Source organism: Rhinopithecus bieti, unplaced genomic scaffold (genome assembly GCF_001698545.2).
Source record: "Rhinopithecus bieti isolate Rb0 unplaced genomic scaffold, ASM169854v2 scaffold_35291, whole genome shotgun sequence".
Classification (NCBI taxonomy): Eukaryota; Metazoa; Chordata; class Mammalia; order Primates; family Cercopithecidae; genus Rhinopithecus; species Rhinopithecus bieti.
In genome coordinates, this window is record NW_016814978.1 from 558,010 (window position 1) to 610,104 (window position 52,095).

The window sequence follows — 52,095 nt, forward strand, 5'->3', positions numbered from 1 at the left end:
TATATTTTTTTTTATTGCTGTCCTGTGAACCTATGACCTCCTTTTCCTCATGGCTAAGGGAGAAAAGAGCCAATTTAATGGGTAAATTTAAAATTTTAAAAATTAGACTTGGTGATGTGTGAGATTCCTTCTTTTCCAACATTATGTAAGGTATGTGGGAGATGTGTTGTCAGATGGAAGGAGGGAGTGTGGCTGCCTTATGGAGGAAGACAAGTGGGCTGTGTAAAGATTTTAAGGATGAATACAGATGAGCAAAGCTGAAGGACAGTTTTCTAAGCAGAAGTGAAGTGGGCAGTGAGTTCTATATTCATGTTCTTCATTCACAAGAAATAGTATCATCAGGAAAGAAAAAAATGCAAACAACCTTCACCCTTTAAAGTATAGCAGAGCGATTAAAGGATGCCATCTGCCTCATACACTGTCATAGGAAACTAATTTCTTAAGGTGCTAGCAAGTTCAGATTGCTACTTCAACCTATCTAGTTGAAAATCAGAGGATATCTTAGAAATAACTAGTCAAGGTAACTGTACACAGTACAAGATAAAGCCTGACTCAGTTATAAATAGCAATGACAGAGTTAGCTTAAAGAGGAGAGGATCCTTCTGGATAACCTTACATGCAATACAAACACAAATGTAAAACTTGAAACTATGAAACTGCTATGAGAAAACAGGGGAAATGCTTCATGACATTAATCTGGGCAAAATTTCTTTTGCATAAGACTGCAAAAGCATAGGCGACAAAAGCAAAAACAGACAAATGTGATTGCATCAAAGAAGCTTCTGTACAGCAAAGGAAATAATCCACAGAATGAAGAGACAAACTACAAACTTGGAGAAAATGTTTGCAAACTATACCTCTGATAGGTATTAATATGGAAGACAACAAGCCTTGGCTAAGATGTGGAGAAAAAGGAACATTTACACCCTGTTGGTGGGAATGCAAATTAGTATAGTCACTATAAAAAACAGTATGGAGGTTTGTCAAAAAATTTAAAAAAGAACTACCATACTATCCCACAATCCCACTGGTGGGTATATGTATCCAAAGGAAAAGACACAGTATATCAAAGAGATATCTGCACTCCCATATTTACTACAGCACTATTCACAATAGCCAAGATATTGAATCAAGTTAAGTGTCCATCAATGGATGAATGAAAGAATAAAGAAAATGTGGTACATATTAAAAATGGAATACTATTCAGCAATGAAAAAGAATGAAGTCTTGTCATTTGTTACAACATCGACAATCCTGGAGGACATTCATTTAAGTGGAGTAAGTCAGAAACAGAAAGATAAACACTGATGATCTCACTCGTATGTGGAATCTTAAACAAAAAAAATCTAATTTCATAGAATAGAGAATAGTGGTTATCAGAGATTGGGGAGGGTAGTGGGTAACACATATTGAGTGGAAGAATAGAGAGAGGTTAGTCAATGGGTATAAAGCTGCAATTAGATAGATGGAATAAGTTCTGGTGCTTTATTGTGCAGTAGTATGACTATAATTAGAAATAATATATTGTATACATGTTCTAAATAGCTAGAAGAGAGGCTTCTGAATGTTCTTGCCACAAAGAAATATTAGATGTTTGAGGTAATAGATTTGCTACATACCCTGATTTGATTATTACATAAACTATATATGTATTGAAATATCACTTTGTACCCCATAATTTCATACAATTATTACGTGTCAATTAAAAATAAAATAAAAAGTCATGATCAGCTGGTTATAGCAATGTATAAGATGCAGCATTCCTTTGGAAATAGTAGGTGAAGAGGGGAGGCACTTAGGGGTATACCTCAATTACGTACCTTGTAGTACCAGATACTTAATTGACTAAATCTCATTGAATACTCAGGACAACATTAGAATAAGTATTATCACTCTTCTATTTGATAGATGAGAAGATTACAGAGAGAATTGTCTCATCTTTTTTGCAATGCTAATAGGCAAAGCCAAAACTGAAACCCAATTGAGCTATCTAACCTCTATGATCTTTATATCACACAATGTCTCCCACACTGACTTATTGTCACAGATGGATATTAGTGAACTGTACATTTCAAATTCAATAAATTGATTGCATGCTAGCTATGTGTCTAGAAGAGCCATATCTGTAATAAAGAATCTGAAAGAAATATGTATAGTGGTGGTTGCCTTCAGGAAGTAGTGTTGCCATTTGATTCCTTTCTCTTCCTCCTTTCCAGGATTGCTTTACCTGTAAGTTCTATAATTTCTTGTGTTTTTATGATGGTAAATATTGTTGTTTGCTTTCTTTCTTTTTTTTTTTAGACAAAGTCTTGCTCTGTCACCCAGGCTGAAATGCAATGGCACAATCTTGCCTCACTACAACCTCCACCTCCAGGTTCACACAGTTCTCATGTCTCAGCCTCCTAAGTAGCTGGGATTACAGGTGTATGCCACCATGTCCTGCTAATTTTTGTTTTTTGGGGAGAGACCATGTTTGACCATGTTGACCAGGCTGGTCTTGAAACCTTGACCTCAGGTTATCTGCCCACCTTGGCCTCCCACAATGCTGGGATTACAGGTGTGAGTCCCCATGCCCAGCCATCCTTTTCTTTCTGAGTTTAGGATTCCTTCCAGCATCTCTTGTAGGACTGGCCAAGTGGTAACAAATTCCCCCAGCATTTCTTTGTCTGGGATTTCTTCTCCATTAATAAAGCTTAATCTTGCTGGGTATAGAATTCTTGGTAGACAGGGTTGGTTTTGGTTTTCTTTTTTAGCACTTTAAATATGCCATCCCATTCCCTTCTGTCCTGTAAAGATTCTGCTGAGAAGTCCACTGTTAGTCTGATGGGGTTTCCTTTATAGGTGACCAGCTGCTTTTCTCTTGCTAATTTTATAATTCTCTCCTTCACTTTTACTTTAAACAGTCTGATTATAATAAGACATGGTAAAGACTTTTTTTGCAATTCATCTGCCTGGGGATCACTGGGCTTCCTGCATTTGGATGTCCAAATATCTTGCTGGAATTGGTAATCTCTTATCAATTATATTGTTAAATAGATTTTTTAAACTTTTTACTTTTTCTTCCCTCTTAGGAATACCAATAATTTATAAGTTTGTTCACTTTACATAGTCCCAAACATCTCAAAGGCTTTGTTTGTGCATCTCACCACACTGCCACAGCTGCTGGCACATGCATGTAAGCATGGATCCCTCTGTCATCAACCCAATAAAGCACTTTGACTGGCACCACCCATCGTACTGTCATGGCCAGCAGACTGGGAACATCTTGGCCCCTCCAGTGCAGTAGATTCCTAACCTTGAGGAGCCACAGAACAAAGAAGGAGGGCTGGTATTAGCCCCCAGAGTTAGAGCATGCAGACCAGGAGTGCTGAGCTGAGGCTTGGAACTGTATACTCCTCTAGAAACAAACCCAGTTAACTGATCCTAACTTATACCACAATCAAACCCCCAGGAGCATCAAAGGAGACAGAGGCCAAAAAAAAAAAAAAAAAAAAAAAAAAAAAAAAGTCCAAAAGACAGCAACCGCAAAGATTGAAGGAATATCAATCCACACAGATGGGGGTGGGGGGAGTGCAATATCTACAATATCTGGCAACTCAAGAAGCCAGAATGTCCTCTTACATACAAACAGTCACACTAATTCCCCAGCAACAGTCCTTAATCACACTGCAATAGCTAAGATGACAGAAATAGAATTGAGAGTATGTATAGCAATGAATATAATCAACATTCAGTAAAAAGTCAAACCCCTATCTAAGGAATCTAAGGAATATATTAAAATAATGCAAGAGATAAAAGACAAAATTGCCATTTTAAGAAACAACCAAATTGATCTAATAGAACTGAAAAATTCACTTCAAGAATTTCATAATACAATCACAAATATTTACAGCAGAATGGATGAAGCTGAGGAAAGAAACTCAGAGCTTAAAGACCAGTATTCCAAAATTAGTCAGAGAAAAATTTTAAAAAACAATAAGAACGAACAAAATATTTGAGAAATATGGGATTATGTAAAGAGACCAAATTTACAAATTCATTGACATCCCTGAAAGAGAGGGAGAGAAAGCAATCAACTTGGAAAACATATTTGCAGATATTGTGTATAAAAATGTCCCCAATCTGGCTACAGATACCAGCATTTAAATTCAAGAAATTCAGAGAACCCCTGTGAGATACTATACAAGATGACCATCCCCTAGACATATACTCATCAGATTCTCCAAGATCAAAGTGAAAGAAAAAGTGTTAAAGGCAGCTAGAGAGACAGGGCAAGTCACCAACAAAAGGAACCCCAATAAGCTAATAGCAGACCTTTCAGGAGAAACTCTACAAGCCAGAGTACATGGTGTATGCTTACTCAAAATTCTTAAAGAAATTCCAAACAAGAATTACATATTCAACCAAACTAAACTTCATAAGCCAAGGAGAAATAAGATCCTTTTCAGACAAGCAAATGCTGAGGGAATTCATTACCACCAAACTTGCCTTAAAAAGGATCCTAAAGGAAGTATTAAATATGGAAAGGAAATACCATTACAAGCCACCACAAAAACACACTTAAGTACACCAACCAGTGACACTACAAAGCAACCATGCAAACAAGTCTGTATAATAAGCAGCTAACATTATGATGACAGGACCAAATCTACACATATCAATGCTAACCTTTAATGTAAATGAGCTAAATGCCCACTAAAAGGCACAGAGTAGCAAGTCGGATGAAGCATCAAGACCCAAGTGTATGCTGTCTTCAAGAGATGCATCTCACAACAACATCCATAGTCTCAAAATAAAGGGAGGTAGAAAAATCTACCAAGATAATGGAAAACAGAAAATAAAGTAGAGGTTGCTATGCTAATTTCAGATGAAACAGACTACAAACCAATACTGATCAAAAAAGACAAAGAAGGGCATTACATAATGGTAAAGGGTTCAATTCAACAAGAAGACCTAACTATCCTAAATATATATGCACCCAACACAGGAGCACCCAGATTCATAAAGCAAGTTCCCAGAGACCTGCAAAGAGATTATTTTCATACAATGATAGTGGGAGACTTCAACACCCCACTGACAGTATTAGACAGATCATCAAGTTAGAAAACTAACATAGATCTCTGGGACCTAAACTTGACATTTGATAAAATGTTCCTAACTGATATCTACAGAATTCTCCACCAGAATACAACAGAATATACATACTTCTCATCTGCATATGGCACATACTTTAAAATCAACCACACCATTGCCCATAAAACAAAACTCTACAAATTAAAAAAAAAAAAAAATGTCAAAATCATACCAAACACACTCACCGGCCTGAGTGCAATGAAAAGATAAATCAATATTATGAAAATCACTCAAAACCATATAATTGCATGGAAATTAAATAATCTGAACCTGAATAACTTTAGTAAAGAATGAAATTAAGGCAGAAATCAAGAAATTCTTCAAAATTAATGAGAACAAAGATCACATACCAGAATTTCTAGGAAGCAGCTAAAGCAGTGTCAATAGGATTATAGCAGTAAATGCCTACATCAGAAAGTTAGAAATATCACAGATTAACAATCTAACATCGCACCTAGAGGAACTAAAGAAACAAGGGCAAACCAGCCCCCAGGCTAGCAGAAGACAAGAAATAACCAAATTCAGAAGTGAACAGAAAGAAATTAAGACTCAAAAACCCATAGAAAAGATCAACAAATCCAGGAGTTGGTTCTTTGAAAACTAAATTAGATTAATTGGCTGCTAGCTAGAATAACAAAAATATAGAATATCCAAATACATAAAATCATAAATGACAAAGGGGATATTCCCACTGACCCCACAGAAATACAGGTAACCGTCGGTGACTACTGTAAAAAACTCTATGCACACAAACTAGAAAACATATGAGAAATGGGATAAACTCTTAGACACATACAACCTCCCAAGATTGGAAAAGGAAGAAACTGAATCCTTGAACAGACCAATAATTAGACCCAAAATTAAATTAGTAATAAAAAGCCTATCAACCAGAAAAAAGCCCAGGACCAGATGAATTCACAGCCTAATTCTACCAGATGTATAAAGAAGAACTGGTATCATTCCTACTGAAATTATTCCAAAAAATTAAGGAGCAGGAATTCCTCCATAGCTCATTCAAAGAGGCCAGCATCATCCTGATACCAAAAACTGGCAGAGACACACACACAAAATGAAAATTTCAGGCCAATATCCCTGAAGAACATAGATGATGAAAAAATCTTCAACAAAATACTAGTAAACCAAATTCAGCAGCTCATCAAAAAGCACGTCAAAACCATGAACAAGCAGGCAATATCCCTGGGAGGCAACGTTGGTTCAACATACACAATTCAGTAAGTGTAATTCATCACATAAACATAACTAAAAACAAAACCACATAATCATAACAATAGATGCAGAAAAGCCTTTCAATAAAATTCCACATCCCTTTATGTTAAACCCCTCTACAAACTAGGCAACAAACATATTCCCAAATAATAAGAACCATCTATGCAAACTTAACAGCCAACATTATACTGAATGGGTAAAATCTGGAAGCATTCCTCTTAAAAACTGAAACGAAACAAAGATGCTCACTCTCACCACTCCTTTTCAACATCGTACTGGAAGTCTTAGCTAGAACAATCAGGCAAGAGAAAGAAATAAAAATGCATCCAGCTAGGAAGAGAGAAAGTCAAACTATCTCTGCAGACAATATTACTCTATACCTAGGAAACCCCATAGTCTCTGCTCAAAAGCATCTAGATCTGATAAACAACTTCAGCAAAATTTCAGGATACAAAATAAATGTACAAAAAAAAATTAGTAACATTTCTATACACAAACAACATCCAAGCTAAGAGCCAATCAAGTACACAACCCCATTCACAATAACCACAAAAAGAATGAAATACCCAGAAATACAGCCAACCACGGAGATTAATGATCCTACAGTGAAAACTACAAAATATCACTCAAATAAATCAGAGATGACACAAACAAACGGAACAACGTTTCATGCTCATGGATAGAAAGAATACATATCATTAAAATGGCCATACTGCCCAAAGCAATTTAGAAATTCAACGCTGTTTATCTATTAATCTACCACTGACATTCTTCACAGAACTAGATAAAACTATTTTAAATTTCATATGGAGCCAATAAAGAGGCTGAATAGCCAAGACAATCCTAACCAAAAAGAGCAAAGCTGAAGGCATCAAATTACCCAACTTCAAACTATACTACACTGCTACAGTAACCAAAACAGCATGGTACTGCTACAAAAACAGACACATAGACCACTGGAACAAAATAGAGAGCCAAGAAATAAAGCCACACACTTGCAATCATCTATTCCTTGACAAAGTTGACAAATTTGACAAAAGCAAGCCATGGGGAAAGGACTCTTTATTCCATATATGGTGCTGGGATGACTTCCTACCTATATTCAGAAGATTTATACTAGTCCCCTTCCTTACTCTACATATAAAAATTAACTTAAGACTTAAATGTAAAACCAAAAACTGAAAACACTGGAAGATAACCTAGGAAACATCATTCTGCATATAGGCTCTGGCAAGGACTTCATGATGAAGACACCAAAAGCAATTGCAACAAAAATAAAAGTTTACAAATGGGACCTAATTAAACTAAAGAGCTTCTGCACAGCAAAAGAAACTATCAACAGAGTAAACAGACAACTGACAGATGGGGGAAAATATTTGCAAACTATGCATCTAACAAAGATCTACTATGCAGAATCTATAGGAACCTAAACAAAATAATAAGCAAAAAACAACCCCATTAAAAAGTAGGCAAAGGTCATGAACACTTTTCCAAAAAAGACATATAAGCAGTCAACATACAAGCATATGAAAAAAATACTCAACATTGGCCAGAAGCAGTGGCTCACGCCTGTAATCCCAGCACTTTGGAAAGCCGAGGCGGGTGGATCACGAGGTCAGGATATCGAGACCATCCTGGCTAACACGGTTGAAACCCCATCTCTACTAAAAATAAAAAAAATTAGCCAAGCATGGTGGTGGGCGCCTGTAGTCCCAGCTACTCAGGAGGCTGAGGCAGGAGAATGGCATGAACCCAGGAGGAGGAGCTTGCAGTGAGTCGAGATTGTGCCACTGCATTCCAGTCTGGGCGACAGTACAAGACTCCATCAAAAAAAAAAAAATACTCAGCATCATTAATTATTAGGGAAATGCATATGAAAATCACAATGAAATGCTATCTCACACCACTTAGCATGGTTATTATTAAAAGACAAAAAATAACAGATGTTGGTGAGGTTGCATAGGAAAGCACTTCTACACTGCTTGTGGGAATGTAAATTGGTTCAGCCATTGTGGAAAGCATTGTGGCAATTTCTCAAAGAACTTTGAATAGAATTACCATTTTATCTGGCAAACCCACTATTGAGTATATACCCAAAGGAATATAAATTATTCTACCATACTGACATATGCACATATATGTTCATTGCAGCGCTATTCACAATAGCAAAGACATGGAATCAACCTAAATGCCCATCAATGGTAGACCGGATAAAGAAAATGTGGCACATTTACACAGTGGAATACTATGCAGGCATAAAAATGAACAAGATTACGTCCTCTGTAGAAACATGGATGGAACTGGAGGCCATTATCCTAATGCAGAAACAGAAAACGAAATACTGCATGTTCTCACTTATAAGTGGGAGCTAAACATTGAGTACACATGAACTCAGAGAAGGCAACAATAGACACTGGGGCCTACTTGAGGGTGGAAGGTAAGAGGAGGGAGAGAATTTAAAAACTATCTATCAGATCCTATGCTTATTACCTGGATGATGAAATAATCTATACACCAAACTTTATGACACACAATTTACCTACATGAGAAACCTGTACATGTATCCCTGAGCTTAAAAGTTTAAAAAATTAAATAAATAAATACATACATAAATAAAATCAGACAAAGATGGGGTTCAAAACCCATGTCCAGTACTTAATAGCTGTGTGGATCTTGAGCAAGTAATTCAATTATTAAAAATGTGTTTGTGTTCTCTGTAATGTTAGAGGGAGTGTTCCTGAGACTGTGTAGGTCACATTGAGATGCTTTAGAGTGACATATGTGAATTCAGCATAGCCAAAGTTTACCGAACCTATGCCAGCTCAACTCCACTGTGCCCAACTTTTAAAGTACTCTATAATTATTAGGTGTGTCTAAGATTTTGAGAAATAATGAAGAGATTCACAGGCATATAGGAGAGACTCTTGAACACTAGCTTTCTCAAAGCAGTCTTGAGATAAAGAAAAAACCTTTGTGTCTACTAAATGGAAGAAAATGTGTCCTTTTGGCATCTATAATTCTAATATAGAATATTAGATCTATATTAGATCTAGATTTTCATATTAGACAATATGAAGATCTAGAAGATCTTAAACCCTGAAGAGAAAGATGTTGTCTAGAGATGCAGGCCGATGAAATGCCATAGCAACATGGGCAGATGAAAGTAGGAAGCACTGTTTTCAGACTTTCTTCTGTTATAAACGACTCTGAGATGTTGAAATTATGTGCATTTTCAAAGCAGGTGTTCCTCTAGACCTAAACTTATCTCACCAAGTCTTATTGATAAAGGACCTAGAAAAAATTATTTAGGCAGATAGTGAGGACAAGAGTCCTCAGCAAGGTTTCCCTTTCAACAAAAAGCAGCCACTAAATCATTTCTTTTCTAACATAAAGCAGCCTGAAAATCGAGCTGCAGACATAGATAAGCAAGGTGGAAGCTTGCACAGGTGAGTGCCAATAGAAAAGGGCTACCTGGAAGCCAAGTATGTTCAACATGGAGGCTTCATCTTACATTTTCTTTGTCACCACGTGTATAGGAAAGAACCAGGCAACATGGCACTGACTAGGTAGAGAACCTCTCTGCATAATAAAAGATTAGGGTGGGGCAGCCAGCTTCTTGCACACTATGCAAATGACACACCTGGTCTGACCAATCTTTCATGCCCTATGTAAATTAAACACTGCCTCCTCAAGCTAGTGTATAAAACCCTGTGCATTTCACCACGGAAATGGCAACTAATTTTTCTCCAGGACCCCTCTCTGCACAGAGAATTCTTCTCTTTCTTTTGCCTATTAAACTTCCACTCTTAACACTCTTAACCTCACTCTGGTGTGTCCGCATCCTAGTTTTCTCTGGCCATGGGACAACGAACCTCAGGTATTACCCCAGAGGAACAATGCCACATCACTGTATCAGACTTTTCTGTCCTTTGAGAGATGGAAGTTTATCATCTTAGAAATAGAGAAGTACTTTAACAGGATGACCAGAGAATCTAGCTTAGGATGAATATCTCAGCTCAGCTAATCAATGGGCATTATTATTTTATCATTGATGGTCCAAGGATATTATGTGAAAACAATATGGTTTCCCCATATCCACAGTTATTCAAGGAACGTCCTTCTCAAAATACTGATGAGAAGAGAGGGTAGGGGGCAAAATAGAGGAGACCAGAGAAAGAAGGAAGGATAAGAGGAACGGAGAGAAATCTATTTTACTGAAGGAAAGTCACAGACTCCTGAATAGACAGGACTATAAGGAAAAGCAAGGAGACAGATTAAAAGATTTATCTTTCTGATATGACTACCTATTGGTTAGTTGATTGATTTATGAATCTGACAAATGTTGTTGTAAATTTTCTATGCACATGAATGCTACTTACTGAAATGTATAACACTTCTCGGGTTAATTTTATTGAAATAGCATTATGTCAGTGGTATGTGTGCCAGAATATTAATTTTAGTAATTAGGTGACACCAATCTATCCCTAGTATCTATAATCAACAGCACCTGAAGGGTTTCTTTAGCTTGAGATAATATAAAGATGACAAAAAGGAATTGTTAAAAATGACTGAACTAGCAGTCTGTAATGGGGATATGTTGTAAACACATAGTGTGGAGGGCACAGTGAATTCTGCTATATCCTCTACTCCTCCCTACACTAGAATGCTGGTAATTCTTAATCAATGTAGTGTTTAATGGACTAGCTCTAGTCTAATTTCCCTTGGTCCTAGAGAGGCTCTTGTGGGTTGCACAGTGCTTTGACTCGTTGTTTGTACTTCTTGTTTCAGGGGATCATCTTAATTCTGGGTTTATATGTTCAGTCAAAATATAGCCTTTAAGGACTGAGGCTGAATCAAGTGATTTCTAAGGTCAGTTTTCTTTTCTTAAAATGTGATCTGAAAAATGTTGGCTAGGGCTTTATTACGTCATTAATCTATGTTTCTATACCCTGGGCACTGAAAGTGGGACATTTTTCTAGGATAACTTCCTTCTGAAGGATTACAGTTTTCTGTGCACTTAGTCACAGTGCTGGAAAGATAGAAAGAGAATGGTTGTTTAAGGGGTTTTATTTTCCCCTTTTTCTCTTTTCTTATTTATTTATGTATTCACTTATTTACTTATTGATTGAATTTTTGGGTATTTTGTGAGAAAATCACTTCCTGCCAAGAAAATGAAGCTAAATATGGACTTTCTGTTTTATAGTATACTGACACTTCCTGTGTAACCTCATAAAACTCCCCCCAGGCAACATTCTAAGGAAGGAACTGTTAAATCACTTCATAACCAGTATCATGTGAAATACACACAATCTTCTGCTAGACCTTAAAAACACAAGAAATCCAAAACAATTTTGTCTGCCTTCAAGAAGTTTACAATCTATTCATCCATTCCATGAATTCATTCAAAAATCCTTTCGAGGAATTACCATGTACTAAGCTACAGCTAGCTAGGGACACAAGCCACACAAATAAAAACTTTCTCTACCAGAAATGAAAAACATAGTATTGCAATACTAACATTAGTATTTTCATTACTAAATATTATTATAACATAGCACAAGTTTGTGTTAAGTTAATGGCACAGATTGCATAAGAACCATGGGAATGCAGAAGCAAGAAAAGTTACAAGAAACTAGGTGTGTCAGAGAGAAGGATTCTTTCTAAAAACAGTATTTTGCCTGGCATATGAAGAGGAGCTTAATTTGTCATCATCATTTTCATGGCATCTGCCTTTCCCAAACCAAATCTTTAAGTAAGACTCTCTCACCTGGGCAAATCATTGCACTATACATTTCTCTATTTTTACCTCATCCCCTCAACCACTTGCCCTGATCATAGGAATTCTAGCCATAGAATTTTAGAACCAGAAGAGATCTTTTGAATATAAAACAGATAAACAATCCACTCTGCACTGAAGCAGGAATAGGGCCCAGAAGCTGGTCCACTCAGCTTCCACCTCATTGCTTTTCAGTAAAAATCATGACATCTCAATGGAAACATAGCATTCACTTTTAAACCATTGATCTAGGCCAACCCACTAACCAAGAATTTACCAGGAAGGTTAAATGGTCCACTACCAGTGGTGAGACTGCTAATTGGTGGTGCCTACTAGGCAATATCTCAGTCCAGTGCTTCTGTTATTACTCTCAGTTCACCATCAAAATAAACATTACCTCCAAATTACCCTCAGGACTGACTACATATTTTGCAACAAATGTTAAAAATGTTTAAAAGGTGACAGAAGAGCATTAAATAAATCATGAGGCTCTTGTAGGCTTGGGAATTCTGTATGACTGCATAGATTGCATATCCTTGATGCCAATCTATTTTGATCCTAAAGACGGAGACAGAAAATGGGTAACTCGTTAAATGATCAATTCCAAGTGAAAGTCATTTACAGCTTCAGTAACTTTTTCCATGTTTTCCATCTAAGAAACTTGGGCAGATCATTCAGGCAGCAAGTCTCTGGAGAGGAGTCTGCTGATTTTACTGTAGCAAATTTTACAACACAGTCCTTGAGACTTGAGTTTTTACCCTCCAGGAAAATAAATAAATAAATAAATAAATAAATAAATAAAGCACCTGCCCATCAGTGACCCATATTCTGCCTCCTTTGCTCCTATTAAACTTTTCTGTTCTAGATACTATTCTTGATTCTTTTATGTGAACTGAAGTCCTAAAGTTGGAAGGTGTGGTAAAATATTGTAGCAGCCAGGGGAGGTTAGCCTGATTTTCAGGCGAAACAGATGGGCAATCAAGGGATTTGAGAGTTCACTATCTCTTACTGCATTTTTTGAAGTTTTTCTCCAAACGCAGTGAGTAAACTAGACCTTGGAGAATTCATTTGATGTAGGTCAACAAAGTTCTGCCCTTTTGCCAGCTTTTTATACTCATCTACCCTCACCAGGCCTCAGAGTTGGCAATCCAGCAGAAAAATCTCCAACACCCTTTCTGCCAAAGACAGGCAGCCAGAAAAGGGAGCACTTGACATTCTGCTTATTCTATTTTCTCTGGTATTAGGCTGGAATCTATGATGCTATTACTCTAAAAAGAAAGTAATCAACATGAAAAGGAGTTTAATTTTTTTCTACCCATGCCTCCAGTAAAGGATCACTTGGATTTTACATTTCTAAATAGTTACGAGAAGGAAAAGAAAGAAATATGTTGGGTTGGCCGACACAACCATCAAAAGGTCAGATTCATACACTCAGGAAGCAGCATTTCCCAACAGTTAACTCATGGTCCTCTGAGGGTGTTTAAATTTTTCCTGACCCCATTAGCCTAAAAAACAGAAGGTCTAAGTTTCCCTCAAAGGCAACTAACTATGTATTCTCTCACCCTAAAAAAAGGTGTAGTGGGGACTATAATCCAAATCAGTGAATAGTCAAAAATGTTTCTATTAGGCTTTGAGATGCAGTACTTTTTTTTAGGGGCAGACTTTCCTAATTGTATTGACAGAAGTAAATATGTGTAAGATGGACAAAGTGCACACACTGACTAATGAGAGAAGTTACATATCCCAAAGTTTTCTGAGAAGAAAGATGTTATCAATTCGGGATGTAAAAAGGTAGCTAATCCATATATTTTAAAAGACTCTAAAATGCTCTTTATGTGCTCAGAATTAAATCACTGCATTTAAATATATTAATAATTAAAATTCACAGATTCAGGAGGATCCTTCTGAAACATTATGTGCGATGGCCCATCATATCCATATTTTTGTTGAAAGATATAGGTGCTTCATTATAGTTTTTCAAAAAAGAACCCAGGCCTATCACAGGCTGAGCTTTCTAGAATCCAAAGCACTTTATACCCATTGCTTCAATCTGAGCAACACTTTTAAATATTCTTTAGCTAAGAGGCCCTGAAATAGACTTCCTTGATTTTCTATCTAATGAAAAGGTATTTATTTGTGAAGACATAGGAAATGTCAAAAATGTACAACTATCCTGAAAACTAAGGCAATAAAACTGATAAACTACTCACACCTTGACTCATCAAATGAAACCCTCCTGGAAAAAAAGCAAGAAAACACATTGTCCCCTACACCCGACTGCCCCTCCAAAACTCAGAGACCTAGAGTTGGTTCCAGCCAGAAATTGAACATCTGCCTCTCCTAATCAGGTACCAATATTTGAAAAGACATCTTTTATATCCAAATTGGGACTGACATGCTTTCATGGAAGTGGAGGAAAAAAGACAATGAGGATTTGAGAGGTCTAAAGGCAGCGACCTTCCAGATTAAATCACATTCCCACAAGTAAAACACCAAAGGCAAAAAGTGATGAGGAGAACTCTCATGATGTTATAGTTTGAAGCTCAAGTACAAAGCCTTTTGTTTTTATTTAGATTCATTATTATTGTTATTGATATATTTTTTATGTTCTTCATACTTTAGAGTATTGTGAACAGCCACTGGGGAATAAGATGAGATCCCAACTCGTGTAGCAAGACCAAACCAGATAAATCCCTGATAGAAACTTGAAGTGGAGCTGGAAGGTGTGCATATCAAACTGTCCTGGAACTGTAAACCTGAGAAAAGAATTCAAAAGAACAGTGAGCAGGAATAAAGAAAATCCACACATCCTGAAAGAGAGAGTATCAGGACAGAAACTACCCCATTCACAAATGTGTGCTTCTGATTCTTTCAAAATATTACCATTACCATAAAAAAAAAAAAGAATTAGAAAGGCCCAATAAACAATGGGCCTGGATGGAAGAGAAAATATTTGCAATGACTGCAACTTCTGCAGCCACTTATCTGAAAAGCTCTACTGCTGTTTTACTGGATGATACCACAAATGTGTTTCTCTCTCAAAATTATCACAGAAGTGCTGTCACTTGACTCCTTGATTTTTCCTGACCAATTTATATTAATTTAAGGATAAATTTATCCACATTTGGTACTCTTAATATGTTCTCACTCCATGGTGCATTTCAATTTTTAATTTCACTGACATTAAAAAAAAAATTTAATGACTAAGATATAAATACTTATAGAATTTGTATTCATCTATTTGATCTTCACAGGTGATTTAACAAAAGCCAAGTCTAACTCTTTGGGAGTCACATATATCAGCCCTTCTTTTGCTTGTCCTGACTCTGCCTTATTCAGAATATTAGAATATTTCCATTGAATCCACTGAAGAATCCCTTTCAGAGAGTCACACTTGCTAATCCCAGCAGTTATAAGGTATGAAATATAACGCCATGTATCCATGTTCAGTCTCTGTGTCGTCTGCCATCATCATGCTCACCGTCGCAACCTTAGGCCTTATCCTCCCTATCAACTCCTTCATAACCTTTCATCTCCACCACTCCCTGTCCTACCTCCATAACTGATCAGTATGCTCTAGCTTTCTCCTTTTCCCAGGCCTACTGCACCTTGTAAATAAGACACTATCTCAGAAGTTAGGATCTGCAGGCCCTTCTCTCCCAAGTTTCCTCCTCCATGCTGAATTTCTTTTGCTACCATCAACTTTATTAACATAGGCCCCCTCACCCTGAAACTTTAGAAGCTCATTGTAGAACAAATGTTCTTCCTGAACTATACCTATGTGGTACCCCTTTCTCTAGATTAAGCTCTGCCATCAATTCAGATAAGGAACCTCTGCCTGGACACCTGACTTCCATCCTTTCATACCTCTCCTCAAAGGTCTGTCAGAGGACTTTCCAATTCCCTTCCCAGAACCAAGCTCCATATCCAAGTATATTTCTCAGCCTTTATACTTGAGTGATCCATATTTCTTTTCACTCTTACCAGACTTTGTTGTCTAAACCTTATACACTACATCAAAGTTCTTCAGAGTTACAGTTATAAGTTGTGTTCCTTCGTTTCTGGTTTGTGTTTCTTAGATATCATTGCCTTCTTGAGCCTTACTACTTTGAAATATAAATCTAATTTCTAGCAACAGGTATCCTAGATTTAATCACATAAAGTGTAGGAAGATTTAGCATTTTGTGCTCAATTCTTAGAAAAAAAAAATAGCACACATAGTCCAGATTTGAGGAGAAACAATTCAGTGTATTGAGCTTCTAGATTTCTTTCAGTGTGCTGGGAATATAAATATCCTTACGTGACTTCTGTAAAGAAACATAAAGTACTCCTGGAAGTCTATACAATTCCCAAAATTTGAGGTAAGATTCATGTGCCCTGTGTTCTTGTTGAAAAGCAAATAGCCTGAGTTGTGCTCTAAATAAAGAAGATCCATTACTTTCAACAGTGTGTCTTAGGCAAGCTGATTGCCAAGCAGGAAACATGCTGAACTAGGTCATATAACAAATGGCCAGTTTGAGAGCATGAAAATAATAACTTTCATCTGCTTCATGGTTGCTACCACTTCCCTTTGCTACCAAATCAGAAAATCATCAATGTAAAAGAATACACGAAATAAAAATGCTAGGAGGTGGAGGAAGCTTAACAATGTTCACTTTTTCGTCATAGAGACCCCAGAGCTTTGTGATCTAGGAATGCACACAATTTAAAGAACCCAGAGTCATAAGCTTAGGGAGAGGACAAAGAAGCACTGAAGGCTATACCAACTACCATATAAAGAAATTCCCTGTTATGTCATAGTGACTGGTTTCCCTGCTCTGTTGACTTCTGTATCACAATCAGGAAAATGCTTTTGGTATCCAAAGACACATATTCATAAATAGACCGCAGTCAGCTTCTTTGACTATAAGCAACAAAAATAAACACTGACACACTTAAAAAGAAAACGGTTATTTGTTGGAAAGATCTTGGGTAACTCACGTAGTCAGTAGAACAGCTGGAAAACCTGGCCATAAGAAGGAATTCTGGGTAGCAGGGCCATACTAAGCCATCTGATCAAAGCACCCACACTAGAATGAAGAAGCTCTAAATATTTTTCCATGTTTTTATAGCACCACCAATATCATAGGAGAGATTCTAAATTAGCCAAACTTAGATCATGTGCCCACTCCTTGGATAGGAGAATAAAGACTAACTTAATTTACAGTGCCAACAGGATGGCACAGAATCAGAGAAAAGTTGTTACTCAAGAGTTAATTGGAATGCTATTACAAAAAAGCAGGTGGTGGCTGGGAAAGAAACACTGAGTTGTTGAACCTGCAACAAATTTCCACTACATGGCTTGATATATTTATGTAAGATATGTATCTTTCTTCCTGGTTATTCTTTCTGCTCAAATGCTCTTTGGAAGGCCACTCAGCCTATTAGGAGATGTCACCCTGCCTATAAAGACAGTTCACAGGCCGGGCGCGGTGGCTTACGCCTGTAATCCCAGCACTTTGGGAGGCCGAGGCGGGCAGATCACGAGGTCAGGAGATCGAGACTATCCTGGTGAACATAGTGAAACCCCGTCTCTACTGAAAATACAAAAAAATTAGCTGGGCGTGGTGGCAGGCACCTGTAGTCCCAGCTTCTAGGGAGGCTGAGACAGGAGAATGGCATTAACCGGGGAGGCGGCGGAGCTTGCAGTGAGCGGAGATCGAGCCACTGCACTCCAGCCTGGGTGACACAGCGAGACTCCGTTTCAAAAAAAAAAAAAAAAACAGTTCACAGAATTCTTGCAACTGAGGTGCAATTCAGGTCTTGAGAAGGTGTGCTAAAGTAGCCCATGTTACTTGCTCTGTCCTCATGAACCATGACCCTGATGTGAACTCACTATAGGTTACTGCTGCCCTTGGTAATAAATTCAGTGCCTGTCAATTTTTACAAATGTTTTAGCTGAAAGAGTTTGAAGAACCATCTCTCTTTTCTGCCTCACTAGAGATTCCTCCAGGAAAAAAAAAAAAAAAAAAAGTTCTTTAACCTCTACTGCAAATACCTCCTGCTAGCTAGACCTACATCTCTCCAGGCAGTGTCTCGGAATTCAAGACAGCATTTTTAATCTGTCTTGAGAGTATAAAGAAACAGAGAGAGAAAGGATGAACACGAAACAGTGAAGAATGGCATGCACATATTTTATCCATTTGGAGAGCAGTTATTTTACCTGCACTAACAAAACCAAAACAAAGGAAAAACACCAGTTGTTTCTGTCCCACCTAGTAGGCTATAAGACCAATGTGACTGATTCCTTTAAATGAAATTAAGAAATTACTTAAGCTTCTAATGATCAAGCTGAGAATTTGCACTGGGATACAACATAAAAATACATACAGCATTGGTAAAAAATAAAATAAAATAAAATAAAATAAAATAAATCAGATCTGAATTTACATCTCTGCTTCTCTATTAACTAGACAAAATAATGAACCCTCCTAAACCTTATCCAGCATCTCTAAATTGATTTTATTTTGTTGTATTCAATGAGAGAATATATATAAAGTGGCTTGTGCTTAATAGTTACTCAATAATGATCATTCATGCTCCTGTCTTTGGTACAATTTAAAGAATAACATCTGGAGCACACAAGAACGTCTACTAATATACACTTCTTCATCATTAAATGAGCATTTATTGCATGTCAACACAATGCCAGATACTGTTCTGGAGACTGGGCTTGTTATGGTATGGCAAACAAGACAAAGCCCTTTCCCTCATGAAGTCTAAATACTGGGGTGGAAGATAGTGATACATAAACAAATGAAGCAGAATATAATTAGAGAAAAATATTGATGAGTGAGTGCTCTGAAGAATAAAATGTAGGATGAGAAGTGACTATTTAAATAAGAAAGTTAAATAATATGACTTCCCTGAAGAGGTAACATTTGAATAACAATATGAAAGATGAAGAAAAAAAGCTGACCTTGGACAGATATAGAGAAAGGTTATCCACGTAGAGAGAACAGCAAGGGTAACAACTCTGAGGTAGCAGTAAGCCTAACATGTTTGAAGAACAACAAGAAGGTCTGTGTGAGCAAGGCTTCAAGAAAGTGAGACAGCCTGTTAGAAGAGGATATCACGGACACGTGCAGTGGCTCACACCTGTAATCCCAACACTTTGGGAGGCCGAGGTGGGCGGATCATGAGGTCAGGAGATCAAGACCATCTTGGCTAACACAGTGAAACCGTGTCTCTACTAAAAATACAAAATATTAGCCGGGCATGGTGGCAAGTGCCTGTAGTCCCAGCTATTTGGGAGGCTGAGGCAGGAGAATGACCTGAATCCAGGAAGCAGAGGTTGCAGTGAGTCAGGATCGCACCACTGCACTCCAGCCTGGGCAACAGAGTGAGACTCCATCTCAAAAAAAAAAAAAAAAAAAAAAAAAAGAGGAGATCAGAAACTGGCTCTGGCCAGATCATATAAGGCCTTACAGGTATTGGTGTGGAATTTAGATTTCATTCTAGTATAATGGAAACTCATAGAAGTGTATCCAGGAAATTAGTGATATGATTTGATTTCTAACTTAAAAGAATCACTCTAACTACTACGTGGGGAAGAAATTCTTGAAAACAATTATCATTCCCCACACTAAACACATTTTAATTCTAGTCACGCACTTCTGGCTACAGCCGAGGTTACCCATGCGGTTTTAAAAAGTGTATTTAACAAAAAATTTCAAGTGTTGTCTAACCAGTTCCAAGTACCAAGAAACTATTTGCCTCAGTTGATCTGTACACACAAATTCTATCAACAAAATCTAAGATCATATTTACTTAAAAAAAAAAAAAAAAAAACTACATGGCAAGATGAAGTAGCAGTGGCTGGACTGATTCCTGCCTGCAGTAATTTTAAAACTGGGCAAAATGCGTGAAATAGGTTTCTCAGACATTATATGCTGAGTAACACAGGATAATGATCCTTGAGAAAAGTGAAGCAAATGTGAGCCGCACACTTGTTCTAGCTTATTATCTGCAAAGTTTCCAGACCACTGATTCAAGGAGATAAATCTGGGAATCCACAGTGGCAAGAGTTCCCAGAGCAAACTACCAGAAAGGAGAGGAAAGCCGCACAAAGAAGTGGCTCTAGAGACTTGTAGAGAGTTCCCCTTGAAACTTCAGCTGAGAACTTACCAACACATGCATGTAAGGAAAGTACGCAAGTTCAGGGAAAGAACCATTCAAAAGGACTAGAGGGAACAGTCTCCAGAGTTCACTTGGCACCAGGAATACTTTGTGTTCTCACCAGGCAGAATGAAAGAACTTTGTAACACATTGGCAACATTGAGTAGAGTATTCAGAAGGGCATAGTAATAGAGAAAGATTAGGCATGAAGACTACTCTGCTCCATATTAAAAAGTGTAAAAGCAAGCTTAGAAAGGATAAAATAGTTTCTATATAACTTAATTGCATTCCAGAATAAGTAGAAAGTGGAAATCAAAATATAAATTACAAACTAAATAAAAATAAAATATCAAAATTAGCAGGATGCAGCAAATACAGCATTTAGAGGGAAATTCATGGCACCTGAAACTTACATTAAAATCAAAGAAGGTCTCCAATCAGAGACCAGCTCAGTTGTGGAGACCCTAGCCCAGCGGCGCTAGAGGAATTAAAGACACACACACAGAAATATAGTGTGGAGTGGGAAATGAGGGGTCTCACAGCCTTCAGAGTTGAGAGCCTCGAGTAGAGATTTACCTACATATTTACTGAAGTAAGCCAGTGATAAACATTGTTTCTATAGATTATAGCTTAACTAAAAGTATTCCTTATGGGAAACAAAGGGATAGACTGAAATAAAGGGATGAGTCTGGCTAGTTATCTGCAGCAGGAAAATGCCCTTAAGGCGCAGATCACTCATGCTATTGTTTGTGGTTCAGGAACGCCTTTCAGAGGTTTTCCGTCCTGGGTTGGCAAGGTGCTCCTTGACTTCATTCCAGTAAACTGACAACCTTCCAGCATGGGCGTCATGGCCATCACGAACATGTCACAGTTCTGCAGAGATTTTGTTTATGGCGAGTTTGGGGGCCAGTTTATGGCCAGATTTGGGGGCCTGTTCCCAACATAACTTGACTTTAAAAAAAAAAAAAGACCAAATTATAACCAAAAGGAGTGGAAGAAAGGAATAATATCAGAGTATACATCAATGAAATAGAAAACATAAAAGCAATAGTGAAAATCAATAAAAACACCAAGAGTTGGTCCTTTGAATAGACAAGTGAAAGTGATAAATCTCTAGCCATATCAATCAGTATAAAAAGAGAAGACATAACCTAAAAGAGAGAGGAGACATAACTACAGTTCCCACAAATAATAAAATATAATATAAAGGAATATTATAAATACTATACCTACAAATTCGATACAGCCAATAAGATGGAAAGATTCCTTGAAATAAATAAATAACTAAAATTCACTCTAGAATAATTAGATAATCTGTACAGCTCTAATACCTATTAGAGATATTGGATTTGTATTTTAAAAATATTTCCACAAAACAAATTTAGGGCTCAGGTGTTTTCATGGGTGAATTCTACAAAATATTTAAAAAGAAAATAATAAAATATGTTTAAAGACAGGGTCTTGCTCTGTTGCCCAGCCTGGAGTACAGTGTCATGATTAGAGCTCACTGCAGTCTTGAACTCAGGTTCAAGGGATCTTGCCACCTCAACCTCCCAAGTAGCAAGGACTAAAAGCATGCACCACCACGCCTGGCTAATTTTTTAAATTTTTGTAGTGATGGAGTCATGTTGTGTTGCCCAGGCTGGACTCAAACGCCTAGGCTTAAGCAATCTTCCTGCTTCAGCCTCCCAAAGTATATACTTTTAATTTTTATTTTTTAATTTGTGTAGCTATATAATAGGTGAATATATTTATGGAGTACATGAAATATTTTGATATAGGCATGCAATGCATAATAATCACATCAGGGTAAGTGGGGTGCCCATCACCTCAAACATTTCTCCTTTATTTAAGTTACAAACAATCTAATTGTACTCTCTTTGTTATTTTAAAATGCACAATAAATTATTGTTGCCTGTAGTCACCCTGTTGTGCTATCAATTATTAGATCATATTATATCTATCTATCTATCTATCTATCTATCTATCTATCTATCTATATTTTTGAAGCCATTAACCATCTCCACTTCCACTTCCTACTTGCTCTACTTCCCAGTCTCTGGTAACTATCATTCATTCTCTATCTCCATTAGTATAATTGTTTTAATTTTTAGCTCCCACAAATAAGCAAGAACATAAAAAGTTTGTCTTTCTGTGTCTGGCTTATTTCACTTAACATAATGACTTCCAGTTTTATCTATGCTGTTGCAAATGACAGTGTTTCATTCTTTTTTATGGTTAACTAGTACTCCATTGTGTATATGTACCATATTTTTAAATTCATTCTTCTGTGGATGGACACTTAGGTTGCATCCAAATCTTGGCTATTGTGAATAGTGCTGCAATAAACATAGGAGTGCAGATATCTCTTGGATATTCTGGTTTCATTTTTAAAAAATATATACCTAGCAGTGGGATTGCTGCGTTGTATGATAACTCTATTTTTCATCTTTGGAGACCTCCAAACTGCTCTCTGTAGTGGTTATACTAACCAACAGTGTATGATGATTCCCTTTTCTCTACATGCTCACCAGCATCCATTAATATCTGTCTTTTAGATAAAAGACATTTTAACTACAATGAGGTAATAGCTCATTGTGGTTTTGATTTGTATTTCTCTGATAATCAGTGATTTTGAGCACCTTTTCATATACCTGTTTTCTATTTGTATATCTACTTTTGAGATTTGTCTATTCAAATCTTTTGCCCACTTTTAATCAGATTTTTAGATTTTTTATTATATAATTAATTGTTTGAGCACCTTATACATTCTGGTTCTAATCCCTTGTCAGATGGGTAGTTTGGAAATAGTTTCTCCCATTCTGTGGGTTGTCTCTTCATTTTATCGATTGTTTCCTTTGCTGTGCAGAAGCTGCTTATCTTGATGTGATCCCATTTGTCCATTTTTGCTTTGGTTGGCTCTGCTTATGAGGTATTACACAAGAAATCTTTGCCCAGTTCAACATTCCAGAGAGTTTGCTCAATGTTTTCTTTTAGTAGTTTTATAGTTTGAGGTCTTAGATTTATGTATTTATTCCATTTTGATTTGAAATTTGGATATGGTGAGAAACAGGGGTCTAGTTTCATTCTTCTGCATAGCAATATCCAATTTTCTCAGCACCATTTAATAAAGAGACTGTCTTTTCTCCCAACGTGGCTCCTTTTGAAATGAGTCCTTGGCTCCTTTGTTGAAAATGAGTTCACTGGCTGGGCGCGGTGGCTCAAGCCTGTAATCCCAGCACTTTGGGAGGCCGAGACGGGCGGATCACGAGGTCAGGAGATCGAGACCATCCTGGCGAACACGGTGAAACCCCGTCTCTACTAAAAAAAATCAGGCAAGAGAAAGAAATCAAGGGTATTCAGTTAGGAAAAGAAGAAGTCAAATTGTCCCTGTTTGCAGATGACATGATTGTATATTTAGAAAACCCCATTGTCTCAGCCCAGAATCTCCTTAAGCTGATAAGCAACTTCAGCAAAGTCTCAGGATACAAAATTAATGTGCAAAAATCACAAGCATTCTTATACACCAGTAACAGACAAACAGAGAGCCAAATCAGGAATGAACTTCCATTCACAATTGCTTCAAAGAGAATAAAATACCTAGGAATCCAGCTTACAAGGGATGTAAAGGACCTCTTCAAGGAGAACTACAAACCACTGCTCAGTGAAATCAAAGAGGACACAAACAAATGGAAGAACATACCATGCTCATGGATAGGAAGAATCAATATCGTGAAAATGGCCATACTGCCCAAGGTTATTTATAGATTCAATGCCATCCCCATCAAGCTACCAATGAGTTTCTTCACAGAATTGGAAAAAACTGCTTTAAAGTTCATATGGAACCAAAAAAGAGCCCGCATTGCCAAGACAATCCTAAGTCAAAAGGACAAAGCTGGAGGCGTCACGCTACCTGACTTCAAACTATACTACAAGGCTACAGTAACCAAAACAGCATGGTACTGGTACCAAAACAGAGATATAGACCAATGGAACAGAACAGAGTCCTCAGAAATAATACCACACATCTACAGCCATCTGATCTTTGACAAACCTGAGAGAAACAAGAAATGGGGAAAGGATTCCCTATTTAATAAATGGTGCTGGGAAAATTGGCTAGCCATAAGTAGAAAGCTGAAACTGGATCCTTTCCTTACCCCTTATACGAAGATTAATTCAAGATGGATTAGAGACTTAAATGTTAGACCTAATACCATAAAAACCCTAGAAGAAAATCTAGGTAGTACCATTCAGGACATAGGCATGGGCAAGGACTTCATGTCTAAAACACCAAAAGCAACGGCAGCAAAAGCCAAAATTGACAAATGGGATCTAATTAAACTAAAGAGCTTTTGCACAGCAAAAGAAACTACCATCAGAGTGAACAGGCAACCTACAGAATGGGAGAAAATTTTTGCAACCTACTCATCTGACAAAGGGCTAATATCCAGAATCTACAAAGAACTCAAACAAATATACAAGAAAAAAACAAACAACCCCATCAAAAAGTGGGCAAAGGATATGAACAGACATTTCTCAAAAGAAGACATTCATACAGCCAACAGACACATGAAAAAATGCTCATCATCACTCGCCATCAGAGAAATGCAAATCAAAACCACAATGAGATACCATCTCACACCAGTTAGAATGGCAATCATTAAGAAGTCAGGAAACAACAGGTGTTGGAGAGGATGTGGAGAAATAGGAACACTTTTACACTGTTGGTGGGATTGTAAACTAGTTCAACCATTATGGAAAACAGTATGGCAATTCCTCAAGGATCTAGAACTAGATGTACCATATGACCCAGCCATCCCACTACTGGGTATATACCCAAAGGATTATAAATTATTCTACTACAAAGACACATGCACACGTATGTTTATTGCGGCACTATTCACAATAGCAAAGACTTGGAATCAACCCAAATGTCCATCTGTGACAGACTGGATTAAGAAAATGTGGCACATATACACCATGGAATACTATGCAGCCATAAAAAAGGATGAGTTTGCGTCCTTTGTAGGGACATGGATGCAGCTGGAAACCATCATTCTTAGCAAACTATCACAAGAAGAGAAAACCAAACACCGCATGTTCTCACTCATAGGTGGGAACTGAACAATGAGATCACTTGGACTCGGGAAGGGGAACATCACACACTGGGGCCTATCATGGGGGGGAGGGGGGAGGGATTGCATTGGGGAGTTATACATGATATAAATGATGAATTGATGGGTGCTGATGAGTTGATGGGTGCAGCACACCAACATGGCACAAGTATACATATGTAACAAACCTGCACGTTATGCACATGTACCCTAGAACTTGAAGTATAATAAAAATAAATAAATAAATAAAAGACAAAAAAAAATATACAAAAAACTAGCCGGGCAAGGTGGCGGGCGCCTGTAGTCCCAGCTACTCGGGAGGCTGAGGCAGGAGAATGGCATAAACCCGGGAGTTGGAGTTTGCAGTGAGCCGAGATCGCGCCACTGCACTCCAGCCTGGGCGACAGAGCGAGACTCTGTCTCAGAAAAAAAAAAAGAAAAGAAAAGAAAATGAGTTCACTGTAGATGTATAGATGTGTTTCTTTGTTCTCTATTCTGTTCTATTGGTATATGTCTTTTTTCTTTCCAGTATCATGCTGTTTTGGTTACTATAGCTTTGTAGTATAATTTGAAGTCAGATAATGTGATTCACCCAGGTTTGTTCTTTCAGTAAGAATAGCTTTGGCTATTACAGGTCTTTTGTGTTTCTACGTCAATTTTAGGATTTATTTTTTCTTCTATTTTTGAGAAGAATGTCATTGGTATTTTGATAGAGGTTTCACTGAATCTGTAGATTGCTTTGGGTAATGGACATTTTAACATATTTCTTTTACTGTTTATTTGCTGTTGGCATATAGAAATGCTACTGATTTTTGTATGTTGATTTTGCCCTTCTAGATCTTGTAGGTGTGCTGCACTCTTCTTTATTCTTTTCTCTTCTGTCTCCTCTGACTATGTATTATCAAATAACCTGTCTTCAAGCTTACTAATTCTTTCTTCTGCCTGATCGGTTTTGTTATTAAGAGACTCTGATGCATTCCTCAGTATGTCAATTGCATTTTCCAACTCTAAAATTTCTGTTTGAACCAAAGGCTGTTTACTCAGCATTTGGTGAATGATGCCAGGCCTGGACTCTCCCTTCCTGGCAGTGGCAACCCCTGGTCCAGGGAAGGTCCAGTAATGCCGCACAAGAGCCAGGGCCTCAAATCAGAAAGCCAAAAAGCCTGTGCTCTAACTCACTGTGCTGAGGTGATACCTAAGCTACAAAACAAAGTCACCTTTAATCTTCCCTCTCCTTTTCTCAAGCAGGAGTCTCTCCCCACAGCCATGACAGCTGAGAATATACTGGGTCATACCTGAAGCCAGCACAACTCTATGTCTCCACCCAAGGACCACAGCAAGTACTGCTTGGCTACCACTGCTGATTATTCAGGGCCCTAGGGCTCTTTAGTCAGCAAGTGATAAATCCTGCCAGGAGTGGCTCCTTCCCTTCAAGGCAGCAGGTCCCTTTCAGGCCCAGGGTATATCTAGAAATGTCATCCAGGACTAGGGTCTGGAATGGAAGCCTCATGATTCTGCCTGTTATATAATCCTGCTGTGGCTGAGCTGGTATCTGACCTGCAAAACAAAGTCTGCTTTAATCTTCCCTCTCCTCTCCTCACATGGATGAAAGGAGTCTCTCCCAGATCTGTGAGCTGTGCAATCTGGGGTAGGGGGAGGCGTGACACAAGCAGTTCCATGGCCACTCCAAGCTGGTGTCTCACTAGGTTGCATGCCCCTCAAGTCCACTGGCTTCATGCCCAGAACAGCACCTGGACTAGCCCAGGAATTGTAATCCTTGTGGCCTAGACTGCCTTTCAGTTTTGTTTAGGACACCAGAGCACCTTAGCCTGCTATAGTGAGGCTCACTGGAACTCAGTTTCTGATTGCTGGGATAGGCAATTTTCCAGTGGCTAGGGCTGGTCTAAATGCTCCCTCCATGAGCACCGGCTGAGTTTTCCCTTGTGCTGCTTTCCACTGTGACAGGGTAGCACTGAGTTCCAACGCGAAGTCCCACAATCACTGCACTCTCCCATTTCCAAGTGCATAGATTCTTTCTGTGCCACACAGTTGCTGCTGGGGAAATGGGGAAGTGGGGAAGTGGGGAAGTGGGGAAGCGTGGCCTTTTGATTCCCCTTGAATCAGGAATTCAAGACAATCTTTCTTACCCTCTTCAGTTCCTCTTTCAGTGGTATGAAGTGAAAACCGGGTACTCTGATCACTCACTTGCTTTTGGTTCCTATGAAGGTTTGTTTTTGTGTGGATAGTTGTGCAATTTGGTGTTCCTGCAAGGAGGGCATTCAGTGAAGGCTTCTCTTTGCCCATCTTGCTTCACCTTCTCTTCAAAGGACAATTTCTTTTTGAGTTTGGAAAATATATCTTAAAGAACACAAAAGCACAAAGAAAATTTTTTTTAAATTGACTTCACTAAAATTCAAAACTTCTCTTCAAAAGGCATTGCTATAAAAATAAAAATATAACCCACCAACTGAGAAAAAATATTCGCAAAACATTTATCCAACGCTATGGTTTGAACTTTTTCCCTCCAAAATTCATGTTCAAATCATTCTTTTTAGAGATTGGATCTTGCTATGCTGCCCAGGCAGGAGTTCAGTGGCTATTCACACATGCAGCGTCATCACACACTACAGCCTTAAACTGCTGACCTCGGGAGATCCTTCCACCTCAGCCTTCTAAGTAGGTAAGACTACAGGCACATGCCACAGCACCCAGCTCAAATTTGAAACTTAATCCCCTTTTTGCTCTTCTGCCATGTGAGGACATAGAATTCACCCCTTTTTGCCCATAACCTTCCACCATGTGAGAATACCTAACAGAGCCATCTACGAGAAACAGGCCACCAGACACCAAACCTGCCAAGGCCTTGATCTTGTACTTCCCAGCCTCCAGTACTGTGAAGAAATACATTTCTGTTTTTAATAAATTACCCAGTCTCACATTTTGTTTTAACAGTGCAAATGGAGTAAGACATTAAATAATGAACTTGTATCCAGACTATATAATGAACTCTTGCCACTCAAAAAGGATAAGACGACACACAAAAAAAAAAATGAGTAAAGATTTGAACACTGCACAAAAAAAGACCTCGAAATGATAAATAAACGTTTGACAAGATAAATAAGCATTAGTCACCAGGGAAGTGCAATGTCAAACCATAATGAGATAGCATGACTAGAAGTGCTACAGTTAAAAAGCATACCAACTTTTGGTGAGAATATAGAGCACCAACGAATATCATACACTGTTAGTGGGAATGTAAAATGTTTATTAAAATGTTTAGCAATTTTTAAAAATCTGAAACACACCTCCACTATATAACAGCCTTATCACTCCAGTGAAAATGAAAGCATAAGTCCATGTAAACATTTGTACATGAATGTTCATAGTAGTTTGATTTATAATAGGCAAAAACTAGAAAAATCCAAATGTCTATTAACTGTTGAATGAATAAAGCATTCTACTCAGCAATAGAAGTGAATGAACTATTGATACATACATCGACATGGATGACCCTCAGAATAATTATACTGAGAGAAGCTAGACCAAAATAGAAGAGTATACACTGCATGATTCTACTTACATAAAATTCCAATCTCTAGAAACAAAAAGCCGATAAGTTATGGTGTCTGGCTTAGTACGCTTTTGTAAATGCTACATGAATTATTTAAAAGAATACAGATCCCCTAATTGTTTAATATAATTACTTTATTTCCATTATATTAAATTTTAAATTTTGCTAATCTTCTTTAGATTTTTTCTGTCTCTTAATACATCAATTACTGAGAGACATTTGTTAAATCTTACACTATGTTTATTATTTATTACTTTTCCCCTGAAATTCTGTTGATTTTGGCTTTACATATTTTGAGGTTGTTATTAATTGCAAACAAGTTTATAACTGCTACATCTTGCTGAGAATTTTCCTTTTTTCATTATTATTTCTAATAATGTTTCCTGACCTAAAGTTTATTTTTTAATATTAATATAGCTACCCCAGACTTATTTCTGTTAGTAATATCCAGCTCTAGCTTTTCCCATTCTTTTCCTCTCAACCTCTTTGAATGCTGAAGTTTAAGCATTCCCTTACATCTACATTTTGTAATAATAATATCTGTTCCAGTTAACAAATTCAGTTCATTCATTCATTGTAATTATTTGTACATTTTGATACGTCTGTCATTATTTTGTACTTTCTATTTACAGTATTCTGATTTTTTAATTATTTTTCCATTTTTTTATTGTTTCTCCCTTCTAACTTCTATTTTGCTGATCAAGTTCCCGTTATTCTTTAATTTTCTCCACTGGTTAAAAATACAAACATTCTGGGCCAGGCACAGTGGCTCACAGCCTGTAATCCCAGCACTTTGGGAGGCCAAGGTGGGCAGATTGCTTGAGCCTACGAGTTCAAGACCAGCCTGGGCAACATAGCAAAACCCTGTCTCTACAAAAGAAATACAAAAATTAGCTGGAAATGGTGGTGTGTACCCCTGTACTCCAAGCTACTTGGGGGACTGAGCCTGGGAGGTCAAGGCTGCAGTGAGCTGTGTTCACACCACTGCACTCCAGCCTGGGTAACAAAGCAAGACCCTGCCTTAAAAAAGAAAAAAAAATTATTCATCTAGAAGTAACTTAAAATTTTACTTATTTGCTTGGTAAAAGTCAAAAGTTAATCACATTTATATACACTTTCTGAACAACACAAAAACTAGGAAATATTGGAAATTTAATCATACACCTCCCCACTTAAATGGGGTTCTTTTTTGTGGTATTTTACTTCTATCTTGTTCATATCACCTCCTCCCTCCATTACAGATGATTTATTTATTTTCAGTACAGATTCTTATTTTTACAATTAAAAATTTCAAAGGTACCCATTGGGAATTGAACTATTATGTTTTTTCTTCTTTCTAGAGATTATATAAATGTTTTCTGATAAGTAGTTCACCACATATTGCAGCAAACCAAAGCAAACAAATAACTAGTAAAGCTGTTTATTACCTCCTACTCATGCTCAGCTGGACCAATGGAACACATCTCAGTAGGAGAGACTTAGGGCAGGAGGAAACTGCAGAGTCCCTACCTAACCCAGAGAACCTAACGAACTGGTTTATACAGAAAGGATTTTCAGCAAACATACAAACACACCAACACATTGTTATAAGAACAAGATATCTTTTAGTCTATTTCTAGCAAACAGCATGCGTTCATAGGTACCCAGTAAAACAGGAATGAATGCCAACATAGAATGTATTTTTGCCTTCACAGCATTGACTAAAAAGCACACAGCATATAATATTTTGATCTATAAGTGGGCAATCATGGAAGTTCCAAGATCATACCCACTAGGTTAGCCTGAGTATTCACCTATAAAAATTTTTAAAAAATTAAAACTTAAAAGAGACTTCTAGAAACAATGGGATTAGCAGAAGACAGTGACACAAGGACTACAAATGTCAAAACGAGGAGTTGTTTTTTGCATGTAGCTTTTATGTAAAGGACATCTCTTTCCATTGATTCCTATGGCCAAGACAAGCTGTGGTCATAGAAGATTCCGAAATCTCAAGATGGGCAGGTGGCTTGAATAACACCCTAGATAAATATCGGAAACCACACTGAAGCTGAAGGACTGAAACTCTGACTCATGTAAATAAGAGGTGTGGGTGCACAAAGATTCATGTAAAGCCTGCTGGGACAGAGGGTGTTGATGGTGGATTATTCTACACTGTTACACAACAACATGTATACTGGAGGAAGGGGCCTCCCAGGTGGAATGATTGACATGGCCTGCTCCAGAGGAGTCGAACTCAGAAATACCTGAGAGAGGTGGCTACTTGAGGAGGGGAGGAGTACCAGGGTTACCAACTGGGAGGATTATTAAGGTTAATGAATACAATAAGGTGTTTCAGGGGACATAGGTCCAGGAGGGTTAGGTCATTTTGGTTTTGATCTATTGACACTTAGTACGAATGAAGAATTACAGAACAGAGTCAGTCTTTCCAAGACATATTCTTCCGTCATCATCATGAGCAGACTCTGTTGGCTTATTGGGTCGGTGACATCCAGAATGATCCCATTTATTGGCTGGAGGTAGGACCGAGTGTTGCAGATTGTTCTGAAAAGCTGGTATAGATGATGTGCACAACAAAGTCACCACTGGACCACTGCTTAAGTCCAGTCCCCAGCCTTCTTTTTCTGCTCTGTAGTCCAAAAACATTTATTTAAAAGCCAAAACATTGGTAAAGGTGAGCAGCATGTCGAATATGTCACCAGTCACTTCATCCTTATGATGCTGTAACATAGTTATGAAAACTGCTACGTTGAATTCAGGAATCTGCTACAGAGGTTATTCTTCAACATATTTTTTCTGCCAAAAAATATATTTATTAAAATAGGCATGTAGGTTAGTTTATTCTCTTCCATGTCCTCAAAACTCCAGGTAGTACTTATCTATGAAATTTCTCTGTAATAAGTGGAACTTTTCATACATGACAACGTCCTCTAATTATGCAACCACAGCATCAAATTCTGCATTAGAGGCAGAGAAGGACAGATTGAAGTTCTCTTCTTCTAAAGTACGCATGGCCCCCTCTGCTGCCATTACCTCCCCCGAGTAGGCAAGCGGGTGAATTGGGCTCCTGCCCTGCCAGCAGTCCAACTCATATGGAAGGCATGGCGGTCAGCCAGCTGGGGGCAAGCCTCGTGGCCCAGGCCGCCCCCCGCTCACTGCCTGGCCGGGTGAGCACCCGCATGCCAAGCTTGGCCTCATGCTCCAGCTGTGGCCACGCAGCCCACTAGCTGGGCCTCTTCATCCCACCAGGCTGCTCTGCATGCACCGCAAGAGATGATGATGATGATGATGATGATGATGATGATGATTATAATTTTGAGACAACACCTCCCTCTGTCACCCAGGCTAGAGTGCAGTGGCGCAATCTCGGCTCACCACAACCTCCATCTCCCAGGTTCAAGCTATTCTCCTGCCCCATCCACCCGAGTAGCTGAGATTAACAGGCTTGTGCCACCATATCCAGCTATTTTTTGTATTTTTTAGTAGAGACAGGGTTTCACCATATTGACAAAGCTGGTCTTGAACTCCTGACCCCAGGTGATCCACTCACCTCGGCCTCTCAAAGTACTGGGATTACAGGTGTGAGTAACAGCATCCGGCCCGCCAGAGATTATTTAACAGTATCTACATCTTTACAAACTTCTTTGATGAGTACTTACCCTCAAATCTCACTCTTTGTGAGTTCAGTTTTATTTTTCCAGAAGCACATCTTTTAGAGGTTTTTTCAGTGAATGCTAAAAATCCCTTAGCTTTTGTTTTCTGAGAATAACAGCATGTGGAGCTTCATAACACATTACTCTGACAACAACTCTAGGAGCAGGATTATCTTTAGGTTACAGACAAGGACATATTGCTCAGAAAGGTTATCTTACATCTCCATCAAGTAATGGAGGAAAACAAGACTCTAAGTAGATCGGTTTGACTCCAATGCTCCAAAACCTAATTTCCCAATGCACTGGGAAGGAAAGTCAGGTAGGGATGGGATGGGAGGCAGTGAATGCAAGAGTCACATAGAACTGATGTCCCAGGCATGAGAGTGCTAAACAGCAGCTGTGGTCCCTGGAGGAGACTTAGCTACTTCCTGGGCATTGGTTTAATATTATGTTTTAAAAGAGAAGGAAACTGGCTATCCATTTTAAACTCATACTTGCTTAGAGTCAGCTGGCTCTCAGGCTAGCCAACAAACCTTGTTATAACACACAGCTCTAGCTTCCATCTGCCTCCTCAGAGCAAATGACATTATCATAGGTTTTTTTTTTTTTTTTTAATCATTAAACAACCATCAAACATAAGTATTCAATTTGTCTGTTTTGTGTGTGTGTGTGTGTGTGTGTGTGTGTGTGTGTGTGTGTGTCCCTCCTTTGGTCACCAGGAACTTTTGGCTTGTTCTACTTAGATAGCTCTTTCTGATTTTCTCATGACATTGGTGTTCTATGCCTCTTATGTGTCCTGATGAACTCCATCAACTATACTATAATTTGAGGAGAATTGAGACAAGAGGTATGAAAAACAGAAGGAGATCATAGGTTGGAGTTACATGTCTAAGCTCCCTCTTACTCTGTTGGGTTTTACTCGCATCCTCGGCAACAGTTGATATAGGCCATTTGTAGTGTCAAGTGCCAAGATTTTGCTCACACAAGTCTACCTGTCCAAAATCTTTGCTGCTTCCTGCCTGCCTGGGAAAATGCCATCCATGCTCTCAAAGTGGCCAATTCTCACCTCCAGGATGGCTTGCCTCCTCCAATTCATGCTGCTCCCTCCCAATATGCACAAATTCAGTTCACAGTACTATCTACTGTTCCTGTCATCGTTATCTTTTCTTCTCCAGTATCTTATGAGCTCCTCAAAAAAAGTGAGTATTTCTTTTTAAACTCTTCTGGTAATTGACCAAACTAACAGCATGGTGGAGGCTCAAATAAATTTCTGCTGATTCAGTGACTCTGTGTCTAATAATGATATTGCTGGTTCTACCACCCCATGAGAACATGTGAACATGTAGAATAGAGCAAATAGGATTTTAGAATCAAGTAGAGCTAGGTTCAAGTTTCAGATCATTGCTCAGTAGCTATACAGCCTTGGGCCATTATCACACATGTGTGAATCTTAGAGATTTTGTCTATAAAATGAACCTTCAAGGATCATTGAGGATTAAATGAATTATGTGTCTAAAAGTGCCTAACGTTGAGCTGGTATATAGTAAAGGCTCTAAACATGTCAATATTTCTCATGTCTCCAAGGAAAAAGATTTCTTAGTAAATAGCCTCTCATCATCACAGGCTCCTAAGGAGCAACATCATAGAAGGCACTCTATGCAAATTTATGCTCTGAATCTCAGCCCCGTAAGACAGTGTTTCCTGAAAGATAAACCAAGGACAAACTACATGGTTTGTTAAAAGACATGGATTAGGTGATCCTGATTAAAAAAAATAATAATAACCCAAGAGGCCCAGCATGGTGGCTCATACCTGTAACCTCAGCACTTTGGGAGGCCAAGGTAGGCTGATCACTTGAGGTCAGGAATTGGAGTCCAGCCTGGCCAATATGGTGAAACCTCATCTCTACTTAAAAAAATGCAAAAATTAGCTGGGCATGGTGGCAGGAGCCTGTGATCCCAGATACTTGGGAGGCTGAGGCAGGAGAATCACCTGAACCCAGGAAGCAAAGGTTGCAGTGAGCTGAGGTCACGCCTCTGCACTCCGGCCTGGGTGACAAGAGCAAGACTGAGTCTCAAAAATAAATACATAAAATTAAATAAACCTGAGAATCATGGCAATAGAATAAACTTGTATCATACCAATATCATTACAGTCAGGATTCCAGTGCTCCTCATGGGCGAGATCGCTTCTCCTAGAATTCTCTCTTGACAGTGACTGAAACAGTCCTGTTTATACTACATGTTACAGAAACTGGCTGTATGTATCTTGCAGCTACATAGATTTATATTTTGTCAAACTATTAACCATTTGGGGAAATAAAGCGCAAAAAGTTGGAAATAATCTAAATGTGGAGCCATAAGGGAAAAGAGATTTTCTGGTAAAATCATATGACAAAATGAATTACCAGTAATTTAATAGTTAATATGAATTACTAGACCCAGGCCCACATGTGTCCATGTGGATCGGTCTCAAAAACACTGTTGAATGAAACAAGGAGTTTCAGAACATTTACAGTTGTCCCTCAGTACATGCAGAGGATTGCTGCATGTACTTCGGGCTGAGCATATTCAAGTCCCATAGCCAGCGCTGTGAAGCCTGTGTATACGAAAAATTGGCCCTCCATATAGGCTGGTTTCACATCCTGCTAATATTGTATTTTCAATTTGCGTTTGGAAAACATCTGCATCTAAGTGGAGCCACACATTTCGAACTCATGCTGTTCAAGGATCAACTGTACATACATTTTTAAAACTACAAAACAGTATTACATATTGGTCTTAAGATTTTATATGTAGTGAAAATAACGCATGGACTAGAAAGATGCATGCAAAGTTAACGATAGGATTGGCATTGAGTAAGAGGAACAGGATTAGTGAGGTATAGAGACATTTCAACTTAAATCAACAATTAGAAGTAAAAATAAATTTACCAATTTCACAAGTATTAAATTTCTATAGTGGATACATAGATGTTAGCAATATTATTCTCCATGCATTTTTATTTAATTTTTTCCAAAATATTCAAATAAATTATTTGAAGTCTATGTCTCAAAACATTGTGAAAGTAACAAAATAACCATAAAGTAACTAGTGACAGAGATAATAAAGCAACATAAAACAGCAAAAGAAAAAAATATGAGTAGTTGTGATTTGTATAATTACACTGATTGAATTTTGTGGTTATTTGGGGAAATAAAGCTCCATTCCCACATGTGAAAGTGTTACAAAACAGTAGCTTCAGGTTTCAGGGGCACCTTGCTTTTGATAGGTGTGTCTTTTAAAGAGCTTTTCGGGATAACCTGTCCAAGACTCATTCTAACCCCTGAAGCATTCAATCAAATTACACACAAGCAGAACTACCTGAACTTCACAATAACCCTGTCCTATCACCTTCAGGATACAATAGCCCTCATTGTTAATGTCTAGCACTTTATAAACCAGGAGATAGCAAGTTGGAAGAGATCTAACAATGACCCCTATCAAGTGCCATTTATTGGATTGAACATATTAAATAGATATTAATATATCATTGTACTTCACTGTCATGCTATGAGATCCTGTAACCCTACTCGTTTTACAGATGAGGAAATAGATGCTAATGAGATTAAGACTCATAGCCAAAATGGAGTGGATGCAATTTCTAACATGTATCTGAGTCCCCTTACCCACAGTTCAGCCTCACTCCTCCCCTTTTTCAGGGAAAAGGTACAGGATTAGGCAAGAGCAAAATAAATTATTTTGCAGGCAAGAAGGCAGTTACTTATGTATTAAGTGATGGGAGAAAAGAGAAAAAGAAAAGAGAAATCCCTGCCTTCGTGTGGCTGATAATGTAATTTCTATAGTTCCTAATCACTTATTCAACATGTCTGAAGCAACTGATTGGAATCTAAGCAGAGGGTGCTGACTTGATTGATTTTTACCTTGTTAGCCCGAAGTTCCTCAGCCCTACAGGGGCTTACCCTGTACTTTACCCCTAGCTGAGCCTTAGGCAAGAGCTCAATGGTGTTCCCAACAGTCCCCGCAATACACCTGCAGTTTCAGCTGTTTTTTGGCCAGTCACATAACTAGTGAGAGGCAGAGAAGTGTCTTGAACGATTTTCAACACTCCAAAAACCCATACTCCTGCGTACCTCACTGACTTTCTCATTTACACACTTGGAAACACAGAGGAATCTTAATTAACATTTGCCCATAGAGAGAAACCTGAAAAATAATCTTCAGGGACTAATCATAAACCTCTTTTATCTCATGTTGAGTTCTCTATGGGATGCTTAGAATTCATGGAACTTCTGAAACATTTAAGAGCTAAGAAACAGCCTGACTTGCTTTTCCCAATCTCTGTATTTGCCCTAGCCTGATGGTCTCAGTTCACAGGAGGCAACAAACCCTTTGGTTTGCACTTAACTGGTGTGCATTTCCTAATAAAATCTCAGAGAAATAAATACAGAGGGGAAATTGAGACCCAGAGTCTGAGGTAGTCAGCTCTGAAAGCTGCATTCCCATTAGCCCTATAAGACTTGTTGATATGGAAGAAGGCATTAAGTGGAACCAGAGTCCCTAAACGATCACTGTCATGCTTCCTAAATTCGGGGTTCCAAACACCAAAAGAAAGCTTTTCCACTGAGTTTGTCAATTAATTTCTCATGCCCAAAGGGGATGTAAGAGAAGATTAAGCCATATGGTACTGATTCGTTTACACTTTATTCAGTAATATACCGTTTAGAAAGTAAGGTTTGATGGGGGATAAAAGGCAGAAAAAACTTTGAAGTGTCTTTTAATACTAGTAAAGATTTATTTGTTTCATAATAGTAAAGTGGAGATTATTTTCCCAAAGGTAATTCAAAGCTCATCTCCCTTAACACCTTAAAGCTAAGTTAAAGTCAGAAACATCTGGGTCTGAGCTGATGCTGTGCTCAGCACACCTTTAGTAGGATCGGGAAACTCAGGTTTCTAGAGGACTCCAAATAACAAGCCTTTGAAAAGAGAATATTCAGAATAAAAGCTTAAGGGCAGTGCTGATGAAATTACATTTACTCTCATTTACTCCAGGAGTTTTTCCCCACCCTGTTCCTGGTGGGAGTAAGTCTGATGTGCCAAGTTGTTAAGGGATAAAGTGTGGGGCATGGAGAAGAAACTTTAGTACGTTGCTGCACGTTGCTCTTGTAAGAAGTAATGAGACTTAAGAACCTGGAGCTAGCATAATCTCCACCATTTTCCTTTACCCCACTTCTCCCAGTCCCCACCCACTCCCATTTCATCCGCGTCCCCATTCCAAATAATTCTCGGAAAGTTTCTGAAGCGGGCTTGGTGGAACTGTTAATCAGATGTTATGTATAAAAAAAAAAAAAAAAAAAAAAAAAAAAAAAAAAAAAAAAAATGTGCCAAGAGAAGAAACCGCTCTATTTCCTCACGTCATGAAGCCTATATTTTCCTTTTATGAAGTTTTATGTAGCGTGCATTAGAAAGGGCAACTTTTAGAAAGATTCTGCTTCCTGGAAGTTGACTATGAGGAGGGCAGAGGTGGTATGTCATGTGTCCTTTCTCTAAACTTATTTAACCCTCTTTTTTAGACAAAAGGGTCTCTGAGGTAGCTTCAGAAATGTAGTTACATACAATAGCATGAGATTAAAATATGTATCAGATGGAATGCTGGGATGATAGCAAGAGTGGTGACCCTATATAGTATAAGATTCTCTCTGAATCCTCTCATTAAAACAGATGGAGTAACTAAAATAGCAAAACAAAAGTCACACAGATGACATCCATAACGAAACTATGTAACAACGTTACTCCCATGAGCCGCAAAATATATACAGGTGAAGAAAGACTATTTAGAGCCAAAAGGTCCTTGTAATATCAGTATTTATTTGGAATTATTTGGAATGAGGCAAAGGGAAATCACTGGACATCATGCACACCTGAGAACAGGAGAGTCCCAAGCTTGTCCACAGGTACTCACTGCAGAGCACACACAGCAGGCCTAATGGGGAGAGCAGCAAACTCTGGGAGAGAGTTTGCACTCTTCCTCATAGCCATCTGAGTACCAGGAATCCACGAAGAGATCTGAAAACACCGGAAGAAATATGGACCCTATGCATTCTCAAAACTAATAAACCAAAGCCCCCTTTGAGTACAAAACCCCATGCTCAGGGAAACTGCTGGAAAATGAATTCCAATTGAACACGGCAGGAACAATAGGTGCACAGGAAAAAAGATAACACTGATAAAGATAGGGGAGCACCACAGAAGAGGCAGTTCTCAGAATAGACAATGTTTTTATACTGAGTAGAAGGGAATAAAAGAAGCAAATAAAATACCTAGGAATATACTTTCATCTCACTAAGGAGGTGAAAGATCTCTACAAGGAAAACTACAAAATACGGCTGAAATAAATCATAGATGACACAAACAAATGGAAATACATTCCATGCTCAATGGATGGGTAGAATCAATATCGTGAAAATGACCATACTGCCAAAAGCAATCTACAGATTCAATGCAATTCCCTTCAAAATATCATCATCATTCTTCATGGATCTAGACAAAATAATTCTAAAATTCATATGGAATCAAAAAAGAGCCCTCATAGCCAAAGCAATACTAAGCTAAAAAAAAAAAAAAAAAAAAAAAAAAAAAAAAAGAGAGAGAGAGAGAGAGAAGAAAAGAAAGAAAAGAAAAGAAAATCTGGAGGCATCACATACTCAAATTCAAATTATACTACAAGGCTATAGTTACCAAAACAGCATGGTACTAGTATAAAATGAAACAGAAGAGGGAATCTGTAAATAAAGCCAAGTACTTACAGCCAACTGATCTTCAACAAAGCATGCAAAACATAAATTGGGAAAAGAACACTCTATTCAATAAATGGTGCTGGGAAAACTGGCAAGCCACATGTAGAAGAATTAAACTGCATTCTCATCTTCCACCTTATACAAAAATCAACTTAAGATGGATCAAAGACTTAAATCTAAGACCTGAAATCATAAAATTTCTAGAACATAACATAGAAGAAACTCTTCTACATATTAGCTTAGACAAAGACTTCATAACTAAGACCCCAAAAGCAAGTGCAACAAAAACAAAAATAAAATAGAACCTAATTTAACTAAAAAGCTTCTGCACAGCAAAAGAAATAATTGGCAGAGTAAGCAGACCACCCACAGAGTGGGAGAAAATATTTACAAACTGTGTATCTGACAAAGGACTAATATCTAGAATCTGCAAGGAATTCAAACAAATCAGCAAGAAAAAAACAATTATTTTATCAAAAAGTGAGCAAAGGACATGAATAGACAATTCTCAAAAGAAGATATACAAACAGTCAAGTAACATAAAAAATGCTCAACATCACTAACCATCAGGGAAATGCAAATTAAAAACACAATGAGATACCACCTTACATTTCATAAATGGCCGTAATTAAAAAGTCAAAAAACAATAGATGTTGGCATGGATGTGGTGAAAAGAGAACCCCATGACACTGTAGAAATGTAAACTAGTACAACCACTACAGAAAGCAGTATGGAGATTCCTCAAAGAACTAAAAGTAGAACTATCATTTGATCCACCAATCCCACCACTGGGTATCTACCCAAAGGAAAAGAAGTCATCATATGAAAAAAGACACATGTGCACACATGTTTATAGCAGCACAATTCACAATTGCAAAAATTTGGAACCAACCTAAATGCTCATCATCCAACGAGTGGATAAAGAAAATGTGATATATATACACCATGGAATACTACTCAGCCATAAAAAGAAATGAAATAATGTTTTTGCATAACTTGGATGGAGCTGGAGGGCATTATTCTAAGTGAAGTAACTCATGAATGAAAAAACAAATATTGCATGTTCTCACTTGCAAGTGAGAGATAAGCTATGAGGATGCAAAGGCATAAGTATGATAAAATGAATTTTGGGGACTTGGGGGAGAAGGTTGGGAGAGAGTGAATGATAAATTCACTCTACGTATCGTGCACAGTGTACAACCCTCAAGTGATGGGTGCACCAAAATCTCAGAAGTGACCACTAAAGAACTTATCCATGTAACCAAAAGCCACTTGCACCCCAAAAACTATTGAAACAAAAATTAATCATTTTAAAAGTGGGCAGAAGACACAAACACACTTTCCAAAAGAAAACATAAAAGTGGCTAACAAGTATATGACCAAATGTATAGCATCACTGATCATCACAAAAATGCAAATTAAAACCACAATGAGATACCGTCTTACACTGGTCTGAATAGCTATTATGTAAACATCTAAAAACAACAGTTATTGGCAAGGATGGGGAGAAAAGGGAATACTTACATGCTGTTGGTAGGAATGTAAATTAGTATAACCTTTATGGAAAACAATATAGAGATTTCTCAAAGAACTAAAAATAGAGCTACCATTCGATCCAGCAATCCCACTACTGAGTATATACCCAAAGGGAAAGAAATCATTGTAACAGAAAGATACCTGCACTTGTATGCTTATTGCAGCACCATTCACAATAGCTGAGATGGAGAATCAACCTAAGCATCCATCAACAGAGAAATGGATAAAGAATATGTGGTACATATATACAATGGAATACTACTCAGTCATAAAAAAGAATGACTTCATGGTTTTTGTAGCAACATGGCTGAAACTGGAGGTCATTATCCACAGTGAAATAACTCAGAAACAGCACATCAAGTATTGCATGTTCTTACTTATAAGTTGGAGCTAAACAATGCATCCACATCAACTTACAAAATGGAATAATAGACATTGAAGAGTATGAAAGTGGGGGATGGCAGAGGGATGAAGGTTGAGGGTTGAAAAACTACCTATTGAGTACAATGTTCACTAGCTGGATGATGGGTAGACTAAAAGCCCAGACTTGACTATTACACAATATATGCATGTAAGAAACCTGTGCTTATACTCCTAAATATATATTAATTGGTTAATTTTTTAAGTATAAAGCCCACACACAAACTATTGTGAGCATGCAATAATTTGGGGAATAGAATTCCTTTACATCTTTCCTGAGGATTATCTAAGCTGAGGACAGATGGCTGAGGATCATGTAGGCTGAGAGATTTACATTGAGACTTTCCAATTACATTGAGTAGAACTTTTATAATTATCTGGAAGATTTCAAATTGTAAAGGTCATAGTGTGACTTCTTAATGTAGTGCTAAAATATTATTGTCAAAACTCAATCTGACAAGAGTAACTAATTTAATGTTACAGAAAGACAATAACACAACAGTGTTTGCCTATTTTGTAATTGACTCTTAATAAAACTTTTCTGTCACTATTCTTAGTCATACTATTCCCCATTTATTCAAATCATCCAAACATTGTATTAAAAGACATACATATGCTTATTTTAAAATATCTTGTAGACACATATTAATGTCCTTTAAAAGGAAAATTATGAGACATATAATAAAAATACCTAATTTTAACATTATAAGCAACAATTTCAATTATAACATCCACTTAGGTTAATAAACATTTTGCCTTTTGGATAAGAAAAAGGACATAGGCTTTGCACTGGCTGTTTCTCAGTCTTGGACACCACACTCTCCCCCCGATACCCACATGGCTCATTTCCCCATTCTTTCAAGTCTTTTCTCCTCAGTAGGAACTTCTACATCACCCTATTATAACTAAATTATTTACCCCAACTCTGCATTTTTGTGTCCACGCACTGTCTCACTCTAACATAACATGAATTAGTCTAATTTGTCTTCAGTGCCTAGAAAAAGTGTCTGGCATGTAGAAAGCACTCAATAAATATGCTTGAATTTGAAAAATAGATAATTGGTCAAGGAAGGTTCTGGATGATCCTGAACTATCTTTGTGACTAAGGGTGAAAAGTCATATTGTAAAGTATTGGTTTGTTTTTACTTCAGAAGTCTTAGAATCCTACACGAAACTAGAGATTATTCTCTTATCCTTGCCATACAGATGAGAAAACTTATATTCAAAGATGTTATATTGCTCACCTAAGATCATGTAATGGTGGGGGACACTTACTCTGAGCTGAAGTCTTTGGGTACCAAATTCAGTGTTCTTACCACTGTAGCAGTTAATTCCTGGTAATATATTTGGCCAGTGGAGTCCTCCGATGTTATCATGAGCTCTTAAAAAAACAACTTCACATAAGTAATGAAAATAAAGTAATCTTGAAGAAAAACACAACAAAAACAAAATATTAGGAGACAGTCCAGTATCCTCAACTGGAGGGGTTTTGCTTCCGCATCCCCACCCCACAGAGGACATTTGGCAATGTCTGGAGACGTTTTTATTTGTCACAATTGAGAAAGTACTGCATCTAATGGGTAAAGGACGATGCTGCTGCTAAACATTCTACGACATACAGTACAGCCCTCACCCACTACAAAAAAGTATTACTAAGCTCAAGATGTCAATGGAGCTAAAATTGAGAAACTCTAACAACGTAAGAGTTGTTTAATCTGTTGTATATCAAGCAAGACTAATGCACCATGATAATCAGTATAAGAACAGGACAATTCTCATCATATTACCTTGAATCATTTAATTCATCGTTTTAGTTTTAAACATTATTATTTAACCAAGGTACTTTGCTTACATATAAAACTCCTTAATTGGCATTTAATTACCACGCAATTCTTTTCTTGTAATTAACTCATTAAGCGTCTTACTACGTAAAAACAACACTAAGCAAATGAACTAATTAGTGTCTAATTATCAGTTACTAAAGATTACTACAAATGACTTACAAATAGCTAGTTTCTTTACTACTACTGGGAATTCCTATTGTTAACCTTAAGTAATTGACTGTAATTTGTACAGTATGGTGTAGACATAAACTACATGACTGTTAGAGCTGAGACAAAAGAAAAAATTTTGTCACTTCCTGAGAAAACAAGTGCATTAGCAGAAGGATGTCTGGGATTCATAATCCCATGCCTTCATCCATCATGCAGGAGAGCCTGGAATGAGGAGTGGCATTTTTTTTTAATTATTTTACTTTAAGTTCTGGGATACATGTACAGAACGTGCAGGTTTGTTACATAGGTAAACATGTGCCATGGTGGTTTGTTGCACCTATCAATCCGTCATCTAGGTTTTAAGTCCTGCATCTGTTAGGTATTTGTCCTAATTCTCTCCCTCCCCTTGCCCCCTACCCCCCGACAGGCCCCAGTTTGGGATGTTCCCCTCCCTGTGTCCATGTGTTCTTCTTGTTCGACTTCCAATTATGAGTGAGAACATGCGGTGTTTAATTTTCTGTGCTTGTGTTAGTTTGCTGAGGATGATGGTTTCCAGCTTCATCCATGTCCCTGCAAAGGACATGAACTCATTCTTTTGTATGGTTGCACAGTATTCTATGGTGTATACATGCCACATTCTAGTCTCTCACCAGTGGGCATTTGGATTGGTTCCAAGTCTTTGCTATTGTAAATAGTGCTGCAATAAACATACATGTGTATATGCCTTTATAGTAGAATGATTTATAATATTTTGGATATATACCCAGTAATGGGGATTGTTGGGTCAAATAGTATTTCCAGTTCTTGATCCTTGAAGAATCACCACACTGTCTTCCACAATGGTTGAACTAATTTACACTCCCACCGACAGTGTAAAAGTGTTTCTATTTTTCCACATCCTCAGCAGCATCTGTTGTTTCCTGACTCTTTAATGATCGCCATTCTAACTGACATGAGAAGGTATCTCATTGTGGTTTTGATTTGCATTTCTCCAATGACCAGTGATGATGAGCTTTTTTTCATATGTTTGTTGGCCACATAAATAACTTCTTTTGGGAAGTATCTGATCATATCCTTCACCTACTTTTTGATGGGGTTGTTTGTTTTTTTTCTTGTAAATTTGTTTATGTTCTCTCTGTAGATTCTGGATAATCACTACTACGTGTTGTGCTAGAACAGATGGATCAAGTGAAAGATTGGGGCAAAGATTTTTCTCCCTGTTAACATAGCAGGTTTTGTCTAGAGTTTCAGCTCTGATGATAGTTTCTATAATGGCTGGGCAGATAGGCATCTTAGCATTAAATTATGAATAACCTCCATTTTGTCCAATATTTGCTTTTGTGTAGCACATTGCTTTTTGGTCTTTTAGTCATGAAGTCTTCGCCTATGCCTATGTCCTGAATGACATCGCCTAGGTATTCTTCTAGGGTTTTTATGGTTTTAGGTTTTACATTTAAGTCTTTAATTCATCTTGAGCTAATTTTTGTGTAAGGTGCAAGGAAGGGGCCCAGTTTCTGTTTTCTGCATGTGGCTAGCCAGTTTTCCTAGCATCATTTAATAAATAGGGAATCCTTTCCCCATTGCTCGTTTTTGTCAGTTTTGTCAAAGATCAGATGGTTGCAGATGTGTGGTGTTATTTCTGAGGCATCTGTACTGTTCTGTTGGTCTATGTATCTGTTTTTGTACCAGTGCCATGCTGTTTTGGTTACTATAGCCTTGTAGTATAGTTTGAAGTCAGGTAGCATGATGAGGAGTGGCATTTTTGAAGTCGGACAAAAGTAGACAGCAGATGCACTAAGCTAAGAAGGCATGAGATTCCTGTTTATGTAGTGCTGCAATGCTGGCAAGAAAGCTCTAACTAAACCACAGATCAGGAGTCAGGGTCTAGTAACTACCTAAGGTAGGTTTTGTTATTGTGCCTGTTTTTCAGGTAGAGAAACTGGATACAGAAAGGTTCTGCCTCTTGCCCAAGGTTATACAGCAAGTAAGGAGGGATTCAAACTAGCAGTCTAGAAACAGAGTTGCTCTCTTGATCACTAGGCAATGACGCCTTCTTTCTACTCTACTGGCAAACTCAATACAAATCCTGCATTGAATAATGAAGTTAATTAGGTTTGTTTTATTTCTGAATTTACTTGAAGTTGTAGTCTCAGAGAGTGGTCACTTACATAGGCACCAACCCTGACCTCAGACACCATTTCATTGGCCATGCTTTAAATAAGGTATATTCTTTGGAATCAGGCAGGTCTAGGTTTGGGTTTCCACTCAGCAAATTACTCTTTATATGATTTTGGATAAAAATCTTAATCACCCTGATCTTCAATTTTCTCATCTGTAAGATGAAGATAATAATACTTATCTTAAAAGAATACTATGATAATTAAATGAAATCCTATAAAGTGTTTGGACTAGGACTTGGCACATAGTAGATGTTTCTTTCCCTTTCTTGCTATATCAAATATCAATCTGAAAAAATTCTGTTGTAATTATTTTCATTATTGTGCTAAAATTAAGAAGTGTGCTATACCCTATAAATCAAAGCCTACACTAGAGAAGCTTTTTCTTTATAGTTGTATAGTCATGTGGGGTAGTGGTATTTGTAATTGATGGAGTAGCAAAAACAAACAACAACAACAAAAAGCACGGTAAAGCAAAATAAGAATTGCCATATTAATGGAAGCTGATCTGCTCCTACTTCGTACGGGTACCAAGAAAGATCTCATAAACCCGTTTGCTCTTTCATTGGGCCCAACACTTACTGAGTACTCACTGTCTACTAAGGCCTGAATTACTCACTAGAAGTATAGAACATTTTAAAACAAAAGGAAATGATTTCTTTTGAAAACAAGTTATTCTCCAATCCACAGATGTTTACAGAGCACAAGGCATGGAAACGCAGGAGAGACTGTGTAGATGCTAGCATGTACAATGCTGTCTGTGTTATAACGGGGGGTGCACGTGGGGTACTAAGGAACACAGATGCATATCACCTCCATAAAACGCAGCGAGAGGTGGGGGCATCATAGGAGTTTCCCAGTGAAAATGCCCTCTGACCTGGATTTTGAAGGATGAGTAAATGCCTCATGAGACCTAGAAGCGGTATAACACCTTGGCTTTGAGCATATGCCCTGGAATCCCATGTGTAACTCTTACTCCATGTGTAACCTCAGGTAGGGAACTTAACTGCTCTATGCTTCAAGTTCCTCCTTTATGAAGCCAGGATACTGAGGGTACCTACTTCATACTGTTGCTGGGAGAACTGAACGCATTAAAAAATGTAAAATCCTCAGAATTATACCTGGCTCATAATTAAGTGCCCAATAAATTTTAACTATCCTTTTTCATCCTTCAAATTTTAGCCCTAACGAGAAGTTAAATGGCATGTACAAAGGATCAGAGACAAGAGAACACAGAACCATTTGGGAAACTGCACATAGATTGATTTGACAGGAGCAGAGTACTCCTTAGCTGTACAGATAGAGCCCAGATAGTGAAGGAGGGGCCTCGAGTCCTCCTCTATCAAATCTGAATTTTATCATGATTACTGTGGGAGATGTAGGATTTAAAACATGGAAATGATCAGCTCTAATTTCTATTTTAGCAAGCTCTTTCTGTTAACAATGTAGAAAGCAAGCAGGCTGAAGACAAAGGAAACTGGTTGAAAAGAAAAAACCAGTGCCACTGCAGTTAGTTTTCCAAGTGTAAAAGCTAAGAATCTTGACCCAGGGCATTGGCAGTGAGGATGAATGGCTCTCTTGTGGGTGGGACGATGGAGTTGAAGACTTCCTATAAGACTGACCTTAATTTTCTTACCCAAAGATAGGGGTTGAATAAAGTTGTTTGTGTGTTTTCTTCCCTGGGACTTGAATGATATAGCTTTTCTTTCTTTTTCTTCTTTTCTCCCAACATACACTTCCTTTCTTGAATGGTCTCAAGGATGATGCTTTCTGAGTGTTTGTCAACATAGAAAGAATATAGAAGAATCACTGGCCTCAGTAGGCAGGCAGCAGTCTGCCTGTGCACAGGAGTGCTGAATGGAACACCAGTGGTAAAAGACATTTATGGATTTAAATCCTTAAGTGAGCTGGATTACCACACCTCCCATTCATTATAACATCTCCATGTACTCATTGCACGACAAAAGGTTATAGCAAATTTATTTTTAATCTCATCCATTTCACTGAATTAATTCACTCACTTCTGAAATATGCATCTTAAATTACTAACAATTTGGATTAACGCCATTTCCATAAAAGGTATTAATAATGAGTTCTGTCATCCCGCTATTTTACAGAAAGAACTAATTCATCAAGGCTGACTGAGCTGCTTTAGAACCTCCTAAAACATACAGATGAATGTGATTTCAGAATTATTGTATTGCTAATGCACAGAGCTAAATTTGTTGGCAAAAGCCCTCTGGTATTCTTGGTGAATGATTCCAGGTGCAGTTATTAAGGTCGAGTATTATAGTGTCATTCTCGAGAGATTTTTTCTATAAAAACTAAGGGGAGGATTACATGTCTTATAATATAGAGGTCCCTAATGAACCATGTCCCACTTGCAGCTGTTAAGGCAAGATTCATCTCAGTAAAAATGTGTGCTTATCAAAGTTTCAATTGTAGACTTAAGAAAATCAGAGCCTCATTAGCTATAAAATCGTAAAATTATAGGCCTAGGAAAGAATTTGTATAACTTACTTCTTACTCCCTTGGCTCTAGATGAGACAGTATGTAAAATGGTGCAGTTCCCTTTGGCATGTGAAGGCCATCTGTTTATAACACATCTCCCCTGAGGGCCAAGGTTGCTTCAGCTGATCTGGCAGGGAAGACAGCTACCTTCTCTTTCTCTCACCATTCTACTTGGGCACCTGCCAATGATGTACATTTGGTCAAGGAGCACAGCCTTCTAAACAGAAGAGTCATTTATCTTATCAAGGGTATTCAAGGATCTGTGCTGCTCTGCAAGTTCCGTATAAGTTTATTTGAGGCCAATGGGGAAATAACACAGGACAGTAAATCTTTTAAGACTGCCTTTCTCTAAAAACCTGTCCCAGAGATTGACAGTCCTCACAGTTCAGAATGTGAGTACAATCTGAATCTGTATACAAGAAAGACTTTAAAAACCAAGCCTAATCATTTAACAAACCCAGTTCTACACGATGACCCTCTCAGGTCATGTAACTAGCTAAAAGCAGACAAGGATTATAACTCAATTATTGCACATTGTCCCAATAACCTGAGTTCCTTGAGGTGTGGAATATGTCCATGTTTCTAGTTTCTCTTTTAATATTACAATGACTTTCATTTTACTCTTCAATATTTTGGGGAAGGGGATTTCTGGAAAATTTAACTTCTGGCTTGCAGAATTATTGAGATAAGGTGTCTGAGACAAAAGTTTACAAGTTGCTGAGACACTGCTGAATTGTTTTATTGCCTCAGAAAATGAGGCCAAAGGCCCCAAAGATGAAAATTTCTTGTTTAAAGAAATAATCTGAACAATACAAAGAAAAACCACACTGAATTCCCTGTGCTTTCTGCGTATGTACAATTAGTGCTTGGTGTCAGAACTGAGGACAAAAAGCCTGAACATGTTTAGCTAGGAGAGCATGAGCTTGGAACTTTTTACACTCTTCAGGAGACTAAAAGAACAACAAGGGAGAAGCAGCAATTAGAGTTTCCAATTCCTGTGCCACTTTCTGTATCCCAACCTTATAAAATAATCCAATGTACCTACCAGTCCTTTCCTAGCTCTGCTTGATATTTAATTTAGTAGGGACTTGTACTAAGGACTGCATACTTAAAAGGATTTATGAGCAGACTGTTTGGAGGAAACTTTATAGTTTCAGGATCGCAACTCAAACCCACTAAAGAGAGTGTTATTTCCTTGTTACAAACTCAATTTCTGCGACTAGGAAAATTCCTGTGAAAATTAGAGCTATTTTACCTAAAAGGGCCCTTCTGTTTCTGTCAGGACCAACCACTTTGAGCATTGGAAATGTAGTTGCAGGTCAGGGGTGGAATGGCAGGTGAGAAGTAGAAGTTTAGCAATTTATAGTCACTGAAAAAGTCATTTGGAGATTTCTGCTGGTAGGAAGGGGGAAAATTTGTGAAGCTAACCAAGTAGCCAACAAATGCTTTTTCATCTTTCTATTTGATGTACTTTAAAATGATAAAATAGAAAAAAGCACAGACTGAGAAATGTCTGTCAGGGTTAATAGCTTTCTTTTGAATACAAAAAAAAAATGGTATCTGGGTTACAGCTAGTTCTGATAAACTTTCAAATAATAGATTTTTAATTAAAAAATAGTTTTCTATATATGAAAGAATCAAGAAGGAAAAAAAAGTCTTGCTTTCAGCCCTATAACACTAATCAGAATTAGGTTAGACCAGGGGTCAGCAAACTATTTCTTTAAAGGTTCATATAGTAAATATTTTAGGCTTTTCTGCCTCAAACCATCACAACTACTTCACTCTGCGGTTATGGTATGAAAGTAACTGCAGACAATTCATAAGCAAATGGGTGTGGCTGTGTTCCAATAAAACGTTATTTATAAGAGCAGTCAGTTTGCTGAAATTGGCCTATTGGCTGGCTGTATTTTACCAGCCCAAGTCTTGACTTTCATGCCAAAGCTGGCTGCTTAAAATACTAAGGGGGTCAAATTTCAAACTGAACCTTCATAGAAAAAGAAAGTACGTGTGTGAAATGGAGGTATGGGGTTACCATAGATCCCATGTTGACAGATGCTATATAAAATTTTGGAATATTCCTTGACTTTCTCTTGACTTGGTGTTTTGGACATTCTCACATAAAAATCAAAGATTTATGAATTAACTGTATGCTCCTGGTCTACTCTGTTTTAAACAATCCTAATTTAATTGTCAGAAATAAAAAGTGGATATCGTAGAAGAGAGGGGTAGGGGTAGGTTTGTGATGAAACCAACCCACTTCAGCTTTCTAAATGAAAATCACAATGCATTTTATAAATATGAGGCATAGAAATGGTGACGTAAGACTGGCATTGAGATGAGAAGAGACTAATAGACTCTTAGCTAACTTTTCTCAATATTACCCCATGAAATGCCATACAAAACTTGAAATGGGGAATCACCAGCAATTCAGATATTTTAACTCTCATATTTTAGAGTTTTCATTTGAGGAATTATGCCTTTAAAATTCATATACCATTTATCACTTTGTTTTATGTGAGAGAAAGGAACCGCCTAATGTGCACATGTGTTGTCATTTGTTAAAGGCTTTCTTTAAATGTGATGATAAATCAGTCTCCAGCTGTGCATCAGCAACACTGTCACACTGAGAAAAGGAACCTTGGTTGCTTCTCATATTTTAGGCTTCCCTTAAAATGAACAGAATTTTTATTTGATCTTTATAGAATCAAAGAGAGAAAAGATATTAGAAAGTCTCCTTTATTACCTAAAATATAACCCTGTGCACACATTGGGCTTCTTTTCAACACTATAAAGGAACTTCTCTGGCTGCTGCAAAAGATTCTCTTAGCAAGAACTCTACACGTTATTGTTTTGCCTTTGTTATGACTAGGTTACTAGTCATAACCTCTGATAATTGATAATTTATTCTAAAGAATATAAAGATTTTTTCTATAGAATTATTATTTAATTTAATTTATATTTTCAAAATTTCAAGTGAACAGAATATTTTGAAGCAAAAGAATACAGTAAGTTTTCCTCTGTTTGTTAGAGAAGGTCCAATTTGGGTGGATTCTTAGATTATAGAAAAAGTAGCCCTTCTTTGCCCCATTTCTGATCTTGTGATCTTTACTTATAGTTTATTCCTGATCTTTCATCTACTGCAGAGTTTCTTGTATTTGCACTATGAGGAGATCTCCTTCTTGCCTGTCTGGTCTCTCTTTTAATGAATCATTTAAAAGACCTGTACTTTTATACTCAGGCAAAAGGCAATACTGATTGTATTTGTGTTAGGAAGACACAAAATTAGGAAAGGTACTTTTCTGGCACCAACTATGAGGCATCAGGGAAAGAGGTAGGATTCAGAGCTACAAGATCTTGATTCAGACTCAACTCTGACTGTGCACATTCTAACCAAATCATAACCTTTCTGAGCCTCATCTGAAAAGGGGATCCTATTATCTCATTCAGTGTTGTGAAGATGAAAGAAGATAATGTACTTTGAGGATTAAAAGGGATAATACATGTAGAAATGTTTTGTAGATGCTTTGTAGATTGCACAGTGCTAACCTGTTGTTGTTGGCCTGATTACTTTACTTCTGTGTACAGGGAAAGTCATCTCGTGAATGTAACTCTACTCTCCCTTGAGCCAGATTGCCTTGGATAGGATCAGGTATCAGGTAAGTTGTTTCGCTGTCATATCACTGTCTGCAAATTGTGTAAACTTGTGCTTTTGTAGCCCACACTGATATTGACCTGAAATACTAAGAACAATACCACTCCACTTAGCCATTTAGCTAGTGGCACTGGGGAGCTCTAGGGGGAAAGGAAGATGACCAATGAGTTCAAGGATAAAGAGAATATTATGATGATGCTACACCAGAGTCAAATGATTTCTTCAGAAGGAGGAGCTTTTTCCAAGTGATCGAACAGTGAGAAATGGCTTAATTCATTTCTACAGATCAAAGAGATCAAACAGAAAATTGGAAGCTAAAATGGCAACAGGCAGTTCTCACAAGGTGTAGAAAAAGATGAGGACTCGGCACTTCAATAGTGA

General features: G+C 37.7%; 1 pseudogene; it reads right to left on the reverse strand.

Annotated features, from left to right (window-relative positions):
- Positions 1-31,381: 31,381 nt before the first annotated feature.
- Positions 31,382-31,987, reverse strand: LOC108515735 (ADP-ribosylation factor-like protein 2-binding protein; annotated as a pseudogene).
- Between the last annotated feature and the right edge of the window lie 20,108 nt (positions 31,988-52,095).